This window comes from Dermochelys coriacea, chromosome 7 (assembly GCF_009764565.3).
Source record: "Dermochelys coriacea isolate rDerCor1 chromosome 7, rDerCor1.pri.v4, whole genome shotgun sequence".
Lineage (NCBI taxonomy): Eukaryota > Metazoa > Chordata > Testudines > Dermochelyidae > Dermochelys > Dermochelys coriacea.
Window position 1 is genome coordinate 124,110,503 of NC_050074.1, and position 71,702 is coordinate 124,182,204.

The window sequence follows — 71,702 nt, forward strand, 5'->3', positions numbered from 1 at the left end:
GCTGCTGTTGGAATTTCATTTTCCCGGGGTTTGGAAACCCAGGCCTGTAAACTGATCCAGCAATGACGCCATGTGAACCTAACGCAGGAGCGGGCTGATGGGATTCGTGCATAGAGAGCTTGGGGCTGTCTGCTTTAAGGCATTCAGCACCTCTTCTCCAAACGGTGCATGGTTGTGTCAGGCTTCCTGCCTCCCCTCGGCTGGTGATCAAAGGTGCGTAGAGTTGAATGGAAAGTATGCCAGAGTTCGACGAGATCCTCTTTCCAAAGACCTGGAACTGTTAAAACCATCCAGGACTGAATCAGATTCACTGGATGGAAGGGGGACCTCTTGATGGGGCAGCAGACCCACCCACCTCATCTTGGCAGGGATGGATTCACTCTCCCATGTGTATGGGGGTCCAAGCCCTTGTGGGCTGGGACCAGGTAATCCTAAGTGCATAGGCAGCACCTAGCACATTGTGGGCACTCCTAGAAAACAAACAATAGCTGGAATGCCGAAGCTGGATTCCTCCACCAACTCCCCATGGAGTGTGTCCCATTGCCTAGAGACTTCCTAGATACCTGGGGTCAGATCCTCCCATGGTGTAAGTCAGTCTAACTCCATGAAACCATTTACCAGTTACCATTTACAGTAGCTGTGTCACTTCCCAATTCAGTGGGAGTTTTGACTGAGTAAGGACAGATGGATGGGGGCTATCATATTTTCCCCAGTTTGCCCCAAGGCCACCTTAAATCCACTGCTATTGGCTCTGATCCCCATGTTATTTATTCCTTCTTTTTCCATGGATGCGACCAACTACAGGTTTGTCCCTGTGTTCGGCTGGGAATGCAACTGCTCTTCGGTTTGACTGCTGGCAAAAAAGTGCTTTTCAGGCTGCTAAGAGAGGGCTGGCCAACCGGCTGGGAGCTTTGGCAACTCTACATCCTGGAAACCCAGCTGGCATCTTTCTTTATGCCCAAAGCTTTGTCTCCAGAGACTAGCGTTATAAAGGGACGCTGACAGCAGACAAGATGATGTTCACAAGCAGACCCTGGCAAATACTAAAATGAGTGCAGATAAGACCAGCCAATCCAACTTGTCACTCTAATTAGGTGTTTACTAGCTCTAGCAGTACATTAGTCAACCATTAGATGTAACTGTGTGCTGGGTTCCAGCAGGCAGGTAGTGGTCTGGGGTAAACAAAGGAGACAAGATTGGAACTCAAGCTGTGTGGAAACCTGCTTTTTTCTTTCTATCTAAGGTATTTATGTGGCCCCCCACCACCATAGTGTCTGAAGTGCCTCACCACCTCATTCCTTGTATTCACAAGTGTTCAGCTGGGGCAGAGTTAGTTTACACCAATGTTTAGGGAAAGCTCATGAGTGTGTGTCCTTACACTCAGACACAGAGAGCCCTACGTGGATACAAAATATGTATCTGCAGCCGATGTGCAATGTGGTCCATGGATATAAAGCAGATATCCACGGATTTGCAGGACTCTAGATGTAAAATTTGGATCCACATCCATCCACAGACATGGTCCGCGGATATAAAACAGATATCCACAGATTTGCAGGGCTCTACAGATACATGTGTTTCATCACATAGGGTAGTCTATAGACCGATTGTTTCGAGGAGCAGAAACAATATCATGTGTCTTCAGTGACCAGTCACACTACTTGAAGACAAGTATATTGGCTTAGCTCTGTTGAAGCCAAGGGATTTACACAAGCTGAGGACCTGGTGAGCCATGATCTCTTCTCAGACAATTAGTGAGCGGAAGAGACCAGGCTGAATTAAACAAATAAATTGTGAGTTGTCCATAGATCATCCACTCCCATTCGTGGGCATCTTGTTATGGTCCGGAAGATAAAGCTGATGTGGGTGGAGGGCAGGCTAAGCCTCCACTGACCCAGGCCATGGCCCCGCCATGTTCTGCCCTGAGGGCCCACCCTCCCTTCCCCTCTACCCTGAAGCCAACGGAGGCTCAGCTCCAGCCAATGGAGTGAAGCTCAGGCCCCCTGGAAGCCTGGGGCTGGCACTGGGGGAGCCAGCTGGCATGGTTGAGGCAGGCAGGCCAGAGCTCCTCCGACCATTGTAGGGGAACGGGGAGGGCCTCGGGTGGAAGAGGTAGGGCTAGTGGGCTAGCTTCCCCGAAGGGGGGGTTCACTTGCCACTCATGCCAGCCAAATTCAAATGAGAACTGAAGCACACCATTTTAGCAGCACGGGTGACTAACCATTGGAACAAATTACCAAGAGAAGTGGTGGATTTTCCATTGCCCTGAAGCCTTTCAGGAAGTGATTTGGCTCAATACTGGGAGAAAGGGGGTCAGAACAGACCATCTGATGGTCCTTTCTCTCCTTCACCTCTGTGACTCAATGATCCTCCCAGAAGCTGCTGCTTCCCTTCCTCAAAAGAAATGGGGAGAAAAACACACACACACAACACCACGGTGACGAATATTGTCACCATGCTTCTGAAACAATAACACTGGCTGGGTGGTCTGTCACTCAGCATCACCCAAAGGACTCGCTCCGGCCAGGCGTTTCGTGTGCCTCTACACAGGTGCCAGCTGAAGTTCAAGTTAGGGAAGGCCAGTTCTTCCCGGCCAGACGCATTGTTCTTTTGAATCATCCCAGCTCCCGGGTGCCTGAATAAACACCACAAGCTATTCATATGGCCCTGTGCGCTGGGTCTCCCAAGGCAAGGACTGGTTTCCCTCCGAGGTGGTATATTTTAAGCCAGGCCTTTTGTTTAACACTTTTGCTGCCACTTTGATATGGCACTTTGCAGCAAACACTTGCTCATGCAGATCACAGCAAATGGAGATGTTGATAGTGATCCAAGCCAAAAATGGAAAGATAGATAAGAAAGGATTTTATAGCGCTGGGGACTGTACTGTAGTTACTGTAGTATCTGAGTACGTCCCAGGTAAAAATCAATAACAGTGAAGTCCCTAGTGGATTTACTTTTTACATTTAATTTTGTAGGGGATTGGAAAGTTGGTTGCGGGGATTTGGGAGTAAAAGGGGGTATCAGTGTTGCGAGCGTCAGTCTGATGGTGGAAAGGCTCTCTCAAAGAGGAACGTTTTTCAGTGCTTCCTAAAGATGGTCAGAATCTGGATCTGCTTGATCTCCTCTGGACATTTGTCCCATAGCTGGATCCCCACAACAGAGACTGTTTTGTCCCCAGCTCTCACCCGCTTCGTTCTGGGCTTTGAGATCTGCATTGTCCTAAAGGAACGCAGCTGTCACAGGGTTTCAGAGATCAAAAAATTGCTCTTTGATGTAGCTGGGGCTTGATCTATTAATCACTCTGAACATTGACCAAGGCCTTGAACTGGCATCAGAAACAGACTGGGAGCCGGTGGAGGGATTTGAGCATGGGCCTGAAGTGCTCATGGCAGCCTAGACAACGCAGAAGGCAAGTGGCCTCATTCTGTACCAGCCTGGGCATTGCTTTCCCATTCAGCTCGCCTTGCTGCCAACGTTGCCTCCATCATGGTACGTGTGCAGACATGCCACCAAAGAGCTCTCAGTTGGGCTGCTCAAAGTCAGCTCAGGGATTGAGACAGGCAACTCCATCGATTAATTTTTAATGGGAGTGGGAGGGGTTTGCCTCTGTGGTGCCCCTTATAGTCTGTCAGGGCATAACTCACTTAGCTGCAGGGAGGTCGCTGTCTCTTGTGAGGTCCGAGGTAGTGGTGGTTTAGCCCTCCAGTCATGGCACGCTTCAGTCCTATACTTTCCAGGGTATTCAGGGCCAAAAGAAACCGGAAAAAACACAACTCAAAACAGGGTCATCCAATGAACCTTCAACAGGACTGCACCCTTCAGTTTAGGGCTTGTCTTCAAATGACCAAAGCTTTGGCCTGTCTCTTAAGGTTTTGTTGTCCCAGCTACCAGAATCCTCATCTGACCAGCAAGCTGCCTCAGTCTCTGGGTTGCAACCACGCTTTTCTCCCATCAGGAGAAGCGGAGTTCTGTTCTCCTTCCTTGGCAGCCCTGGACTGGGCTAGGTCTCTTCCTTTCCCATCCCCTTTTCATGCCTGTCACCTGCCGCAAGGGTAGCAGGCTGGAGCCAGTTGGGTCCACAGGCTCTCATTAACCCTCTCTTTGTCAGTGTGGGCCTGTCTTCCCCACGCCGTGTCTAAATCTGCTAGTCCTCTTTGCAAAGCTCAACCTTTGTGATAGAAGATGCTGCAGAAAAACCTGCCTCGGCTCTCCTGAGAAAGGGACACGTGGCTGCAAGGTGCCAGGAGAAGCCAACCAGAAAACACCTGGCCTGTTATGTGCAGTGATAGAAGTGGGACTCAGACACAAGTGGTTCTGAATGAGATGGGCCCATTGGTGGTTGGACATGCCATATTTTTGCCATTAGCAATCCTGAATATTCAAAATTGAATCAGTCCCCCCCCACCCACTCCCCCAAAATAAAACAATTCTGAGATTGGCTTAAAAAGTCATGAGATTTTAAAAATAATAAATGTTGGATTCTTTTTATTTGCCTCCTGGCATCTGAACCATTTTGGGGTCACATTTTCAAGCTTTCCTCTGCCACCATGAAGGCTAGAAGTTTTTTTTAATGAAACCTGAAACTCTCACATATTAGCATGACTCTGGGACCTGGGGATTTAAGAGAAACACCAAATATTGTGCGGCTCAATAAAACTGCAAGAGTGGGCCCCACTGTGTCATCCCCAAAGAGACTTCATGACCCATCAGCCTCCTCCTCTTGGCTTCCCCTGCACCTATAGAAGGACAGGTGGGCACTGGGTTGCTAAAATGGTTAAAGGAGGTTGACATAGAAGAGGTGCTCTCTTGGGGAAATCTGTGGGGGAAAGAGGATACTGCTTACCTAAAGCAGGGAGAATGGGGTCTTCCCCACGGCTCCTTTCTTGAGCCCCAGCCAAGAGCCACAGTGGCTAGAATGAGTGGGAACAGATGGCCACTGGTGTCCCCATTGCTGGATTGGCTACTTCCCAAAGATGTGGCCACCACCACTAGATCCTCGTGCACGGCTTATTTCTTGATGCCTTGTGTAGCCACAGAAGTGCGGAGGCTGAGTGCTTCAGGCCTGGCACGTATCTTCAAGATACTTGAGGCCCCAAAACATAAATCAGATGGGTTGGGTTGCGAGAGGTGAAAGATTCCATATTGGTTTCAAGTTTCCCCTTTCTTTCCATTTGGTTTTCAACAGTGCATCGCTCCTTAATTCACTTGCATGCCTTCCCCCTCATGCTCTGGAATGCTTTAGTCTTAAAGGGGCTAGTCAGAGATGGACTCAGATCTGAGCTCTGGAAACTTTGAACTCTGCAGTGGGCAAAGCAGTAACATTAGCAGGTACAGGCAGCAGAGGGTCACATGGCCTTTCAGACTATGACAGCTCTCTAATTAAGCTCATTGTGTCCCTACAGATACTGAAATGGTGGGAGTCCTGGGGAGATGGAGAAGTAGGAAATGGAAGGGGAAGGATTGCTGTCTGAGCAACAGCCAAAGTGGGTGAGTGATTTGCAGAATAACACTTCTAAAAGTTTTATCTGGGTCTGAGGGCACTGGGCTTGACACACCCAGCTTCTGCCACACTATCGCCAACGTCCAGTGAATAGGGAAGGGGTAGGGACAGCTCCGATTGCCTAGCCAGAGCAGCACTGAAAGGGACAATCCATCAGCTCATGATTTAGATTTGGTAGAGAGAAGGAGTAACGAAAACAAGGCTCAAGAGAAACGTTCATAGGAGTATTGTTTAAATTCTAGTTTTCCCTTTGATTTAAACTCTCCTCTGCAATGTGGATGACGGTGCATTTTGGATTGCAACCTGTTCTGCATGGCGCTCGGACACCCTGTGGGAACGGGTGGAGGATAGGGAGGCAGCATGCAGCACGGACCGTGTGCTAATACCAGAGTGCATGCAGCTGACTAGGGAGGAACCCGAAACTGACTGGCCTGTGGTCATTGGTGGAGCTGGTGGAAAGGTAGGCAGGCAGTGCACACGTTGAAAAGAAAATCATATGTTTAAAATGCCATTGGCTTCTAATAGTTTAGCGAGGCCTCCTCATTGCAGTTCTTAAAAGCCTCACAAACATTACTTAGACTGGGAGACGCTTTGGGGCAGAAGCAGATTAAGGTCTCTGGAGCTCTGGGCCAGAGCAAGTGGGGGGCCCCTGATGCTGGAACCTTGGCTCCAGCCCACCCCTTCCACCTTCAGTCCCACCCCTGTTCCACCCTTCCACTGTGGCTCCACTCCCCGCTTGCTCTTTTCCATCCCCTGGACTCCTGCAGCCCCAAGACCAGAGAAACTCTGTGCTCCAGCCCGGGGCCGCAGTGAGGGAAGATTTTTTGGGGGAGCCCCAAATTGGCTGGGGCCCCTGGGCACAGACCCCTTCAGCCCATGCGGTAATCCGCCACTGCTTTGGGGCTGGGACTGTCTTTCTGTACCCAGTGGAGTCCTGATGCCTGACTGGGGCTCCAAGGTACTAGTGCAATACATGTCATAAAATGCTCACAAGGCCCCTGGGAAAGAGGAAGTATTATCCCCATTCACAGGTGGGGAAACTGAGGCACATAGTGGGGCTGTGACATGCCCAGGGTCAAACTGGAGTCTGCAGCAGAGCCAGGAACCAAATCTAGATCTCTTGAGTCCCAATTTAGGGACCACTTCTACTGAAGTTTTAACAGCACCACGGGCATGATGAGTAAATTTGTTTTTTAAAATATATATGATTTTTAACCTGGGAGTTTCCCGTTAGCCTCCTGGTAGGAATCCGCATGTCTCCCAGTTTTGTTCCTTGCTAAGTAAGCACTCGCCATAGGAGGCTTCTGAATGTGACAAACCAACAGCTGACGCCCGTCCTGAGTGGTTTATTGTGCCTGAATGATATTGCTCTAGAAACAGAACGTTCTTCTTGACTCTGCCCTGGCGGAGAAGAGTCAGGTGGTAGGGAGTGCTGGAGTTTGACCATGGGGCGATGGAGGCAAAGCACAGTGTTTTCATTACCAAAAATGTTGAAAGGAACGCAAATGAACAAGAGCCCCAGAAGCTAAGTAAATAAAGGATTGACCTTCCACTCCAGGGGCAGAGGTCAACTGCAAACTGATGCTAATGAGAATTAGAGAGGCCAACTTCTCAGGCTGTAAGGGAGCTTGCCCTGCAAACACTCAGTGAGCGAGGGATGCCTTTGGTGCGAGCGTGTAACTCGCGCGTGGCTCTTTGTATGGACCAGCACTGGTAACGACACCCCTGCTCGAATCGGCTGAGAAGACTGAACTCAGGATCCAAACAGCTCGGTCTTAAAAGGATCCGTTCACTCAGAAGCGGCAGCGGACTCCAACCTCCATCTGTGATGGCACCACTAGAGAAGCACAAAGAGTGACACTGTATTGTGCACTCCCTCCTCTATTTGTTACACACTGTGAGCAGCACCAGGAAGGGGGCAACTTCCTCCACATGGAGGTTTCTGGAGAAATCATACAATCTGTTGCGCTGACAGAGAAAGCAATGGCTCAGAAAGGAGACTTTACCCTTGTGATGGGGTTCCCAAGGTGCAACCCAAACTATGGAACTACTGAGCCCTCCCAAACCAACCAACCTGGCTGTCCCTCATGCTATGATGCTGATGTCAAGCAACAAACCTCTGACAGGCCCTGCACTTACATAGATTCATAGATATTAAGGTCAGAAGGGGCCATTATGATCATCTAGTCTGACCTCCTGCACATCGCAGGCCACAGAATCTCACCCACCCACTCCTGCGAAAAACCTCACCTATGTCTGAGCTATTGAAGTCGTCAAATCATGGTTTAAAGACTTCAAGGAGCAGAGAAGCCTCCAGCAAGTGACCCGTGCCCCATGTTACAGAGGAAGGTGAAAAATCTCCAGGGCCTCTTCCAATCTGCCCTGGAGGAAAATTCCTTCCCGACCCCAAATATGGTGATCAGCTGAACCCTGAGCATATGGGCAAGATTCACCAGCCAGATACTAGAGAAAATTCTTTCCTGGGTAACTCAGATCCCACCCATCTAACATCCCATCACAGGCCATTGGGCCTATTTACATGAATATTTAAAGATTAATTAATTGCCAAAATCATGTTATCCTATCATACCATCTCCTCCATACACTTATCAAGTTTAATCTTAAAGCCGGATAGGTCTTTTGCCCCCACTGCTTCCCTTGGGAGGCTATTCCAAAACTTCACTCCTCTGATGGTTAGAAACCTTCATCTAATTTCAAATCTAAACTTCCCAATGACCAGTTTATATCCATTTGTTCTTGTGTCCACATTGGTACTGAGCTTAAATAATTCCTCTCCCTCTCCGGTATTTATCCCTCTGATACATTTATAGAGAGCAATCATATCTTCCCTCAACCTTCTTTTGGTTAGGCTAAACAAGACAAGCTTTTAGTTAGGGTAAACAGAGGCTCAGAGGGAGGGGAAGGGATTTGCCCAACTGATCTCCCAGCTACTCCTGAACCATCAATATAGAGGCTCCAGCCAATTGCCAGCAGCCCCCCAGCCTTGCACCCCAGAACTGTACTGTCTTGCCCTGGTCAGAAGCCTGATAGTGTCAGCTCAGTTACTTAGTTCACCTCTCCCTCAGTGTGGAGAGAACACACACCAGCCTTTGTAAATTGAGCAAAGATTTCCCAAGCACTTCAACCAAACCACACTGTTTTAGGTAAAATATAAAACAGCTTTATTAACTGCAGAAAGATCGATTTTAAGTGATTGTAAGTGGCAGGCATAGAGATCAAAGCTGGTTACTTAAGAAATAAAAATAAATGTGCAGTCTAAGTTCTATAAACTAAACAAGATTTGAATCAGGCAGTGTCTCCCCCTGACAGATGGTACTAGCAGGTTGCAGATCCTCAATACACAGACTGGACTCCATTTCCAGTCTGGGACCGCCCTTCCCCAGCTCAAAGTCTTTGTCCTCCAGATTTTCCTCCAGGTGTTGAGTTGGGGGGGCAGAGGGCCAAGTGATAATGTCACTTCCCCTCTTTTATAGTCTCTTCCAGTTTGCTGGAAAGATCTTTGCTGTGTATCTGTGGTGGGGGGATCAGGCAGTCCCCATTGGTCAAGCTGTCTCCGGTGTATACATGCTTTCTCTGAGAAGTCTCTGGGAAGGCCCTTTGGAGGAATGGATTCCCTTTAATGGGGGCCATCAGCACGTGTCTGGCCGGTCCACTGGTTGCAATTGAAAGGTTGGCTGTGGACGTCCAACCTCACAAGGTATTTCAGTAACGCATAGAACAATGCTTCAGAACTTCACATATAATGACAGCACTTACAATCCAGCAGGAGATTAATATTCAATGGATCAAAACTTTTAACATGCTACCTCACAAGGCAAACTTTGTTCAAAACATAGCACAATGATATGACAGTGGGGAATGTGGGGGTTCCAGGGTGCTACTTTGAGGTACCGTGTGTCACACCCCTTTTGTTAGATCTGTTCTTCTTGGATTCACAGCAGCTTTTCAGGGCTTTAAAGTGCAAATGTAAATAACAGGAGAACACAGAAATGGATCCATTTTAGTGCAGCACTACAGTGTATGAGTTTACAAATTAAGGTTTTGATGCTGCATGCAGAACTCAGTGAAAGACAGGAGGGCTCTGTATGGGCACAGGGCTCCATACCCTATTCTGGACATGTTCTATCTTCTATTGTTTTCACTCCTGCCTTTCGCCTATATAAAATCTCTAGGGCAGGAACCTGTCAGTGGATATCACTCCGGCATCCTTTGTACATCGATAGCATGAAGATGATGCTTATTCCCTATAGTGGACAACAGTGATTGTGTTAGGGATTAGCAAAGTGGCTTGGGTGGAACAACCTTGCTGAACTTCCTTCCTCTTCTAGTGGTTGCCTAGAAACGACAGGGATGGGCACGTTGAAAACATGGCCAAAGTTTTCAAAAGTGGCTCTTAGGTGCTGGGCTTTCAGGGGGTGGGAGCTGAGAAGAACTTCCTGAACCCCAGGCTGCTTTGCGATGGCTCCAAGTGGGGATCCCAAGGATGAGACACTCCAAATCTTAGTCACTTTGGAAAATCTTGCCCACGCATAAATGGGATGTATGGGTAAAAATGTCATGGTAGACAGGCATGGTCTTTTCTTCTCACTCTTCCACTTGTTAGGGGGCTATTGATGTGGTTTCAGAGCCAGTGGTTATTAATAGCTGGGAATAACTGGACTGGCATGGAGTGTGCCTGATTAGCCCACGGGGCCCACTTATACCATAGAGGTAAGGATAACACATGGCTGATACCCAGTAAGTAATTTACTCACAGGATCCTGATAATGGCGAATAATCCTCTCCAGGTCTGTTACATTATCAAAGCCCTGTGAGTGATTTACACCCTTGTAATGGCTACCCAGGCTAGGCATTAAGTATGGAACAAGGAGACCCTCTGGAGCATGTAGGACTCCACTTGCCATGGCTGTTAGCCCCTGGAAATTGGGCTGCCCCTTGGAATAATGTGTTGTGCTATAATGTTTTATTTCTTTCAAAATTGAACTAGCCCTGTGAGATACACATCTCACTTCCCCGGTGCTCCAGGGGCCATGTTACGCTTGCCCATGTACCTCTGTGGGTTGCACCTTATCAACCCTCAGAAGCTAAGCAGAATCCTGGCAGGCTGGTACTTGGATGGGAGACCTGGGGCTGCTTGAGTTGGTACTGCCTGCCCTGCGTGGGGGTGGTGACAGGTGCTATCTTTCAGATGAGACATTAAAACCGAGGTCCCAGACTTTAAAGATTCCCATGGCACATTTTGAAGAGTAGAAACATTGGTCAGTCACTGCAGAAGTAGCCTGGGCTATCCCAGCCCCCTCCCATTCACACACACTAACCCTCACCCCCCAGTTTGGTGCTTTATACCTGGCCCAGCTGGGGCTATAGGGCAGAATTTGGATGCTACTTTCATTGGGTTTATTAACTTGCTGACTTTGCCCTGAGGACGCAAGTTGCTCTCACGCTTCCCGCACAAGCCCAGAAGGACAGACGAAATCCCGCCTCAGTAAACAGAGCGGCTTAGATCACGGCCACACAAAGAACCTGGGAAGCCCTAGCAATGCACAGGGGGAGCATGGCACTTGTGAGGATACAGTAACTGAGGCAGGGCTTGTTCATGGCCCGACAGTCGTCACTCCCTGTCCTGTCGTTGGGAAGGGCAGCGAGGAGCTGTGTGTATGGCCACACTGAGCAAGAGAGGGTGTAGAGGGGACCCTGAATTAATGAGATGCTGATGCATGGAGGCCAAGTTCCCCAGCTGGCTAGCAGGAGCCAGGCCTATGAGCCTAGGGCTAATTGTTTTCTTCGCTTGACGAGGATGAGCCAGGCTGTGGCAGCTGATGATAGCTCAGTGGTTTGAGCATTAGCTTGCTAAACCCAGGGTTGTGAGTTCAATCCCTGAGGGGGCCATTTGGGGCAAAAATTGGGGATTGGTCCTGCTTTGAGCAGGGGGTTGGACTAGATGATCTCCTGAGGTCCCTTCCAACCCTGATATTCTATGATTCTATGATTCTATGATCTAACCTTATGTTCTGTGTCTCAGACACGCCCATGCCCCGCCCCTTTTCTGACCCAGCACTCTTGGGAGGAAAAGCTGTGAGATTTGCCACTGCTGCTCGGTACAGACGATGGCTCCCTGGGCTTCATTTTGAATCATGTGCTCACCCCTGCACTGGAGCACAAGACCCTTAAACCCCTCCCCCACCCAATTCAAGGCTTCCAAGATCAGGGCAATGAGAGTTAATACTGGTTCAAAGCCATTTGACGTCAATGAGCCTCTTCCTATAGACTTCAATGGGCTTTGGATCAATTTGTCCATTGACCACCTAGCTCCTCTGTCTGTCAAGCTAGTTAATGGCCAGGGTAGACTGGTAAAGAGGTGTCCTTTCTAGCCTGACACAGAGAAGATGAACAAACTTCAGTTCTCCAGTCCGGGGGTTTGGATCACTTCCCAAGGAAGGAAGTCACCTTGGTGAATGCATAGAAGGGGCAGGAAGGGGGTGGGGCACTTCCCTTTGTGGCTTTAGGAGTTAAAGATGAGCGAGTGATCCATGTCACTGCTTCTCACGGGAGCATGAAAGGGGCTAGAAATATCCACAAATGGGTGGGAGAGTCAGAGCTGTGTGAATCACGATGCTCCAGAATGAGCGTGACACCCACCACCCTAGAGCACAGGCCATCCTGGAAGTGCAGAGAAAAGTACAACCCCCCAGGCCCTTGGTGTGCAGTTGGGAAAAGGTCTCCCTTGGCGTGGTGATGGAAAAGGCGGTCACTTTTATTGGTGCAGTATCCCTGCACCAGCTCAGCCATGCTGGCTAGTAAGTGAGGTACAGGAAAAAGGCCCCTCTCGTCCCTGTCTGCTCCCATCCAGCCTGCTGCAGGGAGGAAGTCACCTGCCTAGTGGATGGAGCACTGGACTGGGACTCAGGAGACCTAGAGTCAATTCTTGGCTCTGCCACCGGCCTGCTGGGTGAACTTGGACTAGTCACTTCACCATTCTGTGCCTCAGTTTCCGCATCTGTAAAATGGGGATAATGATACTGACTCCCTTTGCAAAGTACATTGAGCGCCACTGATAAAAAGTGCTATGTAAGGGATGGATGTTGTTATTTATCCCTGGACCCAAAGGTGAGGTAGCCCGCTTAGAGTTACAAAGGGGAGGTCTCACTCCCTGTGCAGGTGTGCAGTCCAACTCACAACCTAGTCTGACAGGTGCATGTGAGCAAGCATATGCTGGACATTTGCTGGTTCACCTGAAGCCACGCCGCAATACATGTCACAAGCATTTCTGATGGACCGGTCCCTTTCTCTCTCACTATGTAAGCCTCCAGCTCCCAGCGAGAGACTTCACCACCACAAAAACCTCCAATCCCCTAAAGCACCCTGTTAAGAACATCCGCATCTCATTGAGCCATTATTAATAGGGAGTTTGTCTGGTGTCAAAACACAGACATAAAATACATTAACATTATCGCGTAATCGGATTTAGTAAACACTCGTGCCGCTTCGCCTTTGGTAATTGCATTTGGTAGATGCAATATTTATGAAAGGGGAGAAGGAAATGTCATGGCTCATCTCCAGTGAGCAGTAAAAGTCCTGGAAAAAAAACCTGTGTTGGGGGTTTTTATGAGTCTGGGAAGATGATGCCACCTCTGCTACTGCAAGTTGCTTGGGTTTTTCCCCCCATCCATCTGCAGTGAGCCAGGCATTTGGGATCTGACCTTTCCTTCAAAGCTTGGGCTTACCCCTCTGCCCCTTCCCTATAGGAACCTAGATATAACTCATTTCCAGTAGGATACAGACAGCTCCAGTCCCTGTGGAACTTCAGATCTGGATCCAGATTTTGTGACTATTCCCTTGTCTGTAAGGAGCCAAACCAAAACCGCACATCCAAATTTGGGGGGATGAAATTAACAGGCAGCAGGTTTAATACAAACAAGAGGAAGGATTTTTTCATACAATGGACAATTAACCTGTGGAACTCTTTGCCATGGGATGCTGTGAAGGCCAAAAGTATAACTGGGGTCAAAAAAGAACTAGATAAGTTCATGGAGATTAGGTCCATCAATGGCTATTAGCCAAAATAATCAGGGATGCAACCCCATGCTCTGGGTATCCCTAAACCTCTGACTGCCAGCAGCCAGCAGGGGAAGCCGAGTGGATCTCTCCAAAATTTCTCCTGAAGCTCTGTCAAAAACAAGACAGGTACAACCCAGTCTGGACATTCTTACATTAAGTTTGCATATGGATCTGAACTTTACAGTTTGGCTCAGCTTTTAATTTACATCACACTTTTCATCCTGCATGTGCATCATGAGAGTTATACCATGGAAAGGCACTAAGATTTTCTAGGGAGGTGCCTTCATCTCCCCAAACTTCTTTGGTCCTTCAGACCCTCCAAACCTTTGTGACCTGCCATTACTTTTCTCATCTCTAACCCTCTCTTTGCTTATACCCAGATGTTTTCATTTTGCCTGTCTCTGTCATTGGCCTTCCAATATAGTGCTCTGATCCTCCAGTGTTGTCATTTGTATTAATCACCGGCTGCTGTCTTGCAAGGTTTACTTCTGTAAAGTGTTGTGGTATATAATTGTATGAAAGGTGATGTATACAAAATAAAGTCCTTTTTGTGCTTAGATCAGCACTCAGATACCATGACTCATGCACTCTGCACTGAGATATATGCGTGCCGCACTGTCAACTCCTCCGTCACCTCCACACATCCTTATTGATTATTTCACCCAGCTGTTGTATTCTATTGTAACCTAGACCACAACCCCACACTGAAATCATTCAGATGTGGGACCCCCACTGAATATCGCCCACAAGAATCTCCAGCCAGAATCAGGGCTGTATATTTGCAGGCTCTTTGGGGGCAGTCTATATTTTTAATAAACCTTTGTACATTACCTAGCACAATGAGGTCCTGTTGCCCGACTGGAACAGTTTGGTGCTATTGTAATAGAAATAGTTAACAACTGTGGATATGGTTGTTCATAGGGAGGTCCAATGCTTTAAAAACTCCAGCTCATCTCCTGACCATTGCAATCCCTGAGGCAGTGAGTTCCACAGGTTGCAGTTGATTCGTGTTTTATTCTGAACATTACAATATGAGACAAGACTGGATCCACACCCTGTGTACAAATCATCACCATGTTTGGGGTTTATTTATTTAATGTGTGACCATAGAATTGAATCTGGGACCTGTTAGCTTCTCAAACACCAGAAGCCCATTTTTAAAAAAAATTTAGTCCCCAGCCCTACTCCTCCTAAAGTCTATGGCAAAAATCCCTTTAGTTCAATGGGAGCAGGAAATGGATCTCCAATGTCCACACCTCCAGAGGGTATAAGATGGGGTATATATCAAGGTAGAATCTGGCTTTGGAATTTTTTTTAAATGAAAGACAAGTGTCTAATACCTTCAGGGTGTAAACGTCTATATGTGGACTGGGTATACTTTTACAAACACACAGTTAACAAACCTGGGCTAAATAACTGATACAATGAACCCCCAAATGGTTGTATTTTAAAAATGTAAGAAAACTATGAGCTTCTGGATGGATGAAATTGTCTCACATATTCTCTCCCCCACCCTCCTTCCTCCTACAAGGCACTGCTAAAAGGGCAGAGTTAAAGGGGTTTCAGTGTTTTAACTATGCATTGCCATGCTTTGAAATGTTTGGCTTTCTTTGTTATTATAGAAATTTCCTGGTTTTCTTTCTTTCTTTCTTTCTTTCTTTCTTTCTTTCTTTCTTTCTTTCTTTCTTTCTTTCTTTCTTTCTTTCTTTCTTTCTTTCTTTCTTTCTTTCTTTCTTTCTTTCTTTCTTTCTATATGAACTACTTCAGCTTTCTTATAAGATTTTTGTTTACCTTAAGAATCGAATATGTACCTGCAGCTGGGGTTCTTGTATAGAAGTTCTTGTCTGGGGTTCTTAGCCATTATCTTTGAAAACTCATGGTGATCGGGGGAAGTCCCGGATGACTGGGAAAAGGCTAATGTAGTGCCCATCTTTAAAAAAGGGAAGAAGGAGGATCCTGGGAACCACAGGCCAGTCAGCCTCACCTCAGTCCCTGGAAAAATCATGGAGCAGGTCCTCAAGGAATCAATTCTGAAGCACTTAGAGGAGAGGAAAATGATCAGGAACAGTCAGCATGGATTCACCAAGGGCAAGTCATGCCTGACTAATCTAATTGCCTTCTGTGACGAGATAACTATCTCTGTGGATGAGGGGAAAGCAGTGGACGTGTTGTTCCTTGACCTTAGCAAAGCTTTTGACACGGTCTCCCACAGTATTCTTGCCAGCAAGTTAAAGAAGTATGGGCTGGATGAATGGACTATGAGGTGGATAGAAAGTTGGCTAGATTGTCAGGCTCAACGGGTAGTGATAAATGGCTCCATGTTTAGCTGGCAGCCGGTATCAAGTGGAGTACCCCATGGGTCGGTCCTCGGGCCGGTTTTGTTCAATATCTTCATAAATGATCTGGAGGATGGTGTGGATTGCACCCTCAGCAAGTTTGCAGATGACACTAAACTGGGAGGAGAGGTAGATGCGCTGGAGGGTAGGGATAGGATGCAGAGGGCCCTAGACAAATTAGAGGATTGGGTCAAAAGAAATCTGATGAGGTTCAACAAGGACAAGTGCAGAGTCCTGCACTTAGGACGGAAGAATCCCATGCACTGCTACAGACTAGGGACCGAATGGCTCGGCAGCAATTCTGCAGAAAAAGACCTAGGGGTTACAGTGGACGAGAAGCTGGATATGAGTCAACAGTGTGCCCTTGTTGCCAAGAAGGCCAATGGCATTTGGGATGTATAAGTAGGGGCATTGCCAGCAGATCGAGGGACATGATCGTTCCCCTCTATTCGACATTGGTGAGGCCTCATCTGGAGTACTGTGTCCAGTTTGGGGCCCCACACTACAAGAAGGATGTGGAAAAATTGGAAAGAGTCCAGCGGAGGGCAACAAAAATAATTAGGGGACTGGAACACATGACTTATGAGGAGAGGCTGAGGGAACTGGGATTTTTAGTCTGCGGAAGAGAAGAATGAGGGGGGATTTGATAGTTGCTTTCAACTACCTGAAAGGGGGTTCCAAAGAGGATGGATCTAGACTGTTCTCAGTGCTGGCAGATGAGAGAACGAGGAGTAATGGTCTCAAGTTGCAGTGGGGGAGGTTTAGGTTGGATATTAGGAAAAACTTTTTCACTAGCAGGGTGGTGAAACACTGGAATGCGTTACCTAGGGAGGTGGTGGAATCTCCTTCCTTAGAAGTTTTTAAGGTCAGGCTTGACAAAGCCCTGGCTGGGATGATTTAGTTGGGGATTGGTCCTGCTTTGAGCAGGGGGTTGGACTAGATACCTCCTGAGGTCCCTTCCAACCCTGATATTCTATGATTCTATGATACAGAATAAAACTCTCCTATTCCTGTTCCTATGGCAGTAGTTCCTACCTGCTGCTAGTTGCTGTACAAACACATAGAAAGAGACAGTCCCTGTCCAGAAGATCTTATAATCCACATAGACAAGACAAAGGATGGGAGGGAAAACAGAGGCATAGAGGGAGGGGAAGAGATTTGCACATGGTCACACATCAGGCAGTGGCAGAGAGCCAGGACTAGAACAAAAGCCCCTGAGCTCCCAGTCCATTGCAGTAACCGCAAGCCCTTGCTGCCTCCCCTACTTTCTAATGAAGTAAATAACATTTGCCTACAAATTATTTGCAACGTCCACATGTGTTGCACAAAGCAGGATATTTCTCTACATGCAGATCTCTTGCATTGAGTAGGCATCGTGGGGGTGTGTGCTTATTACCTCCTTTCTGAAGGCTAATATAAATCACAGCAAATTAGATTTAAGTTACTCATTACCTCCGACATAATTTTTATTTTCTTTTCTGGCATGCTAATTAACCTCGGTAAAATTAAAGATAAGGATTCACTGGTGAGATTTTATAAGCAGGGGGCCTGCAATCATTAAAACGATATGATTTGGTCAACAAGGTGATTAGTTAATGCTACTTTTGTACCAGAGGCAGCCAAAATGTCTCACAAAGGTTGTCGCTGGCTTTCTCGCAGTCACACACTCACTCACACACACACACACGCGTTGTAGTCTCTCTTGGAGGGTTGCTTTTACACTTGGTTCGTGGGAGGCAAAAGTCTTCTTGTGGGCAAACCAGGAATGTGTCTGATGTGGGGCAAAGGGAGGAAGGTTTCACCGGCCAGACGAAACAAGAGCGCTGTCCTCCCCGCCTCCGGCGCTCAGGGGCCCGACCAAAACAAACAAACCAACCCGCGGAGCGTCAACAGACATGTTGCCTGTTGCAGCTCGATAGATGCGGCCCGTGAGCCGCTCTTTCGCTTGAAGCCCACGGCCCTTGCTCGGGGTTCAGTTTCAATCTCCAGACTGCAGAGGTGCCATTGGGAGCGGCTTGTTGTGACTGTGTCCCACCCTATCTCGCCTTTAATCTGCTCGGCTCTGCGGTGCAATGCCCGAAGCCCAAGGTCTGGGAATATATAACCCAGCTGCTACCTCAGTGCTTCCCGCTCGATCTTTCTGCTTGGCACCAGCCACCCCATGGCGAGAGCTGGTTGGTGAATTTAAGGATCTGGCCCGATTGCTTTTCCCGGCTAGGAAAACCGTGTTGAGCGACAAATCTTTCACTCCTGGGAGGGAGGCTACAAGTTCAGCAGGCAGAGAACCGACCCTTCCCAAGATGGGCTGGACCCCACGCCGGGGAATCAGGGACGTTGAGGCAGAAGGAGTTAGCAGCACCCTATCGCCTCCTTCCAGGAGGGGCGATCACAGACTGTTGATTAAAAGACGCTATTTATCCACACGCCCGTTATTTGCGCTCCATGAAATTCACCCGAAGCTGCTCGAGCAGCAGCCGGTGAAACACCCAAGCGCCACTAAGCTCGGGTTTAATGTAGAAAAGAAGCCTAAAGCCCGCAGAAAAACCTAGAAACCCCCGCTATTCCTCCTCCAGAGTGAGCTGCGATCCCAGGGCCTGATCCAGAACGGGGTGCATCGCTTTATCCCCAGGGACAGTGCACTGTCTTGGTTTGCCGGTGTAACCAGCTCAGAAGCGATCTGGGTGGAAGACATGGCCGGGCGAGATTTCGGATCACTGGGGTGGTGTCTTTACCTGCCTAGCTGAATTATTGGAGGAATTCATGAGGGTTTTCAAGGCCCAATTTTGCATTTCTTAGCCAAATCTGCCAGGGCTAGGGGGGAAATTTGCAGGATGAACCGTGGCAAAGGGATGCAGCTGGGGTTTCTTTCGCCCAGGATGTGCTTTGCAGAGGAATCGGGGCAGGTTACACGTTCCGAGTAGCCAGTAGCAAGCCAGAGCACGGAGAGGGGAGCGGGGTGGCTTGGGGGAGGAGAGAAAAGAAATGTCTTACTCAGTAGCCATTTACTTCTCTCCACATAGACTCCGAAGCGGGTCTGTTGGTTCAAATTCTTTTTCTGTCTCCAGAGGAAATATCGCTTCCTTCCCATTTCGCTGTGAAACGCCACCTCCTCTCGCGTTTAATCCGGTGTCTGGCTCCAGCTGCAGTCGCCAAATCTGAAATGTTATTGAGAAAGAAGGTGGGGGGGGGGGGCACGGGACACGGACACACACACAAGCTCGTTCTCCTGGCCCAGTCTGGTGACAATATCCAGCAGAAATTGCCTGAGGAGCGCTTCTGAGAACAGCAGGGGAAGGACAAGGCAGCTCATGGGACAATAATTATAGACATACTGCGGATGGGTAGAGAGAAACCCAGATAACTTGTGTTGGTCTAAGAAATAGGATCCCCCGCACCTTGTTACAAAATTACTTGGGGGCGGGAGAAGTATTTTTCAAATGTGCAGGAATAAATCAAATTTAAGTACAATATGTTACCTAGATCCCTTTACAGCCATTAAGTCTGCTCAACGCGGTGGGGAGGGGGGAAGAAACCCCAGTTGATTATAAAACAACCCCTCACATTTATACCAAAGCAACAGGATTAATTCAGGACTAGTGGGGGAGGGAAGAAACGGCATCTAACCCCCATCATCCCTTCTACATCATTTAACCTTTACATATCTTGCTGCCAGAGACCCTGTGGGGAGAGCTACGAGTCTGAATCTGGGATATTCGCGATGCAGCAGCCAGGCTGCAAAGATCATTCTTGTTATCCATAATCAAAGCAGCTGTTTTTCGTGACCATATTGCAAAGTGGCATTTCTCATTCTTGTTAATTTTCTGATTCTTTGTTACCGAGTCAGATGGAAAGAAGGGGGCTGGTCTGTCTTTTGCAGCAACTTGCCTCTACCTGTGCAAACTTCTCCCTCACCGTGACAAATGGAAGGGGAAGGTGGTTTGCAAACAGTCGCTCTCCTTTTAAACACTGGGCTGCGAACATTGTGATCAGTGGTTTACTATCCCAGTGTGGCTGAAATCAGGGGGCTTCCACTCCTGCTGGATTTAAACTAGAGACTCCAGCCGGCAGCCGGTGCGGAATTGCCCCTGCACCTCCGAGCCCTGTTTTAATGAGAGGGGAAGAGAATCGGTGCTGTGTGGGGCTGTCATTTCTTTCTGGCTCACAAGTGCACGCCCTTTGCTCAAGCAAATAGCCAGGGAGAAACGGAACGGAATGAAAACAGCCTTTCCAGGCCACGCACACGGAGCCGGCGTCAAATCGCATTGAACTCACTGGGCGCCTCACCTGTGATGTCCAATGCCTCAGAACCTGAGCCAAAGAACGGTTAGCAATATAGCCATGTCCATCGCAGATCAATGGGCCAGCGGGTCCGGGGGCCTGTCTCTGGCCTGGAGCTTGGAAGAAAGGTTTACCGGGGAGGTGGGCCGAATAGTGTTGGCAAGGGGGATTCATTTAAAATTGTATTTTCTGCTTCCAAGTTGCTTTCCACTGGGAGATCGCCACCATTCATGGATTTAGCCTCCTCGGGACACCCCTGGAAGGCATGGTACCGGACTGACATATGGGGAAACTGAGGCACAGAACGCCCTCCCATGCTCACTGTTATTATTTCTGATTTGAATTACAGTAGCACCCAGAGCCCCACGCCCCAGCAGGATCAAGCCCCCCTTGTGCTGGGTGCTCTATAAACACCTAATAAGGGTAAGTGCCTGTCCCGAAAAAAGTAATCAAAATAGAGGACAGACATAAGAGCGGCCAGATTGGGTCAGACCAAAGGTTCCTCCAGCCCAGTGTCCTGTCTGCCGACAGTGGCCAATGCCGGTTGCCCCAGAGGGAATGAACAGAACAGGGAATCATCAAGTGATCCATCCCATCGCCCATTCCCAGCTTCTGGCAAACAGAGGCTTGGGACACCATCCCTGCTCAGCCTGGCTAATTGATGGACCTATCCTCCATGAATTTATTGAGTTCTTTTTTGAACCCTGTTATAGTCTTGGCCTTCACGACATCCTCTGGCAAGGAGTTCCACAGACTGACTGTGGCTTGTGTGAAGGAATACTTCCTTGTGTTTGTTTTAAACCTGCTGCCTATTAATGTTATTGGGTGACCCCTAGTTCTTGTGTTTATGGGAAGCAGTAAATAGCAGTTCCTTAGTTCCTTTCTCCACACCCGTCATGATTTTATAGACCTCAATCATATTTCCCCTTTAGTCCTCCCTTTTACATACTGGAAAGTCCCAGTTTTATTAATCTATCTAAAGGGTGGGGAGAAAGGATGGATTATATTATCCTAGTTTGACAGATGAGGAATAGAGAGCCATGGGGAAATGAAGTGACCTGCGGGTCTGTGACAGAATCCAGGAGTCCTGATCTCCAATTAACCCACTACCGCCTCCTCTTCCAAGAACCCAGGAGTCCTGCCTCCCACTAATCTCTCTCTCTCTCTCTCTCTCTCTCTCACACACACACACACACACACACACACTCTCTAACCTACATTTGGACAAAGAGACAGCAAAGCCCCGAACCAGACCGGGAAGGGAGGGGTGGGGAGTGGTAATTTAATAACAGGAGGAAAGTCATCAATCTCTGTTCCTTTGAAACGGCGTGAAAGTGGAGGGGAAAAGGCAAAGAAAAGCCAGCACCTGATGTACCCGAACAGCTGAGAGAACCGGGTTTGCGCTTCTCTTTCTGTGGCCCTCCCCTCGCTGCGTCCATTCATCGCCCCGCCGCTGTGCATTTGGGCTTCCCCGGCTCCTAACATGGCTTGGAGCTGATGGGACAAATGTAATTTGTTCCAGGGAAAGGCGTGGGGGGAGCCAGGCTCGCCTGGGGCATGTTGCCGTAAGGAGTGGCAGGCAGACTTATTGTTCATTAATGGAGACTGGCGGGTGCTGGGCAGGGTGGGCATTGGGAGCGGGGTTAATTAAATTAGACGGAGTTGCTTATTTGTCACCGCTTTGCCAGAAGACAATAACTTCGTGGGCAGATGCTCTTTGGAGAGAGGAGGGGCTATACATATTTATGAGCGCGATCGACAGCGCACCCAGCCCTGGCTGGGGCTTTGATGTTTGCCCCCTGACCCCTTATACCAGCCTGGGTTTATAAACACCCGCCCCTTTCTAGGAGAGGTGGTACCGCCACTGAGGTCCCTGTGCACGGGGAATGCAGCTGTTTGCTGAGGTCTGTTCCCTTGATTCAGACGGGGGAATCGTTCCCTCCTTGTTTATCTGTATTTCTAGAGCCCCCAGACAGATCTCCCGTGTGCTAGGCGCTGTCCAGACCTAATAAAGAGCAAAATTCCCCGGAACTTCAATGGAGCAGGAGCAGGCTTTAGAGCCTCAAAGGCTCTTAACTTCCATTGATTTCAGCCAAGACCTCGGAGGAACTGGGCCCAAGTGACTTATCCCAGGGCATGTGGCAGAGTAAAGTTAGGGCAAGAACCAAGGAACCCTGAGCCACAGTCCTGGGTCTTAATCTCCCAAACCTTCCTTCCTCTCTGAATGAAAAGAGGGGTCCTGCGAATAATCTCTTGCAATCAATTCTACACCTTCTTTCAAGCTGGCAAAAGGCTGTGGGATTTCCCACCAGCCCGGGTCACACCCGCAACAGACTCGTTCAGGCGTGTGGCCATCACTGTTGCATGGGGCAGTTCCACAAACTGCACACCCAGGCCTGGGTGAACTTGTTCCTGGAAGTCAGGGACCGATTCGGTTCTGTGCTCACCGGAAGGGATGGATCCAGGCTTTGGGAATCAAGGTCCCAAGCCGGGAAGCAAACTCCGAATCTTGCCACAATAAGAAATGTCCATTTTAACAAGGGGAAGGTTGGTTTTAAAAAGACAGAGGATCTCGAAAAATTGTTGCTCTAAGTTTCGTGCACAGGCTGGTCCATGGAGAGGGCACGGGATTAGGGAGTCAGGACTCCTGGGTTCTTTTCCTAGAGCGCACGCTTTGTGATGTCCTTTATCTGTGCCTCAGTTTCCCCATCTGTAAAATGATGCTCACTCTACCGATCTGAGTTGGTAATAACTGTGGTGACCTAGAGATGAAAGGGGCTACGTACAAACTATGAGTTAAAAGAAAAGGAGTACTTGTGGCACCTTAGAGATTAACAAATTTATTTGAGCATAAACTTTCGTGAGCTACAGCTCACTTCATCGGATGCATTCAGTACTCCTTTTCTTTTTGTGAATACCGACTAACACGGCTGCTACTCTGAAACTATGAGTTGTTATTCCTGGCGGTTTATTTTATTTTATTTATTTTTTTTTTGTCTTTTGCAGGAATTAGGTTTGCAAACGTGATGTGGATCATTTACAGGATTAACAAATCTGCGGACGCGGGAGGGTGAGCTCTGATATTACCTGGGACCCTAGTAATGGGAGGGCGGGGAACCGGATATACTATTCCTCACTGATGCTGTTTATTTGGTACTGCAGTTTCACCTGTAGGGCCCCGTGGTTTAAAATATTGATTTCAATTTTTATACATATTTTCCATGGTATGCAACAAGCCTGGGGAGGGGAAACACGCTCACAAGTAATTGCAACTCCAAGAACGGAGATGAGGGATGTATGTGTCACATTATAATGATACAGCCAAATTCAGCATTCCTTACTTGGACTAAATTCCTAGCCAAGTCATTGGGTGTTTGCCTGGGGGAAAGCTGAATACAGGGTCCCTTGATTTGATTCCTCTTGGGAGGAAGTTTGGCTTTTGACTAAGGCACTGAACTGGGGAGTTCAGATCCTGTCTCTGCCACACGTTCCCCGTGGGACCTGGGGCTAGTCACTATATTTCCCCGGGCCTCAGTTTCCCCCTCTATACAATGGGGCTCATAATCCTTCTTTTCTTCTATCTGTTGTCTGTCTTGTCTATTTAGACTGTAAACTGTTCTGGCTAGAGACTGTCTACAAGTATAGCAACTAGCACAAGGTGGGGGGAGTGGGGTATGCTTGATTGTGGCCTCTTGGTATTGCTAAACAATAATAATTAATAATTAATGGTTATCCTTCCACCAGCTTTAAGTCCTGCTCCGTTTAAATCAAAAGCTAAACTCCCACTGAATTCAGTGATGCAGGGTGGGGCCATAATCCGACAAGAATCCTTGGGCTGCCTTAAAATTAATTTCCCCCCAAGATAATTAACACAAGGTTTTCCAGGTGACAGTCTATTTTTCATATGGACAATATTTCCCATCCCCCCCCCCATCTATTCATCTTCCACCACCACAAAATCTGGATGGCTCTCTCCCTCTATATTAATCCAGAGCAGTTCACTAATTTGTAACCATAAAGGAGGGGGGAATATTGTTCGGGCAAGTTTGTAAAATCTTGCAAAACCTCCCCACCCCCTGCGCTGGGCACTTTATACTCATTAAGTGCACCCGAGTGCTAAGCCATTATTGTAATAAGGAGATATGCTGAATAAAAAGAGCCACGCTTCAAGTGCCATAAATTACAACTGTCAGGGCGTTTTCTAGGGATGAACAGAGCTGGGAATAATTATTTATAGCGTGCTTTATAGAGCAATTAAAAATTCCCCAAATGGTGTTAATTGCTTTTAATGTGCAGAAAGTGCTGCCTGGCTTTCAAATCGATGTTTAGCAGAAAATCTGCTCTTTAAAGAATTCTTCCCCCCTCCCCCGCCCCTTACCTCTTTGGCTGCGCTCCTCGGTAGTTGAAAAAGTTTTCACACCGGCTGGTGTTGCTTCCTCGGATGGCACAACCGTACCCATTCTTGGCTTCATTTTCCCACTGATCTTTCACGGGCGGTGCAGAATTTTCTGCTGGGAAGAAAGAGAAACAAAATCGAAGGGTAACAGACAAACGCTGCAGCTGGGTTTGAGAGAGTTATGCAGTAATATAGGCGGTGCGAAGGAGAAAACATGCCAAAAAAGAGGGAAGGAGAATAGTGGCCCAAGCGAGGAAGCAAGGCAGAATTGGAGGAACAGAGGAGAGAATGGAGGTACATGCAGTATAACAAATGTATCCATCCTACACTGATGGGGTGACATCCCGGCTCCACTGAAGCTAACCAAAGAACAACCATTGATTTCAATAAGGCCGGGATCTCACTGTTATGAGAGTCTAGTGTGAGCTCTCCTGCCTAGCACAGAGCAGGGAATTTCACCCAGTGATTCCTGCATCTGGCCCAAGAACCGGCGCTGCGACTAGAGAAAACCTTTCCCATGCAGGGTAAGAAGACAGAATGCAGGATCTCGGATGGCCCCACTGTGAGCTGCAACAATCCACCTGATAGTGTCTATATCACCTGGGGAACAACACCCCCGTCTCTGCTGCAGTGTTGAATTGTGGTAACATTTTTAGCAGACAAGCATGGGGGCTCAGGGTGGAATACCTTCCTGTCTTCATTGAATTGCATCTGGTTGCTCGGAATTTGTCCGAGTAAATGCTTCCTCGACTACCAGCGCCTCTGTGTTGCAGATCCTATTGAAAGGAATTGTACTGTACACCCCCTCCCCCCGAAACCCTCAAGTTTTCCCTTCAAAGCTTTTTAGATTAGCAATGCAGCAAAATTTGCATGGGATGGGACGCAAATCCTTGCACTCCGCTCCCACCCCCCAAATCTCCGGATTAAACTTTCTTTATAAACAGGAATGAAGCAGGCAAGCTTTCCACTCTCCTTTGGGTTCCCTTGCAGATCTATGCTGCAAGGGGCACATGCTATTTGTGGTCCAGGATGCCTGCGAGGTTGGCTTTGCTTATGAGCTGTTTACCTGGCAGGTAAAGTATCTCCGCAGGACTCGAGTAACGATCCTGTCTGCCAAGCTTTGGTGGTGGGGCTGAAGCTGTGCGTGTTTGGTTTGTTTTTATGTTGGGGCTGCAAGAAAACAGCCTTCCTCCCCGCCCCCCGTAAAACTGTCTCCTTCTATTCGAGAGACCAGGGGAGTGCGGTAATATCTTTCATTGGACCAACTTCAGTTAGTGAAAGAGACAAGCTTTCACGTTTACACAGAGCATCTTTCCTCTCTCTAATACCCTGGGACCAACAGGGCTACAACCACGCGGTCTCTTTCTATGGTATTTTAAACCACAGGTATATTGAAAGTTGGAATTCTCCACAATCCATGTGTCAGCGATTATTTACTAACCAGCTCTAGTCTCCCCCCATCGCCCTGCCTTTTCATGCACTCTCCCCTCGCTCTTTCTAACGGATCTGGTCTAGGGATTATTTTGGGCAAGTTTTCTGGCCTTAGGAGTGTCTCAGATGCGGCCACTGTGGCCACCACGGACTCTACTTGCGGCCAGGGCAGCCTCCCGGGCAGTGGCGGGAGGGGCAAAGAAGTGGAGAGATTCCCCCAGGGCCACCAGCAAGGGTTGGGCCTTGCCCCCCTCTGGAGCCACAAACGCCAGAGGAGCCGGCAGCCCGTGGGTTCCCCACCTTCCTGGGGGCAGTGGGGTGCGGGCTTCTGGCCTTAGCCCTGGGGTGGCGGGGGCAGGATCCGGTCACGGGTCTTTGGGTTCTGGCCCTGGACCCCGGTCATCGGCTCACCCACCGCGGCCCCTACTGTCTCCCTACCCACCTCCCGATCCAGGGCTTAATTTGTCCCCCCGGTTTGCCAGGGCTGAGTAAATCTGCTGTGGAAACGGATATGTGCATGTTTGTTAATATCACTTTCCACAGCAGACTTGCTGGCGAGCTGGGAGGCTGTGAAAAGCGATATTCACAAACATGCACATTTCACTTTCGGCAGCAGCGGACTTACTAGCTAGCAAGTCTTTCTTTCTTTTTTAAAGCAACCAGAAACAACAAAAAGAGACAAGAATGTGCAAAGCACCTTATTTGTGTTTCTATTCTGATTAGGTCCAATAAAAAACAGAGATAACTGCACGTTGTTTTTATGATTGAGTCTGGGGTGGAAAAAACACCTACATAAATAAATGACATTGATTTGGACATGTCTAGGTGCACGGTTCTTTGTTTTTTCTAAAGTTAATTAAATATTTTAGGAAAAATTGTCAGAGTGGCCGGAGTGGGTGGCCGCACTCAGAGCGCACCAAAAAATGTGTTGGGAGAACCTCTGCACTAGATGATCACAATGAACATGAGATTATAAGAACCACCAGACTGGGTCAGACCAAAGGCCCAGTGTCCTGTCTGCCGACAGTGGCCAGTGCCAGGTGCCCCAGGAGGAGTGAAGCTAACAGGTAATGATCAAGTGATCTCTCTCCTGCCATCCAGCTCCACCCTCTGACAAACAGAGGCCAGGGACACCATTCCTTACCCATCCTGGCTGATAGCCATTAATGGATTTAGCCTCCATGAATGTATCCAGTTCTCTTTTAAACCCTGTTATAGCCCTAGCCAATTATTCCTTGTGGCTTTAGAAGGGATGAATCTAGTACCAGCCTTGACTGACATGGGGATCACAGCACAGGCACTGAGGAAGTGGAAAGAAATGAACAAGGAAAAGGGTTGTTCTGACTCTGACTTCCCTGGAGGATACATTTCAAGAAAAATAGCTCGTTAGCAACACTGTACAGCACCGCGCACATGGTGGGTAACTAAGAACAAGGCCGATAGCATTAAAATAGCAACAGGAATCGTTGTTGTAGCAATGATGATCACTCCCAGAATAACACAATAGCAATGACTGTAGCCAGCAATCATTGCAACAATGGTCACAGGTGTAAAAAAAAAAAAAAACCAACAACCTTGATAATAATGGGGAACAGGAACCATTGTGACGGTCACACGAACAATGGGAACAGCAACAGAAGCGATTGCACCACAACCACAAAAACCAGTAACGATTGTAATGGTGAAAATTACAACGGTTCCTCTACAAGTAACAACAGCCGCCCCACCAAATACTGCAGCCATTCTTCGATCATTTTTTCCTATAGACACCAGTGCTGCAAATGAGAGTGGGCGGCTTGTTTTTAAATAAAATGCATGCTTTAAAGGATGTGTCTCCAGCTCCTTTTTGCAAGCCCCACAGGGGGGAACGTCTTTGCTAATATGCCCCCCGCTTCTTTCTCTGTAGCCCTCTCCTGTACATTACATAAGCTCGACACACCTTGATTCGCAAGCAAACTCCCCCCCCCCCACCCCGGCAGCCCAAACGCATGGCAAGAAAAATGAAGGAGCTGGATGGAAACGGCTCCAACTTCCATTCTTAGCTTATTGCTTTGCAAAGACGGTGGAACGGGGCTTTAAGAGCCATCACCCCCAAAGTTTGCTTTCTATGTGCTAAGTGCACCTTTCTCCCCTAGCTGCATCTATATGCCTCTGGATCTCTTTCCTCTCTAATACCCTGGGACCACGACACTCTCTTTCTATGCTATTTTCAACCATTGGCATTTGGAATTCTCCACAATCAGTTTGTGTCTCTCCAGATATTTAAATCTGATCTCTCTCTCTTTGGTGCAAAGGGGGCTAAACAAAACCTGTAGTTGGCGCGGGGGGCTTTTCTATAAATTTGCCCTCGGTGTGTGAGAGAGCCAAGGACCGATCCGTACAATCCCGGGCAGGACTTGGCTTGTTGCGTACTCCCATGCGCGCGCACAGGCGCTGCCCCCCTTATCCCTCCCCATAGAGGGCTCTCTGCGCCCCTCCGCTGCAAAGACTCGTGCTAACTTGGATTTCTAAAGAGGGGTTCTTCCCGGAAACCGGGATGGGCTGGTTCAGCGCCTGATGCTGATTGAATTTGACTCCTTTCTTGGGCCGGGTGTAAACTGCACTTTGTAGTAGTGTATTCTCTGAGCTACTATATGTTGCTCCTCCCTGCAGTCCTTACACAGACAACCCCACCACACCCGAAGTCTTTCAAAGGACTGGGAGAGAGTGGAAGTCAACGGGAATCTTTAATGGAGGCCCCATTAATTAAATGAACGACCGGTCATTAAAAAAACACACCCTCGGGGTTGGATATAACAAACAACTCTAAATTATCTAACAGTTTGAGTTCTGCTTTCAGCTTATCTCAGTGGGAAAGGGACTTTTGATACCAATCCAGACAAACCCACATAGTCTTTACCTAAGAACGGCCAGACTGGGTCCATCTAGCCCAGTCTCCTCCCTCTGACAGTGGCCAGTGCCAGGTGCCCCAGAGGGAATGAACAGAACAGGGAATCATCCAGTGACCCATCCCCTGTCGTTCCCTCCCAGCTTCTGGCACACAGAGGCTGGGGACACCATTGCTGGCTAATAGCCATTGATGGACCTATCCTCCATGAATTTATCTAGTTCTTTTTTTAAACCCTGTTATAATCTTGGCCTTCACAGCATCCTCTGGCAAGGAGTTCCACAGGTTGACTGTGCCTTGTGTGAAGAAATACTTCCTTCTGTTTGTTTTAAACAAACATTAAACGACTTCAATGAGACTATTCCGCAGTGCATAGTGAAGCCTGTGCTGAAGTCTTCGCAGGATCTAAGTGTGAGAGCTGAGTGGCGCAGCAAGGAATTAAAATCCTCGGTTGATATGTAGCAAATCAGTGTAATTCTGCAACTGGAGAGTTGCGGCTGTTGGCTCTAGAGAGACTGTCTCTGAACGTGTGGGAAAGAATCAAACTTTGCATTGTTTGGATCTGTTCCCTTCCACACCTGCTAAAGTCCAGGGATCTAGGTTACCAGCCTGGGGAGTAGCAAAATTGAAAAAAAAAAAAAAGGGTCCAAATCTTATTGGTGAGCGACATGCCTATTTTTTCCATCACAACCTGTTTTTTCTTGAATGCAGGAGCTGAGGTTAAGTTGTGGCACCAGCTGATGGATGAATTTTTGTTCCTCCGTGGTCACCTCTCCCAAGTCTTCCAACTGGGGATTTTTTTGGAAAGAAAATAGCTGCTTGAAGTGGTGACGCAACTAGCCTTGAAAAATCAGAACTCACATGAGTATGCGCCACAATCGCGCGTCTCAGTGACATTTAAATGTAAATTGTTCCAAATATTGTAGCGGGCAAATCGGAGGCTGAAATGAGCTACTACATCCTGAGTTCGGATTTCGCAGAAATTGCATCCAGGGACAACAAATCGCTAGGTCGTTGAGGGAAACTTGGTGTCATATTGGCTAACTTCACACATTTGCAAAATGCCATGAACATGCTCATTCTGTGTGTCAAATTAAAGGCTCTCTGGAAATGATTGACTTGTCTTCGTGGTGAGCAAAACAGCAAATAATTACATTTGGTTTGCAAAGGTCTGAAGGAAAAAGAAGTTTCTTAGTCAAGCTTCTGTTAAGGGGATCCACGCCTGTTTTCTAAGATTAAGACGAGCCTCATCGAAATTCCTTATTTGTGTTACTAACGGTAACTCATTGAGATGAACAGAGTTGTAAAGCTCTAAGGTCAACATTTCAAAGGCACTTAAAAGTTCCATTGACTTTCAATGAGACTTAGGCTCCTGAGGGCCTAAATCACTTTTGAAAGCAAAGTTTAATCTCCTAAATGGCTTAGATTGTTTTTTTAAAGCCTAAGCCAGTTGTTTCCTTAATATTGTTTATGCACTTTCTGGACATAATTTGGGATCTGTGAAGGGAGCCTGGTTGGTTTCATGTTCTGGTTCTCTTAGGATAGCACAAGGCAGTTGTGCTTGAGGGAAAAAATCTGTCGGAATATTTCTCTTCTCTTCTCTTCTCCTCTCCTCTCCCCCCGCCCCCCCAACCCCACCCCCAATCTGCACTTTCTACTTTCAGGGCAATAGAATAACTGGACTAGCTAGTGAAAGACTGCTTCTGTGATGTTTCCCGTCCACACAAAGCAAGAGAGAACTACAGAGAAAAACCTCTTCTGATGAGATTTCCAGCTCCCCACTCCCACATCCTCCCCCAAAAAGTTTGGATAAACTTCTGAGAATTTAACATATTTTCCATTATTCCTCCCCCATCCACCTGACCTTTCTGAGAATTGTGTGCCATTAAAATTCTGAATATTTTGTAAAGGCTCAACTCCATGCTCTGGGTATCCTGAAACCTCTGACTGCTAGAAGCTGGGACTGGACAACAGGGGATGGGTCACTCAGTAAATTGCCCTGGCACCAGCCATTGTCGGAAGACAGGATCCTGGGCTAGATGGACCATTGGTCTGACCCACTATGGCTGTTCTGATGTTCTTATATTGTATCTACACTGTTTCCTTTTTTTTGCCAGGGCTACAGGCACAAAGAGCTGACGTTTTCTCACTCTGGGGAGCAGCTTGGATGTAATGTTGCACATTCCACATTAGTCCACAAGAAAATGATCAGTTGTGTATCCACAGAACCAATCAGGATGGCTAGTGGCAGTGAAAAGTTGAGAAACCACCTCTCAGGATTTCTCTGCTGAGACTAGCAATTAAATTAGTGCCAGTTTGGCAGCAGGTTTTGTGACGTGGACATTATTCCCCTGGGAGCTGGACAGAGACCATCAAACTCATTTCACACAGTCAAGTGAATAGCCCTTGCATTGCCCTCAACACGCTCAGAACATTTGCAGCTAAGTATTTAAGACATGACTATAATCAAATTCCTCATGCTCTAGGGCTTCAGTTCGTTGCCTGCTGGGATCAAAAAGGATTCCCCCGGACCTCCAGATATTGGCCAAGTGTATTCTGTGTGTGGAGTGGGGTGGGGAGTGGGAGGGGGTTGCCTTCCCCAGGTGCATCAGAGCCTGGCCACAGCTGGAGATGGGACACAGGGCAGGGTGGACTGGTGCTCTTGAGATGGTCCAGAGGATCTTCTTTCTAGATGCCTGCCTGGCATGCCTTGCTCCCATGCTACGGGCCATTCCAATCACCCCAATTTGGGGGTCAGGAAGGAATTGTTCCCCAGGCTTGGAACCTTGGGATATTTTCAGTTTCCTCTGCAGCTCGGGCCCGGTTCAAATGCTGGGATCATCTGAGCATCTGGTGGAGCCTCAGCCACTGGTAGCATCTCAGGTTTTCCTGTGGCTCACAGATTAGTGTCCTGAGAACTGAAATGCTTGAGTCTAACTCAAGTCCTTGGGCTCAGTACAGGGGTAGCTAGGTGATGTTCATGACCTGTGGTCTACAGAAGGTCAGACTAGATGATCTAACATTCTCTTCTGGCCTTAATCTCCATGAAAGTCCTTGTGTTCCCCACCATTCCAGCCTAGACTGGAACCAGTGATCTATAGGTGAAAGCTCTTTGTGCGATTCCCAATCTCAGAAACATCCAATTCTCCTTATAAGAGAAAGCTGTTGAAGGGACAAGCTTTGATTACCACTCAGTGCAGTTATCAGAAAGTGTAAAGGCTCATTAAATAGGCCTCATATGGGGCAGGGCTTCCTAAGGTGAGAATGGATGGGCCCTTCTACGCAAATATAGGCATGTACTGTAGCTGCATGTTGGATCTACTGATTCATCAGTGGATTTCCTGGTCTGTCCTCATTGCCCTCTGCTAAAAATAAAGAACCTATAGATCAAAGGCAAATCAAACTGATCATGTCCATGCCAGCGCAGTTCTTCCTCAGGGTTTAGTGTCCTGCTACAAGTGGTGATGGAGTCACAAACCAAAAAGGAAGAGATGGAAGTGGACTAGGAACTGATAAAAATTCCTATAAAGAGTGGAAACAAATGTGATTGTTGCAGAATGTCACACCATGCAGCTAAGATCTTTCCAAGACCATTTGTGGGAATGACTTAATAATGAGACAAGGTGGGTGAGAGAATATGTTTTATTGGACTAACCTCTGTTGGTGAAAGAATCAAGCTTTTGAGCTCCACAGAGCTCTTCTTTGGGGCTGGGAAAGGTACTCAGAGTGTCACAGCTCAATACAAATACCCTGGGACCCACATGGCTAAAACACTATTGCATACAACGACTTAATAGTGGCACTATTAATGCCCACCGTTTCTATTATAAAACCCAGTTTTCAGAGCATAGGTCCATTCTTCTCTGGGTTTCAACTAAGTCTTGGCCCTGGACTGAGGTTTTTTTGTGGGGTGGGGAGACGGGAGTCTATCTAGAGTAGTGTTAAAAATGTTGTAATTGTTGCCTTCAGATTTTGCATAAAGATTAATTCCAAGGCTACCTTAGATCTCTGAACTATCACGACAGTTGCACTTCTGTAGGACAAGGCAGCTCTTGAAGTCCAGGATGAAGCATTCTCCATTGAGGAGATCCAGCTCTGGAACAGGTTTCAGAGTAGCAGCCGTGTTAGTCTGTATTCGCAAAAAGAAAAGGAGTACTTGTGGCACCTTAGAGACTAACAAATTTATTAGAGCATAAGCTTTCGTGAGCTACAGCTCACTTCATCGGATGCATTTGGTGGAAAAAACAGAGGAGAGATTTATATACACACACACAGAGAACATGAAACAATGGGTTTATCATACACACTGTAAGGAGAGTGATCACTTAAGATAAGCCATCACCAGCAGCGGGGGGGGGGGGGGGGGGGGAAGGAGGAAAACCTTTCATGGTGACAAGCAAGGTAGGCTAATTCCAGCAGTTAACAAGAATATCAGAGGAACAGTGGGGGGTGGGGTGGGGGGGGAGAAATACCATGGGGAAATAGTTTTACTTTGTGTAATGACTCATCCATTCCCAGTCTCTATTCAAGCCTAAGTTAATTGTATCCAGTTTGCAAATTAATTCCAATTCAGCAGTCTCTCGTTGGAGTCTGTTTTTGAAGCTTTTTTGATGAAGGATAGCCACTCTTAGGTCTGTGATCGAGTGACCAGAGAGATTGAAGTGTTCTCCGACTGGTTTTTGAATGTTATAATTCTTGACGTCTGATTTGTGTCCATTCATTCTTTTACGTAGAGACTGTCCAGTTTGGCCAATGTACATGGCAGAGGGGCATTGCTGGCACATGATGGCATATATCACATTGGTAGATGCCCAGGTGAATGAGCCTCTGATAGTGTGGCTGATGTGATTAGGCCCTATGATGGTGTCCCCTGAATAGATATGTGGACAGAGTTGGCAACGAGCTTTGTTGCAAGGATAGGTTCCTGGGTTAGTGGTTCTGTTGTGTGGTGTGTGGTTGCTGGTGAGTATTTGCTTCAGATTGGGGGACTGTCTGTAAGCAAGGACTGGTCTGTCTCCCAAGATCTGAGAGAGCGATGGCTCGTCCTTCAGGATAGGTTGTAGATCCTTGATGATGCGTTGGAGAGGTTTTAGTTGGGGGCTGAAGGTGATGGCTAGTGGCGTTCTGTTCTTTTCTTCGTTGGGCCTGTCCTGTAGTAGGTGACTTCTGGGTACTCTTCTGGCTCTGTCAATCTGTTTCTTCACTTCAGCAGGTGGGTATTGTAGTTGTAGGAATGCATGATAGAGATCTTGTAGGTGTTTGTCTCTGTCTGAGGGGTTGGAGCAAATGCGGTTATATCGTAGCGCTTGGCTCTGGAACAGTCTTCCAGCCAGAGTCTGCCCATCTTTCTAAAACCCCGCAAAACCTTCCTCACCAAAAAAGGCTTTTCCAGAACAAGAATGATGCTCACAACACTGACAACCCACCCTCCTACCCAAAAGAACTCCCCCCAAATCGGGAACAAATTCACCTAAAATAAATAAATTAATGAAAAATGAAAACAAAGCCCCTACCTGAAGCAAAAAGTTTTTACCCCCAAAAGGGAGAAGAGCTAGAAATTCCACTGGGGACTTGGCTGTGTTTACCTGGAAGACAGCCAGATACTACGGTGATGGGCAGCAGTATACAACACAAATACAGATAGATGAGTTCCAAGGTTCCTAGACTCCCGTATTGATGATTCCCTCAAGTCTTCCCATCAGAGCCAGCGGGATGAGTAAGGTCTTTGCAGGATGAGTGGCTGAGAAGTGTTATGGTCCGATAACTGGCGGATGACCAGTGCGAAGTGGCTGATGGACCTCATTCTGGTGCCCAGAGGATAGGCGTCTACATCAAAAAGCCAGCACCAAGATTAGCACTGTGGTTAGAAGAACTCTGAGTGCAGTGGACCAGGGCTCCATGGAGCTCACGGGGGCTAAGAGAGGTGTAAATGAAGGCCGGAGCAGATCGGTAGAAGATCTGCACTGGAGAGGAAGCTGACCGGGTCTGGATGTGCTGGCGTGTCCTGCCCGTCATGGAGGCAAAGGAACCCGTGGATTGACAGCGTCCCGCCTGCTGGACTATCTGGCTCCGATGGGAAATGAGAACATAGACTCTCCCGACACTTCTGCAGATCTCTCTGGCTGTCTAAGGGCTTGATCCCCTCCCCCGCCGAGGTCAAAGGGAGTATTTCCATACACAGGCGGCAATGACTTTCAGCCTAGCCTCCCCCCGATGAGGTAGGGAAGTATTACTGCTCTGGGTTCGTACAGCGCCTAGCACAGGGCAGTTCTGGTCCTTACACTAGAGTGCTTAGGAGCTGCGATAATACAAACAGCAAACCATAGTGTCTAGATGAGGAAACTGAGGCACGGAGACATGAAAGGCCAGGTTTTCCAAGGCAGGAAGGGGACTGAGAGACACAAGCCCCATTCTTTTCCAAACCGGGAGCTTTGGAAGGGCTCGCAAGCAGCCAGCGAATCCACAGGCCGCGCTCTCCCCTGGATGGTGTCCGCGCTTCCCCGCCTGCACCACAACGCCCGACTGCCTCTGGGTACAGCCGTGTGAGGGGGGTAAGTGTAGCTGTGACTGGCAGGAGTGTCACCTCTCTTGGCTTATCTCTTCTATTTGCCAGACAGGGGCTGCCCATTGCCCCCCTCCCCCTGCCCCACAGCAAATCCCCCAGCAGCTCCGGGAGTGCAATTAAGCCTGTGAGGGGAAAACTTCTTGAAACCGTCATCATCTCCTCTCCCCTCCATCTGAACGCTTCTGCTCTTCCTAACCACAAGGACTTTGGTTGATGGAGCTGGCGCCAGCAGGTTCCCAGCTGAGTTCAGAAGTCAAGAACTTAGGCAGGTGGGAGGTTGGGGTGGGGGAGGAGGGGAAACCCGATCCCCTGCCGACGAAGCGGTGCAGGAAGGGGAGCGATGGGATCAGGGCCCTTTCTCCTGAGAGTAGTTCAACAGGAGCGCTGGGCTGAAGGGACCCCTCAGAGCCGGTGTGGGGAGCGAACCTGCAGCAGGCTCCCGGCAGACCCGGTTCCGGTTTGTTCTGTCAGGCCCGGTGTGATGGATCTAATGCACGGGCAGTCCCCAGGTTCCCAATAGGAAAGTACGCTGGTTCCTCCTTCTGCTCGGCTCCAAACGGCTACAGAGGCTCTAGAAGGGGAATTCCCTAGACACCCTGCCCCTGTGAAACCTTCCTGTGCGAGGGAGTTCGCGCGTGGCTGGTGGGTGTGAGTGTGGTGCGGACTTCTGGTTGTGTGCACTTTGGTGCATGTTGCACGCTCGCCTGCCTGTGAGGGAAATCTAGAGACTTGTGCCCTGGGATTGGTGTGCACATTTGGGTGTGGGAGTGCGGGCGTGTGAACATATATGGTTATGGGAATGTGTGTATGTCATTTGTCTGTTGTGCATAGCTCTCTCTCTCTCTGTATATCTATCTATCTATCTATCTATATATCTATATACGCATTCACATATGCACACAGTGATTGTGTGTGTATATATACACGGAGATGCACAACAGATATAAATCAGGGGGTAGCCGTGTTAGTCTGTAGCCACAAAAACATAAAGGAGTCCAGTGGCACCTTAAAGACGATCAGATTTATTTGGGCATAAGCTTTCGTGGGTAAAAACCCTACTTCTTCAGATGCGTCTGAAGAAGGTAGGGTTTTTACCCAGGAAAGCTTATGCCCAAATAAATCTGTTCGTCTTTAAGGTGCCAACAGATATATAGATATATATCCTGCATCTGTTGTGTAGCTCTCTCTGTGTAATATGTAATAATAATAATAATAATAAATTAATATATACAGAGATGCATAACATATATTATTACATATATATCTTGTGCATCTCTCTGTGTATATATATATATGTGTGTGTGTGTGTGTACACACACATATACACACACATGCATAGAGAGAGAGATGCACAAGATATATAATATTATATATATATAATATATGTTATGCATCTCTGTATATAGATATGCGCAGCAGATTCTCTGTCTCTCTCTCCGTGTAGACATAGGCAGAGAGAGATGCACAGCAGATACAGATATATAAATGAAATATTTGTGTGTGGAGGTGTGGGAATCCGTGTGACGCATATTCATACCCGATCGTACTACAGCGCTGAGCCATGAATCAGGCAGCCAAACCCAAAAGCTACTCTTGTGTTCTCCAAAATCTCCCCGCTGCTCTGACCCCTTTCCGGCCGCTGGGGTTCACTGGGGTGAGATCTCGGGGCCTGTGTTTGGTTCCAGAGGCGAGGCTCCGGACATCCAACCTGTAACCGACAACCCCGCACAACCACCTCGAAAGGAATGAAATGTTTTCAGGCAGCCGCCCTCTCCAGTGGGTGTTCTTCCGTTTGAGAGACCTGATCGTTTCATGACAACTTTTTGCGGCCTGATCTTCTCAGTGAACGGCCGGCGGGCGCTGCATGGCGGAAAGCGCGATCGGTTGGTTCTGACCCAGGACAAAACCAACAATGCAAATATTTAGTTAGCACTTAAGGCTCGGCTGAGGATCTCTCAGGACACTCGAGACGGCTTTTTGGACAGAGGCGCTCAATAACTGCCTTTGATTTTTGGTGTGTGTGGGGGGAAATCCCTGTGGTTGCTAGGGAGGGGGGTGGATTGAGGAGAAAGGACATTTCAGAACAGATGAGTCCTTCCCCAGCAGCAGCCACCCACAGCAAAGCACTAGCCCATCTGGGGAAGTCCTGCTATTCTATAGCCCGGGGAAGGCATTTTGGGAGAGCGGGATCCGCAGTGATTCTTCTGGCGTGGGGGCGGCAGTTGGCTAATGGTTACATCAATGAACTTCTAAAATAAGTCCTGTGCATTCATTCAGAATGAAGGCGGGAAATGTCTACTAGTCTGCTAGTAACTTTGCAAGATGATAAATCAGTCCCTGAGCCTGAATATAAATAGCGACATAATTATAAAATGATCCACCTTTACGAATAAACTCTCTAATTATCATCTCAGGATCTAAACATTTGCCCGCCTCTCTGGCAAGAATTTAAAAATCCTGCCCGTCTGCTTATCTATAATTTCAGAATCAATCTAATAATGATCGAAGAATTAATACTTCAATTCATAATAAATAACCATTATTTTCCGGCTGTCTATAATTTCAGAACAAATCTAACAAGTGAAGAATACCATCAACTCTCAAAATCCAGCGCTATTTTCAGAACTCTTCTCCCACCAATTTGAGAATTCTCTCTCTAATTTCAGAATCTACCTCTCATGCTCCCACCACGATGGTGCCTAAACTACGACTGAAGATCCTGAAGCGTTGTGCAAAAGACTTATTTACTTCTGATAATAATTGTCTCCATATTGATTTAGTTGGGGAAGTGTAAAATCTCCATAGCATTCTGCAAGCGCTTGCAATTAATTTCTATTTTCATTTAGCCTCTTTTCCCCTCCAACGATGGGAAAGCGAGATTTCCCACGAAAGGGTTTTGTTTCTATCCCCTGTAATAATGGCTCCCAGCGCCCATCTCTAAATAATCTTCAGGACCTACCAGGATAGCATTTCTTTTTAATTATTTACCTGTTAGTGGAAATGCTGCTGGTTTTTGCTAATGGTCTCTGTTCTGTGGCTTGACAAGCCTCTAACTCTAGGCAGCAGATCATTTCATTAAATTTTAATGTCGGTCAATTGCCCAGCATAAAAAAAATTACAGACTGTGATCCCATCTAAAATATTAATACCTTAATGCTTGCTGTTAAATAAACCAGTTCCCCAAGCGCTCCCAAATCAATTCTTCATAATGCACTCCTCATTTGGGCACAAGTTTAGAGACATTTTTCTTAGATTATTATTAACTTGTGTCAATTGCTCACCCAGCTAGTGATGGCAGGAGAAAGGGGGCTCTGGAAAAAAACCTCGACTCTCTTTACAGCCAACGCACAATGTTGCAACAATTGAAGACTTTGAACTCTGTTGAGTTGGTGATTTGGCTTTGGGTTGCCCCATGTAAACACACATCTTTCCCCGTGAGATTTTCAGCGGCCCCGGTTAAACCGGGTAGGTTTGGCTGGGCTATTAATCCCTATAGTATCAATCGGGATTCATCGCCTTGCATCTAACCGCCGTAAACTCTCTGAGCGGCCAGATTTCATTTTGGTCAGTTTACAGCAGTTAGATGTCAAGGCGATGAATCCCGATTGATACTATAGGGATTAATAGCCCAGCCAAACCTCCCCGGTTTAACCGGGGCCGCTGAAAATCTCACGGGATGTGTGTTTACATGGGGCAACCCAAAGCTGACTCGAAAACATCCCGAAAAGGCTAAAACTCATTTAAAAATCAAAGGGTATTTAATTGCCAAGCCGTTGTTGGACAAAACATAATTTAGAGGGCCAGGGCCGATGATTTTCCAGTGGGTTTTTCCTAGCATTAAAAATGAAAGTTTAGTGTCAGAAGATGAACTCGCAATCTGAGGAAATACGACGGTGTTTTTTTAAAAAGTGGGGAAAACACATCGCCAATGGAAGATTAATGGATCGAAGAGAAAACGTTAAAACAACACCAACAACTAGTGACAAAGGTAGATTTACAGGGCAAAAGAGAAGAGCTGCGAAATGATTCTGTTGCCCGTATCCCACACAACACAAAATCACATTTGCACGCACAGATCAACAGAGAGACACTTTCACACACAACGTGTCCGCAGCAACGCCAGTGTATTCTCTGAAAAATCACATCATGAAAAAAAATGACCTTTTTTAGGGTTTTCATACACAGTATCTATCTATCTATCTATCTATCTATCTATCTATCTATCTATCTATCTATCTATCTATCTATCTATCTATCTATCTATCTATCTATCTATAATGTCTCTCTGGGTGTGTTTATGAATTAGCTTTTCACAGCTATTGATAAAACTCTTCTCCTACTTGCCTGTAGGTCTGCTACTTTAGAAGAGGGAAACTCGCTCCCATTGTAATGAATCGCTTATTCTAGTTTGAAATACGTAGCCCCTGGACATGCCGCTACTGGATCTGGTCAGTTTCAAGCACAGAAAGTTTGCTGGGAGGAACAATGCGTGGGGCGATTTGGGTTCTGGGATCTCTGTAGTTGCTTTTCTGGCTGATCAACACTAAAAAAAGCCACACGCGAGTCATTTTTAGCTGGTTGGTCTTTAAACTACACTCTCCTAATAGCTGGGGAAGAACTGTCTGTCTGTGTCGTTTTACATTCATGCTCAATTTGTGTACACTTTGGTCTATATCCCATTCTGTATAATATTAAAGGGTTTTGAAAGGAGTCCCTACAGTCAAGAGGAAGGCTCATTTTTACACCTAGCGTTGTAAGCTGAGCTCCTGAGATGTTGCAAGTTAATGGTGGGACGAGCCCTGGCGTGAGTTCTGCAATCACGTTTCCAGGCAGCGAGGCATATTTACAAAGCGAACTGTTTCTTTTGGTGGAGACTGAGAGGAAGGATTCTGCAATTTAGTGTAACCATATAAATTCAGTGAAGGCCGGAGCACATCTGCATAACCTATTTCTTTTTGCTCCACTCCAAAAAGACTGGATTTGTTTCTTTCTAAATTGATATTTCTTAAACAACAACAACAACTCTCCTCCTGACTTCAGTGAGGATCTCTGCTTTCAAATCAATCGCGGAGATGGGGCTCTGGACAGATAATCCGGTTTGAGTCCATCTGAATTCAAAATGCATCTGATTTCCCTCCACATGGTCGTTAATTCAGGCAGGCAGTATCTGGTGTCTCGCTGGTTAAACTGGGGACCGGACGTTTCTTTCCCCTATTAGTGTATAAAACTTACGGGGGCTAAAAGATTCCTAAGTATTGAGAAGGCTTCCCCAGGGAATAACCGTGACTAGAAATGATGGATGACAAAGCAAATCTGAGCAGTCAATAAAAACAAGGACTGGGAACCCCGGCTCCGCTGAAGTCTGTTGCAGAATCCCCTCCGCCTGCAAGAGTTTCGGGGTTTCACCCAGAATAAGGGTGAGATGGTTAAATGTATTCGGCCATGCCTCGTTTTACCAGGGCACACGCCAGAATCTCTCCTTCCTGATCTGACCCAGCTCGATCATAATAGCAGGGGAACGGGACAGGTGCAGAAAGAGGCAGGCGATTTGCTTTTCTATGCGTTCAGACGGATTTCAGCCTGGTTTGTGCCCTGGGAGTCGCATGATTTTAGCTAAACGTCTCATGCTATTAAATGCCACGGCGCTTTGACTTTTTCTTCCTGTGCCGGACATTTACTTTCAACACACACCCCCACCCCCGTTTTTATGAACACTCCCACCACTAGAGTGGATGGATTTTTTTTTAAAGTCAGGTATTTCCCCCCAGCACAATGTAGGGGCAGGGAAATCTCTGAAAACATTTTTTTGGGGGGAAGAGGGAGGTGTGGAAAAAATGTTAACCCCAATTTCAACCTCCTCCATCCCACTGTCTCGGAATGCAAGAGTAAACCCGAAGAGCAGCGGTAAATAAACTAGTCCCGGGCTGACTGAACCTACAGGACTCACCCACACACCACCCTGGCTGCCTCTTGCACCCGAAGAAACCCAACACCCACCCTGCCCCAGCAAGAAGGCCTCGAAGAGAACAGATGGAGCTTGCGTCTTGCCTCTGATCCAGCAGGAACCATGGGTGAAATCTGGGGCCTCAGTCTCAATGGATTCTAGGGCCAAGCCCAGCCCCAAGGGGGGAAGCAATTGTGTGTGTAGCTAGCAATCAATCCACACAGAGACTCCCGCAGACAGAGCATCTGATTATAGATCTCCAGAGAGGTCTCATCCAGGGCCCAAAGCCCGCTGAAGCCAGCGGAAACATTCCCATTGATCTCAAGTCCATGGAGCAGTGATCCAAGCTGGAGGTCACCAGGACCTGGCCAGAGGTGGCAAGGCCCCCCTCACACATGGCCAGGGTTATGAGCTCTCAGAGCATATTTAAAAAATAAACCCACTGAGATGCCAGTAGCAGTGGATTGTAATGCTTCCGACCCTGCCGATAAACAGGCCAAGTCCACCCTTCCCCGGGAAATCGTTAGAACATGGGCTCGGTTTATGCCACCTCTGCTACAGAAAAGTCACTTTACATACACTCGGTGTGGTTAGCACTATCTTTCCCTTCTTTTCCCTTCCCCCAGCTATTTGCCTGATCACCAGGAGTCTCAGGGAGAGAGAAAAATACTATTACTTTAAAAAACACACACTTCTAAAAAGGCCCTAAACAATGTTTTCTGCAAATCAAGATGTGCCAACTCTAGGGTCAGGTCTTTCCCAGTATGGTTTGGACCATATCAAAGTTTGAAGCTGTGCCCGCCCCAGAATTCACAGGGCAGTGGGTCGGTGCAATATTTTAGGGGGAATGCCACACCTGGACACAACGGGAGGTCTTTGTATGGGAGGTTAGTTTGGAAGTGGTACAAATGGGGGCTATTTGAAAGAACCTCAGAGTTTTGATATCCGAGGGATTGCGGGCAGAGGGCCGGTGAAGAGACTATGAAGTGCCCCCTCCTCCAGGCAATTTATTCCACAGATTATTGCAAAGTTGCAGGAATTAGGTCTATGGATATAATGCCCGCATGCATGGGGTCTCTCTCTCACATATACACCAGAGAGACAGAGAGAGACAGGATTTACCTTCCGAGGTAATATTCCCATGGACCTCAATGGGATTAAGAGCAGGGCCCAAAAGTTCTGGCTACAAATAGTTTCCTCTCTACTCAATCAAGCGGAAGAGTATTTGGATGGGGTGTGCATTAGGAACAATGCATGTTTGTACGTTATGAACAATGCAGGTTTGTGCGTTAAGGAAAAGCATCTCAACACGTCTGTAGTGAATTTTACTTTATAAAATAAAGAGCAAACGTTCTCCCTTCTTAGAATCAATCAATCAGTCAGGCCCTACTGTCTCTGATGAATTGGCTGTGGCGCATAGCTGATTGGGGTAATTTGGTTAAGGTTCCTAAGGAGGAGGCGAGATCCTGTCCTATTTGGAAGGTGGTTTAAAGCTGTCCTACCCATGATCTTCTCTCTGTTTGGGAAAAAAAGTTGTGTTGGAGTTTGTGTTTCGGTACAACAGTCCGATGATGTATGTGTGTGAGGGACCAATTCTCTGTGTGAGAGACACAATAATTGCACCGGTAGTGAGAGGGGGGTACTGCGTGTAGTTTTACCTCGCCTTGGATCAAAAGGGTATCACTTTACGCCCTGGCGATTTCATCCCAATAGACATCCCGAGCTGAGGGGCGAGTCTGTAAACTGGTTGAGTAGATCTGCTCCCTGGAAAAGCAAAGTCACACAGACAAGACTCAACGCACAGCAAAAACTGGCCACAGGAGAAGCCAGGATCTGAAACCCCTTCTCTGGAGCTGCGGAGATCCCAGCCTCTGGGAGGTGACAGCTTGTTTCTAAAGGGGATCGAAAGTGGATCCCTTCGAGTGTGGAGATCCCCAGGTTTGGGACTGATAGGTTAATAACAGGCGCTCCGCGGGCAAACCCGTCCCGTTCAACTACAATGACACCCCTAAGGGAGATCGCTGTCAATGAGCAGGCGCTGGGGTAGGAGGCAGATGGCCCGGGGACTAGCTGTCTGCAGAGACACTTCGGAAAATGCAACCCCGGCGGGCTGCCTGGGCCCCTTTCCTGGCTCACGCGAAAGTCGGTGATTGTTGAGCGTATCCGTCGGGTTGCCCCGCGAGCAGGTAGGGAGCAGCCCCGGGACAGAATGGCCTTAAACACGCCCAGGGAACCGCTGGCGGATGCCTCTGGCTGGCTGCTGCGAAATTAGCCCGTTGCAGCGGCCTTTGTATGAGCGCAGAGGAACAGCCTGGACCCAAACAGGGGAATGGACCGATCGTTTTTAACTGCTCACACACGTGCTTTCAATTGCAAAAGGTGGGCCTTTGAAACTCCCTCTCCCACCTCTCCGTGTGGCTGCGCGTCCAGTCTCTGCACAAGTCGCGTTCAAGCGATCCCCATAGCCAGCACTAGTCCGGTGGGTTTAGCTACAGTACCCCTCTTCTTCGGTTTCAGAGTAGCAGCCGTGTTAGTCTGTATCCGCGCAAAGAAAAGGAGGACTTGTGGCACCTTAGAGACTAACGAATTTATTTGAGCAGAAGCTTTCCTGTAGCTCACGAAAGCTTATGCTCAAATAAATTTGTTAGTCTCTAAGGTGCCACAAGTCCTCCTTTCCTCTTCTTTGGCTTATTTGCAGAGGTTGCCACATATGACTGATTTACTCAAATCAAGGGAGCATTGGTTTTGGGTCCATCTTCATTTATCCAGTCTGATGAAACCTTTCTATTACCCCCACTCCGCAGGGTCCCAGCTGGGAGTACCGGGGTAATGTTTGGTGTGTAAAGAATCGGATTGATAATTTAGTTACAGAAGGGACAGGCGAGTCACTTCTAAAGTAAATCGTGGGTGCCCGAGATAAACATTTTACATATAATATAAAATGATGTATTTATATTTATACAAACAACACAGGATATTATATATCCTCTGTAAATCCCTTCTCGTATTGTATTATGTATTTAGATTTCTACGAACAAATATATCCATCTATACATCTCCTTTGTAAATCTTCTGTCTAATATTTCATTATGTATTTCGATTTCTACAAATAGCACAGTGTATATAGATATATCTCCTTGGTAAATCTCTGCGGACTATTTTGTTATGCATTTAGATTTCTACAGACAGCAACAGATTTTTATATGAAAATCTAAATACCGAATACCCAATATGAGAGAACGGATTTATACAGAGACAGCGATCCAGATATGAGATCGCTCACTTTTTCATATTTCTGCCCCCTCCACGCCTCAGACTTTGGAAAAAGAAAGGCGCCTCCCTCCCCCTTCTTCTCCCCCAGCCATTGCAACTCCAGCGCCGATTAAGCTTTTACCTTCTTTGTCTGGGCACGAAGGGCTTTGCACAATGGCAGCAAAATACCTGCAGCTTTTTCACGTGGTGGCGGAAAGGCACTCGTGTCTGTTACACTCGCCCAGGGCTGGATGGGAGGAACGAGAAATACACCGGAGGGAGGGCGGGGGGCGTGTGGATGTTTAGAGAAAACGTGAGCTAGTCCATTGCACAAATAAACCACCGGCAGTTGCAAGCTGCTTCCTTTGCGTTTTAGCTGGGGTGACTTGACTTTATAAGGCTCTGGCTAGCCTGGATTTTTTGGGCTCTGAAAGAAACTCCTTTTCTCCCCTCACTCTCTCTCTCTCTCTCTTCCCTGACTGTCATTCATTCAGCTGCTCTCGGGATCCAGCCAATGGAGACCCAGGGCCTAGAAGTAGCAGGCCTTCTGGTAACATGATTGATGCCCTCGAAGCCAAGCCAGAGTCCAGACGCTCCCACACACTCACCCATTCTCTCCCAAATCTCCGCTCTTGCTTTTTTCCAGCCCTTCCTTCTCCACTTCCAGCCTCCTTGGAGGCTTTGGGGCGAAGCGAAGCGAGACCGGAGAGGCGCGCGGTGTAAATCTCTTCCCTGATCCGGCACTGGCCTGGAGCAGGGTGGGGGTGGGGACCCACCTTTTGTGTTGTTTAGGGGGATTACGAGCGGCAGCATGGATCACATAGGGGCTCACCACCTCCACCAGAGCCACGCCGAGCCCATCAGCTTTGGAATCGACCAGATCCTCAACAACCCGGACCAAGGCAGCTGCATGATCTCCGGCTCCCGGCTGCAGGACTCCTCCGACTACGGCTTGAGCTGCATCGTGAGCAGCGCGTACAACACCATGACCGGCAGCTACGGGGCGAACGGCGGCTCGGCCGGGGCTTACCCGGGCGCCTGCAGCATGGCTTCCCTGCCGGGCTCCTACAACGTCAACATGGGGGTGGCCATGAGCGGGAACGGCCTGAACTCGGCTGGGGGCGTGATCCGGGTGCCGGCACACAGGCCGCTGGCTGGCGGCGGGCACCAGCCCCTCTCCACCGGGATGCCCACCGTGCCCTCGGTGAACACCATGAACAACCTCACGGGACTCACTTTCCCCTGGATGGAGAGCAACAGGCGCTACACGAAAGACAGGTTCACAGGTGAGTCCCGTCCCCTGGTTTCCAGAGCGGTGCAGCCCGGCTCGCCTGCCTCTCTGTCGGGGTCACCGCCGCGGCTATGCCTGGCCCACCTGGGGCGCGACGGCAGGTTCCCTCCCCGCTGCACCAGACAGCGCTGTCCCCTGGCCTCCCCCCCGCTGCCCTTTCCAGACGGCCGGGATTGGCCGGGTGCGCCTGCAAGGGCGTGATCCATTGATTCCAGGGTGATCACCAAGACCACGGCCCCGCTCTCCACGTTCCGAGAAATGGGCACAGAGAAGCAAATCCCTACATAGAATTAGTCCCGGGCCAGCCACTGAGGCAGAGAGTAATGAGGCCGACGAGGAAAGAAATAATCATATTAAAGGATGCAGCACAATTAGTGATCCGGGGGTGAATCCAACTGAATGGGACTATTTATTAATTACCGGGGGGTTGGGACGATTCCCCAAGTGCATTTTGGCTATTGGGTGCAAAGATAGCCAAGGGACAGCAGGATTTATAAATGAATCAGTCATTAGTACAGATATGTTTTGACTAAGAAAGCACAGTTAGGCTCTAATAATAACAACAATAAACTCACAGTGGATGTCACATTTAAACCCTTGAAACTCACCCCGAAAATAGTTGCAAACGTTTTTCAGGCTCAGATTTTTCAGGGAGGTTTAGTTGAGAAAAGAATAGATTATTTGTTTATCCCTAACTTCTCATGGAAGGAGAAGGCTACGCACGGATTTATTTTTAAAGTGAGGGTTTAATGTAGGCACATTATTGCGGGAAGGATAATCCATTTGTTGGATCTAGTAACAGGCAAACACCGAGAGGGAACTGGAATTCTCTCATTTGATTATGGCCAGGCTCCAAAAGGAATTTCATGTTTCTATGATTTTTAACAAGTTTTTGTCCTAGTTTTTCTTCAAGGAAGATTACGGATCAATGTAAATTTCCTCTGCGAAACTGTGTTTTGCAGTTCCCAAGCGAGCCTAATGCAGAATATAATAATGAACAGACAAAGCGGCTTCCACCGACAGGGCCGAGCAAAACATTTAAGTGCTGCTCTTTCGCTTCACTTTTGGAGTCAGTTCTCAACCATTGCCCGCACCCCCAGACCCAAAGCAGTGTCGAGTGGGCGGCTGGATGACGGTTTGGGTATGAACTGGGAAACGAATCCAACATCAGAATGAGTGTGTTGAAAAGGCAGAAAAATTGTAAAATGGGGAGAATCCGTCCACTTGAAAGCAGCTCCCGGTTAATTTATACTTTCCAGTGTGACCAATTGGGATTATTTTTAAATCTAATTTGGATACGATATCAATTTACTCATATAATTAAAAATACAAACGAATGAAGTCTTTATCTACCTCCCAGGGGGAATAAGGCTCAATTTAATCATTGTTTATAGAGCGCGTTGAGATCCTGGGATGAAAGGCGTCGTTAGAATTGCCGAATATTTCAGCTCTCTTACTATTACACAGGCAAACAAGTGGAGCTTTTTCCTGAGCGGGTACCGGGGAATAGAGCCCATAATATAACTGCAAGAGGTGGAGAATTAGGCTGGTTAACGACAGATGAAGGCACCTACAAATCTCATTGTAGAAACACTGCACAAAAGGTTTCCCAGAGACAAAATCAGGTAGTATTATTAGTTATTACTGCTGAGTATTAAACTCAGCAATTGGATGGGGTTCAAGACGGTAAATGTCTACCTGTTAGAAACAGGGGACAGATCATTCCATCTGGGATGTACTGTACCTTTTGCCCTGGAATAAACATCTTTGCCATGTGCTCTGGCCACTAGATAGGAAGTTGTTGCGGCATTCATTTCACAGTAGTAATCGGGGCGGGAGGACTAAATGCATGATAGATCCTAATTAGGCAACTATCACAAAAGGCCGTTTTGCCTGAAATTGACAGCAAATGTTCCCCTGTCATCTGAGTTTCCTCTGCTCTGTGGAAGGAAGGTACTGCTTAGCTTCCGGACCGACTAGGTACTCTAAAAGATTTAGGGGCCTATATTTTTCCATTACCTCCCAACCTGATTATATTTGTGTCGGAACAGGGAGGAGGGCAGACGTTTTTCTGCGCTGTCTGGAAGAGGGACTGTCAAAATGGGAGCTTAGTTACAATAGCAAGGGAGAGGAATAAGAGGCCCTGCAGATAGCGAGAGGAAGATATATGTAGACAGAAGACAGTTTAGATCGCTCTAATAATAGTATTTTTCTATCTTCTCCGTTGAATGGGCGATGCCCTTGTACCTCACTTCAGTGCATCCGGCCTAGAGATGTTGTTCCACAACTAATAAAAACAGATACAATTTAATAACAGCAACGCTAATTCCGGGAGCCTTTTCTGTATTTATGAAACTCTCATCGAAATTATTTCGATCCACTCCAGCGATTCCTGCCTATAGTGAGAAAGGGGGAAAGCAAACACGCGTTTGTGTTCCGTGGAAGTTGGTGCAGGATCAGATTTTAAACTTAATTTTACATCAGGACGAGGTAGCATATTCGTGTTTAAAGAGAATTCTGTGGGTAAGGTCCTTCCTAATTCAGGGGAAATAGATGATCAGTTATGACAAAAACTTTATTAATGGGATTAAACAGCGCGACCAAAAGGATATAGATATATAGATATACAGATATAAAACCCCAGACCAAAAATAATCACCTTCCTATACACACCAGGGACTAAAACAAATCTGAACTGTGGAAATCTGTCAGTATCAGAGAGATGATTCATTCCACAAAGTACCGGGCCCCCGCATCCGCTTTATTGACCCAATAGCCCGTGTTTGTGTTGCTAATGCCATTAATCGGATTTGTCACATTCAGAGCAATCCAGGAACTTTCTCGGGGGCGGGTAGTTTCCCTCTTTACATGAACTAAACAAACGCCCCGAGCTGTATTTTGAACACGCGACTGACACCGACTTCGTCCAAAGGCAGCTCTCTGAGCGTGTGAACTGACCGAGTAAATCAAATTCCCTAGTCTGAGAAATGGCCAAGGCTCCCCTTTGCGATGACGGGCAGACCGTGCCCCCTGAAATATCTCCGGCTGGGCACCCCGGGGTGCGGCAGCGAATTAACCACGGTTCATTCCCCCCGCCCTGGTTAGCAGGTAGCGGGATAGCAGGGGGTGCATCACGAGGGCGCCGGTTTTCGCGGTTTGATCGAGGGAAAGGGCAGTTTGCTGCCAATAACAAGAACGCGTTAAGATAAATCTCAGTAGTTAGCACAGGGGACTCGGCGCCGATCCGGCTCCCACAAAGTCACTGGACGAGGTGGGGGCCTTTCCTGCTCTTCCAGCCGCACCAGATCTTCCCACCGCGCGTTACTAACATCTGCCGCTCCTGGTTCTTTCTACACCCCCCCCCCCCGACCCAGAGGGAGGCCCGGGTGTGCCGCGGAAGGGTTTGGGGCTGAGGGATGTTGGTGCCTCGGAAGGCCCGGGCAGAGAGGGTGTTCATTGCTGGGGAAGGGCGGGGGGTGCTTTGCAGCGTGCTATTAGCAGCTATAGCTCACCCAGGGCAGCATGGGCTCTGCTAACAGCCCCCTTCGCCCCCCGGCCCTGCTTCCCAGGCCAGGCTCTGCCCACTCGCCTCGCAATCTCTCTCTGTGTCTGTCTCTGCTATCGCTTGTGGACCCCTCCTGATATTTTGCTGCTTGCTTCTTTGCCCCCCCCGCCCGCCCCGTCTCCCACCCCAGTGGCCCTCTCACCCTTCACTGTAACACGCCGTATAGGTCACCCCTACCAGAACCGGACGCCGCCCAAGAAGAAGAAACCCAGGACGTCTTTCACCCGGCTGCAGATCTGCGAGCTGGAGAAGCGGTTCCACCGGCAGAAGTACCTGGCGTCGGCCGAGCGGGCAGCCCTGGCCAAGGCCCTCAAGATGACAGATGCCCAGGTGAAAACCTGGTTCCAGAACAGGAGGACAAAGTGGAGGTCAGAAGCGAATCCCGCCCCGGGGGGTGTATTTGGTCTGGTGTGTGACGGCCCCGTTATCTTTGCAGACTGTCTGGGGTTCGCTGCCTCGACGGCGGGCCGCTCCCGGCCGCGCCCGGTGTGTGTGGTGTTACTGCGCGTCTGTGGTGTTGTTCGTGCGCAGACACAACTCGGGGCCATTACCCGGGTGTTGAGCTACGTGGGTGACAGAAGTTTGCCCCCCGCGGGGTGTGGGGTTGTGTCTCTCCTCGCAGGCGGCTGCCGTTTAAACGGTTTCCGAGTCGGAGCTTTGCCCCTTTGAAAGACAGGCCCAGGGCCGCTTTAAGCTGAAAACAATCTCGGTTCTGTTCAGCAAAACCGGGTGCGCTTAGCCGGGGCGGGGCGGGGGGTTGTGGTCGGTCGAGGCATTGGTTCGGTTGAACTGAGCGCTGAGGGGAGGGACCCACACACGCGGCGAGGTCCCTTCAGACCCCACAGCCGGAGAGAGGGGTCTATGCTTGGGTGAACTGGTCAGCGCTGATAACTCCGGAATCAGCGACCTGGCCAAGCGCCGCAGCAGAAGTGAAGTGCAGTGGGGATGCCGGACGCAGGAAAGAGCGCGTCGGTCTGGCATTGCGTGTGACTCCGCTGGGATCCGGCCAAGGGGAGGAACGGGGTTCAGGAAGGTTCCAGAGGGGCAGCCCTGTTAGTCTGTATCAGCAAAACCAAGGAGGAGTCTTTGGGGCACCTTCGAGACTAACACATTTGTTTGGGGCATAAGCTTAAATGTAAAAAGAAAAGGAGGACTTGTGGCACCTTAGGACTAACAAATTTATTAGAGCATAAGCTTTCGTGAGCTACAGCTCACTTCATCGGATGCATTTGGTTTTTTCCCCCAAATGCATCAAATGAAGTGAGCTGTAGCTCACGAAAGCTTATGCTCTAATAAATTTGTTAGTCTCTAAGGTGCCACAAGTCCTCCTTTTCTTTTTGCGAATACAGACTAACACGGCTGCTACTCTGAAAGCTTAAATGTGGTAAGTCTCTAAATGCCACGAGGACTCCACCTTGGTTTTGGTTTTGGTTCAGGAAGGTGTTTCAGACCCCAGTTTTTTCTCTCTTTGGCGGGATCCTTTTGGTTCAGTGCTTTAAAGAGTACATATGGTATTAAATGCAGGAGACTGGTGTCCCCAAACACCAGCCGTTCTCTCCATCTGACCTGTGAGAAAAATACGCCCCCTTCACATGTATATTCATGGCCGGCCAACAATAATGACAGTGTTTGGGAGTGGATTTCTGATGGACTCTCTCTACTCCCCGCAGAGCTAAGGCAATTTATACCAGCTCCTGATCTTCCCCCGAGTCCTCCTCAGGGTAACAGTTCTTTCCCCAGTGTCTTTAAACTGGCCTGATAGTTTTATACAGAGAAGAAGAAGGGCCAATAATAATGGGAAACCATTTCCGGAGGAGAAAAATCCGAATGAAATTATGTTTCATTTTTTAAAAAAGCGACGTTACCCGGGTGGGGGGGAAAGGCAATTTTTACTGTGAAAAGGCATCTTTGGGGTGTATTTTGGGGAGTTGTAAGTACTTTGGAGGAGAAGGAAACATACAAAATCCAGCATGTCATTTTGACTCTATGGCCTTTGGGGGTGTTTGTTTTGTTTTATTTTTTCCGTGATTTGTACTGACCAAAAAGCGGGTGTGTGCCTACATGGATCTGTAATAATAAATGTAGCGTTTTGTGAACAATTGAGGCCCGGGTCAAGAGGCATAGGAAGGAACCCTGTTTTCCTGGGCCATGTGGCAATAGCCTAGAATGGTCTCGCGTCAGGGACGCTTTCCAGAGTAGCTAGAGGGGGTGAACGTGGCCATAAGCCACCCCCCCGTGTCATGACGGTATGAATTGAGCTATTCATTTTCACACTAGCAACCAGAACATTTAGATTAGTAATACGGGACTGTGGATTTCAATACCGTGCCCTAAAAAGACAGCAATATGAGTTGATATTTATTTGAAAAGCCCCAGCAGTCCTGAAAGTGCCGGGGAAAGGAACTGCTGTAGATTTTGAAGTCTTTGAAGTGATTGGTTATGCTAAAAGCGAGGGATTTTAACTTTGAAAAAATCCCATTGGGGTTTTGTAGTTACACAAAGGACATTTAAGAAATGAAAGAAATGAAACCCGTCTTGTTTTCTTTACTTACCCTCCAATGTACACTACCAGTCAAGAAAGGGTGTGACAATAACCATTGTTCACAAGGAAGTTTATATATATATTTTATATATATATTTATATATATATATATATATATATTATATATATAATGGTTTGAAATCTCTAATGTGAAGTTCTGAATTATTATTGACTTGAGTTTTAAAGGACTAGAGGGTTATTTTCTCAAGTCCTCCGCAAAACAAAATATACTGTCTTCTTGGTTTTTTTAAAATCCTTTTGTATACATTGGATAAAGCTATTTATAATCCACAATAGATCAGCTCTTATTTAGAATAGATTGATCTCATTTTGCTTTTAAAAATCCTTCATGCACGGTAGCACTACGCGGTTAAAAATCCATTTCCCCTTCCTTGCTATAAGTAAGATTTCTGATAGCATTAATGGGGAAAATGCCACAGACAGATAGATGTGAGTTCTCGGGTAAAAATAGACAAATATAGGCGATTGTATATAATATTTAGCACGAGAATTGTACACACCAGCTTTTGCTAGGATGTGCCAAAAGGAATTGGAAGACAGATGTTTCAATAAATACACGAGGTTTAATGAAAGCTCTTTGAGTATGAAATAACTCTTCCGAGCTCAATGAGACTAAAGTCAATTATTGTGTATTGTCATCTCCAGGAGTTAGAATTGAAATTGGTAGATAATGAAATTGCTTTCAATCGCTCTCACAAACATGCAGTTGGAGAGTGGTGTATTCATTGCGGAACTGCTAGGGAATAGTTTTTGCGGCCCCAGAAGGGAAACAGAAAAGAAGTGAAATTTTAAAAAGTTAAATATAGACTAACATTCTCTGATCATTTGAAGCAAACAATAAATATATATATCACAAGTCACCATGGCCTTAGCGCTCTAATTGAACTGCCAGGGAGTCCTAAACCGCACGTCTACAAGTTATACAATGGGAAGCTATTTAATAGGGGTGGGAATCCGAAAGGGGACAATCGCCGGAGTTTTATGTACACGGACAGTTGTTGCACACAAAATGCAATTGCCTTAATAATACTTAATTCTAACCCCAGAACCTCCTTTTGGGGACAGTACAACGAACTGTGAAGTCGGTGGCAAGACAGACTTTGAAATCAGGACCAGTCCTTTAGCGGTGGGATCCGGCAGCGCCGGGAAGGGGCTGTAGGGGAATGAGATCGACACTCGGTCGGAAGGAAGTTAAAAATCGCAGCAACTGCGCGATTTGCCAGAGCGTCACGGAACAGGGACCAAATCACTTTCACCGAGTCCTGTTCGGTCACGTTCAGTCCTGAGCCATTGAAATCAATGGGAAAAGCGCTCGGTGAGTAGAAGGGGACCTGGATCGGGGCCATACAGTGGTATAGGGTCCGAGCTTTAAATCCTCACACGGGTAAAAATCCTATTATATGATCGCTCCCGTGTCTTTTACTACTTTAGGTGCCGATCCTGAAAAACTCCCATCGGAGCAGGATAGGGTCGGGCCCCTGGCTAGACACTTCCTATTCGTGCTGGGGGGAAGATCTTCCATAATTTATATATTTGCAATTAAGGCAATGGGCTGTATTAAATAATTATTACTAATATGTTGCCCTTCCGTTGCAATATTTAAATAAATTGCCTGGATCCTGGTGTTTTTGCACCGTCGGGTATTTATTTCTCTCTTGGTTTGAAACATGATTTATTTATTTATTTATTTATTTATTTTGCTGCGAACTGTGTTAACTGAGAATAATGTCCCAGCATGAAATTAATAACCTGTTACCACTAATTATAAAGGAGACGGCGTTACATTTCTCGATGAAGTCAAAACAGTATTAAATATGCATCAAGAGTAAATTTGCTGTGGAAGGAAAACTCCGATATTATTTATGAAATTCTTTCCTTGTCTCTTATTCAGAAGATAATTGGCTGCATACGTTGAATTTTGTCCTGTTTTAACGCGGCACGTATTGGTGGTGGTGGCTGTTTTGAAGTCGGAGAAGAAGGTTACAGGGCTGTCTCCGATCCCATGAAGCTACCCCTGACAGTTGTCAAGAAATTAATGCCATTCAAACTTATTTTACACCGTGCTTTAATAAAAACCGTGCCTCAGAAGTGTTTTTACCGAATGAAATAACACATTGACTCAGCTACATAATAAATAATGCCGGATAAAACAAGCAGCGTGGGTCAGGGAGCAAAGAGAGGAGATCAGATACAAAAATGTATATTTCATGCTCTTTGTAGATGTGAAAGATACATGCAGTGGCTCTTGTCAATAACATTCCACAGTATTTGAGCTGAGAATCAGCTTGGTGTCCCTGAGCTTTCTACAGCCGGCAGGACTCCGATTTCCCACAGATAACCCAGCAACGTCTCCTTTTCCCCAACTCTAATGGGTTATGAACTGAAACCTTTCAGGGGATCGATAGCAAAAGAAAACCCAAACAAACAGTAGTTTCATTAGACATTGATTTTACAACAATGCATTACGAAGTGTGAAGGATCAGTACAGAGCCAGGAAAGTGACAGATAAGGCCATAAATCTGGTAATTACCACCAGAGAAGTAGAGAAATAGCAGAGAGGGAAGGAATTGTTGTTGGCTGATTTTGGACACAGGGTTGATAGGCAGATTTTCATACCCGGATACCCCCCAAACAGAGCCTTGATGTACCTCATATGGAAAACACAAAGGCCTAATATGCCAGGAAAACTTAAGCTGCATGGTGCATGTATTCCCCGGGCCTTTGATTCATTCAGATATAGTGCTTTCCATGCTGGATACTCCAAAGGGGGGAGTCAGTGCCATGGAACCAAGCTGCACAATGGGGTGAGAACTAGTCCTGGTTCCCATTTGACTCAGTGAACTTCCTGTTTGATTTTCTAGGGCTGGCTAGCTGGGGGGGGGGGGGGATATAGTGAAAAGTAACTGGAAGGACAGTGAGTTGAGCCCATCCACAGACACTGTAACCTGAGATCCACAGTAGGCCACATGGTTTCCAGGAGAGAGAAGACCAACCCTGGTGTTCCACTCTCTACAGTGTATACAGCTGGAGGGATGAACCAGAACTTTCTTCATGGTTCTATCCTGAGAGCCTCACCTACTGAAGTGAATGGGGTTTTGCCTGAGAAAGGAGCGCAGGTTTTGGCCAAAGTTATTTCAAGGGGCCTAACTGGGCACCAAGGAAAGGGGCTCTGTGTGTGCATGCTGTGGGGAGTGCTGTGCCACAGGGGATCTCCTCGGAGACCAAAGGGATTGGTCACTTCCCACAAAGCTGTGGACAATGGAGCTCAGACACTGGGCGAGTGAAGGAAGTCTGCCTTTCCTTCGGACTGCTCTGGAATAATTTCCCAAGGTCCCTGGCTGCAGTCATTTGCAGTAAGCTGGGGACAGTCCTGGAGAACAGGGAACAATCCTGCATTGGCCTGGGGGATGGGATGGGGGAGGGGTAGATTTGACTTAATTAGGTCTCTTCCAGCTCAGTCTTCTCTGCTGCTATGGACAGTCCATATCTTCCTTGATGAGAACATGTCCTGCATCCATGGCCACAAAGGAAGCTTTGGATTTTGCTTAGTACTTTCCCTTTTCTTAAGGAGAGTAATGGAAAGACAGTGTGGTCCAGTGGCTAGGTGCCCTGGGCTGGGACTGAGGAGACATGGGTACTATTCCCTGTTTTGTGGCCTTCCACAGGTCTCTCACTGTGTGTCGGTACAGGGCCCAGCACAGTGAGGCCATGACCTTGGTAGGGCAGCTCTACCATGACATAAATCATTCATGATTATTGTTTTCTCCCAGGCGACAAACTGCAGAAGAGAGGGAGGCCGAGAGACAGCAAGCCAACCGCATCCTCATGCAGCTCCAGCAGGAGGCCTTCCAGAAAAGCATCAATCAGCCCCTGCAGGCAGACCCCATCTGTGTTCACAACTCTTCCCTCTTCGCCCTCCAGAACCTCCAGCCTTGGTCCGATGACTCGTCCAAGATCACCAGCGTCACCTCCGTTGCCTCTGCTTGTGAATAGAGCCCACAATCCAGTGGTCCCTCCCCACACACTGCGTTACGAGCCACCCAAGCTTCAGCACAGCCCGAAGCATTCTTCTTCCCAACAGGAAACTACCCCTGTACACTGTCACCCAAGAGCCCCACACTTCCAATGTGCCGAGACAGCAAATATCCTCTTGGCAGGAAGAAGGGGAGAGGGAAAAAATAAAGTCACCTGCGGGATTATTCAGATAAAAATGGCATTTCCCTTTTTGTCTTTTGAAAGTCTCCATTACTGGACAATGAACAACAAGGAGCTCCCTTAATTATTCCCAGAAAGTAAAGATATATTAGCCCCATGTCATCCTTTCAGAATCCATGGAGGAAATCTTCCCTGGATTCTGTCCGCAGCCAGTGCAGGCCTTTGCTTTCTTTGTATATGTTTTTTAGACTGGTCATTTAAAATGAAATAATTCCCCCTTCCTTGAAATGGAGCTTTGACGTTTCTTTAACAAACCCCCTCGCCTCCACCTGGGTCATTGGTGCAAAAGAAATGCACAGACTGGATTCAACAAATGGACAAAACAGCCCAGCTTTTGTCTTTTGCCTGGTGGTTTCTACATGCAGGGGAAGTGAATTCCTTGGATTTCACCTAGGAATGTCTCTTCCTCCTTTTAATTATTATATTTTTCCAGTGGGGGAATAAGAGAGGAAACTGACGGACCTTTGAAGATAGTAAGCACCATATTGCAAATAATTGTATGAAGATTCCAAACTGTTTTCCTGGATACCACATACTCTGCATTGATCAACTTATATTTTAATCACTCTTGAAACATCTCTGGCATTCTGCAGAGACAATTCAGTTTCATTCAGTGGATTATTTTGGTATTATTTACAAATGTTGTTCAATGTTTTCTTTTACTTCTTTTGCTCTAGACGTCAACTTAAGTTGGGGGGAAATCTTTCACTTTCAGCTGTTTCTCTCATTTCTTTAATTGTATTGTGGGAAGGAGACATGCTTAAGTCAAGCACTTCTTATAGCAAACTCCAGGAATATATATATATAGATATATATACACAGTATATATTTTTCAGTTACTTATAATCTAAAACAGCACTGCCAATTTAAGCAGCTGGTACAAACAATCAATCAAAAATATTTTCAGTGAGATTTTTAAAGGCATTTGTTTGTTTGTTTTAAGTTATGCACTTCTAAGGTGTTTCATGTGTATTCATTTTATAAAGTGCTTGTGTAATTTATGTGGATACAAAAGAATAAAAAAAAACCCTCCAGGATACTGGAAAAATCAGCTAAAGCTTTGCTCTTGTTTTTGTACTGAGTTCCAAGAGGGAATATTACATCAGAAGTCACATAGCAACCGCCTTCAAAATTATGGTTGAGATATAAATGGAATTAACATTGCCCTTCTATTTATGTAGAATCTTCTTGGCTCCAGAACCTAGCGGGGTATGTAATACATTTTACCCCAGATCCTGCTAACATTTTTAGGTATAAAACCAGCAAAGCACTTAGCAGCTGCTTAACTTTAAGCACTTCATTGGGACTGCTTATGTGATTAAATTAAGCAGATGCTAAGGACTTTAGTATGGAGAAGAGACGACTGAGAGGGGACATGATCACAGTTTTCAAGTACATAAAAGGTTGTTAAAAGGAACAGAGAGAAAAATTGTTCTCATTAACCTCTGAGGATAGGACAAGAAGCAATGGGCTTAAATTGCAGCAAGGGAGCCTTAGATTGGACACTAGGAAAAACTTCCTAACAGTCAGGGTGGTTAAGCACTGGAATAAATTGCCTAGGGAGGTGGTGGAATCTACATCATTGGATATTTTTAAGAGCAGGTTAGACAAACACCTATCAGGGATGGTCTAGATAATACTTAGTCCTGAAATGAGTGCGGGGGACTGGACTAGATGATCTCTCGAGGTCCTTTCCAGTCCCATGATTCTATGACTTTGCTGAAAAGGAATGGGATTACTTGCATGCTTAAATTAAGCCCATGTTTAATGGCTTTGGCCACTCTTTTGATATTAGGGCTTGTTTATAGGGGGAAGTTGACCAGAATACTTATATTGTGATACCTCCCTATTTGACAATCTTATTCTGCAATAGCTGTAATGCTTTACATTCACACCCTACTTTATTCCTCATGTAGACAAGCCCTTGGCCAAAGCAAACTGAAGTCACTGGAAAAATTCTCTCTGACTTCTGGGGGCTTTGGACTAGGCCGTTAGGGCTTATGCTCCCTGGAGATGTTGCACTGACTTCATAATGGAGCTTATTTCTGCTGATAATCATTACTGGCTCAGAGATGTTTGAAGGATCAGGCCCTTAAAAGGCCAGCTTCCAAATTCAGCGAGAGCCTGAGTCAAAGCCTAGTGAAGTCAATGGAAAGACTGTCATTGGCTTCAGTGAGCTTTGTGTCAAACCCTGAGTGCAGAAAGCACGTAAGAAAAAAGCCTGTGTCTTCCGTGAGTTTAGGAAGCTGTAAACATCACTTTAGTGCAAGTTACAGCAGGGCAAAGCAAAGAAGATTATTATTTTTTGCTAATTACGGCAGAGTTGAGACCAAAATCCACGATACTCAAGGGTTTTTTGATCCTTAAATAGGACGTGGACACACACAGAAATAAGTACAAAGAGAACTGATTTTTTGCAGCTCTGTTTATATCCTACAGAACTATTCACAAACAGCCAGAATAAAATCATTTGCATTTCCCCAGACAAGTGCCAAAGATTTTTGTAACTTTGAATTCCTTTCTCTTCTCTAAGTGCCTGTTTAAGTGCGGGGAGCTAGAGAGGAAGAGGAGAGAATACAATCTTTCATCACTTAATATTAGCAATAGGGCTAAGATGTGGTTTTGTTTTCAAGTGTTCCTTCCAGGGAAAGGCACTGACCAGTCAGAATGAGCACAGTGCTCACTATTAATATTATGAATATTTTGCTGTTTATTATTATGACATATCACTTCTTTACAATTTCATACCAAAACAGCTATTTTAGAATTGCAGAGTGACTCATTTTATACTTCAAAATATTTCCCCAGAAAGCTACACACACAAATATGTGTTTGCTTATATATGTGCATTTAGCAATATTTTATTTTAGAAATGAGAAAATCTTTTACTTCTGTAGCAATCTTTCTGGATAGAAGAATATAAGCTCAGTATGAAATGAGACAAGCAGTAAAATCAAATACAGAAAACCATCTTACCCTTCCTCTTTGTTTCTGGAATTAACATTTCTGGAAGGGTCTTCTGTTAAAACATTTTTCTTATTCTTATTAAAATGAGTTTAGTTGCAAAATGGTTTTAATGCCAGTATACATGCTTCAAGTTATTAAAGCAATGTGTACCTAAACATTAAAAAACATTGCCTGAAATGTGATGGAATTAAAATGATAAGGAATGACATGAAATAATGAGATATAATTATATCTATTTTGTATACTGACATTACCTCAAATTTATCCAGGGGCTATTATATAATGCTGAAAGCTGATTTGATTTTTCATATTGTACCTATTTAGGCTCAGGAATAAATCACCCTAGGACGCATGGAAAGTTGTTTTTCACTTCCATTTACCTTAAATCCCCGGTGTGAAACCTGCCCGAGTTCAAAATGGATTTCCATTGTTTGTCTGTTAGCTAGGAAATGCAAACCAAGGTGCAACAAGCATTGGCAGAAGGGGGAAAAATCCAAACAAATCTAGCTTGAAATATGCAGTTGGATTTGTATGTAAAGCTGCCCGCAGTGACTCAATAGCTTGAGTACAAACCTCAGGGCAGACTGTCAGGAAGAAAGGCACAAACCCCCAATTGGCTGAGAGGTCTATACTTGGATTTCCCCAATCAAATATCAGGTGTAAACTCCCCACTTACAATAACAGCCTTATCACAGAGTTACAGACCGTCCCCTTGTTACTCCGATCGATTTTGCCATGCAGATGAGCCTGCCTTTGTGCTAGATGGTTCCTTACACCAAAATTCACAACAATATTCAGGTTACTTCCAGTCCCAAAGGACCAATCATTTACCCTAGGTCAATTGAACTTTAGATCTCACACCAAAGACAATGCTTGTAGCCAATCCAATAGTAAACTATATACAGATTTATTAACTAGGAAAAGGAAACTAGAGAATTATTTACAAGGTTAAAGCAGGTGAACATACACATGCAAATGAGTTCCAATCTTAAGTTTTGAAAAGAAATTGAAGCTTCTATAATAAAAAAGATCTAGATGACCTTTAGGGCTAACCCAGGCTGAGCATTGTGGATCTCTTGGTCATGTCTAGCAAACTTTGCCTCTTAGAGTCCAAGCAGCACAGAGATACAGTTCTTTATAATTAGGGGGTTTTATCGGCCTCTTTCCTTGAGCTCTGAGCTGCAAATTCAGCTGATGGGAGGAATCCACATGCATGACTCATTTTCACAGATGGGGATGAAGGGCAAAACAACCATCTTTTGTCCTCTTTAATGTCTCTCAATAGTCTGTCTAATGTTTATGGTCCTTCCCTGAGGGACAGGACGTAACACCTTCGGTTGGAGATCAGCATGTCACACTAGTTAATGTCTCTCTCCTTTCTGGTGATTTACAGAGTCACAGAGGCTCACAATAAAACCACTCAAACATTATTTTACAATAAGGGATACAGATGCTATGTGTGAGATTAATGCCGGCAGCCACTCACAAGCAGTCCATAAAGTCTAAAGACATTCTTATAATGCTAATACCTCTTTCAACAATACTAACACACAGGTGAGCCAGACTGCTTCCAGCTCTGTGTTTGTCAGTGGTCCATTGAAACATGGTGACTATGGGTGGCATGGTCTGCCAGCATCACAGTGTAGATATTAAATATCTGTGCAGTTCTGAAAAAGACAAAGCCGAACTGATTATATCTGCATTTGTCTTGACTTTTAGCCCAATTCAACTCAGTAATTAATACATGCCTAACTTTGGGCTTGATCCCCCAAGGGGGCTGAGAACTCTGGTTACGATCCAGCAAAGCAGTTAAGCATGTGCGTAGTTCCATTGACTTCACTGGTACCACTCCTGTATTTAAGATTAAGCATATACTTAGGTGCTTTGCTGGCTCCAGGCCAGAGTGCTCCACCCCGGGCAGGATCAAGGCTTTTAAGCCCATGACTTTTTTTGTTCATAAAGTTAGGCACTTGCTCAAGTACCTTGCTGAACTGACACCTTGTTGGCTAAGATTAAGTGAAATATCAGCTTAATCCCTGATATGTCCTGGGCTGATATATTGGACCTTAGTAGTATTAGTATAGCTTATTAATAAATCCATTGGTGGATAGACACCAGGGAAGGAGAAGAACTATTTACGCTAAAGAACAATACTGGCACAAGAGCAAATGGGGCCCAACTAGGCATGAATACATCTAGCTGGAAATAAGAAGAAAGGTTCTAACCTTCAGAGGGGGAAGGTTCTTGAACAAGTCTCCCAGTAAGAGCAGTACCAGGCAAACAATCTAACTGGTTTTAAGGTGGACCTTGCTGGGTTGCATGTGATAGCAGGGAAATGGACTGGATGATCCAGAGGGTACCATTCCTGTCCTATGTCCCTATGTACAGTAGCACCTACAAGATCATCTGTGCCTCTTACTTCTCCCAGGAAGGGACTGACCGGCACAGGTGTTCTCTAATATAACTTTTATTTTATTACTATTACACACCCACACAGGCTGACAACGACATATGGGGTAGTTCTACTGAACTCAATGGGACTATTAGTATTTATTTGCATTTTGGTGGCATCTAGAGGGTATTGGTGCCCCATCGTGCTTCGGGCAGTACATGCTCAAAACAAAAATATAGTCCCTGCCCCAAAGAGTTTAAGGTCCCTATTCAGCAAGATTTCAGTGGGAGCACTTAAGTTCATACAGTCAGGCTCATGCTTAAGTCCCTGGTTGAGTCAGAGCCTAATTATGTACAAAATTGTCCATGAAAAGATTTTCTCAACGGAAAATGGCATGTTGACAAAATAAAAGTTGTAGCAAAACAAAGAAAGAAAGAAATTGGATTTAATTGAAAACCAGTAACCCTGATCATTTTCTGCTTCCCAGCCACCCCCCTCCCCAAAAATTTTCTTTTCCATCCAAAAATGAACATTTTCAGCCAAGCCCCCAAACATGTTGAAGAAAATGTTCATTTTCATTGAAATTTTTCATGGCGGGGAAAAAAAGGTTTCCTGGCTTATTTTCTTCTACAAAAACGAGGAGTCAGGATAAGAAGTGGGGGTTTTACCCACGAAAGCTTATGCTCAGATAAATCTGTTAGTCTTTAAGGTGCCACCGGACTCCTCGTTGTTTTTGTGGATACAGAGTAACACGGCTACTCCTCTGATACTTTCTTCTACAAAGCCACTCAAGTGCATACATGTTTGCGGGCTGGGCTATAGAGTGGAACTCTTTTTGTGGACACGGAAACCGCTAAAGAGTTGAAAAAATATTTATCATGTGTTTAATTTTGTGCAAAAATAATCTGTCCAATTCAACCTGAAACTCAGTGTCCGTTACTGAGCTTTCATCCTCCTTTGAGTAAACAATTCAATGATCAGAAACAAATGGAGTGGCTCTGTCTTGCAAACTTTAAATTATTTTGGATTTTTCAGGCTGTGGCAGGTCAGACTTGAGACATCTTGCTTTCCCAGTTCCTTCAAAGAACGTATCAATCCTTTGTCACTGGAATAGGCTGTGGTTGTCTGTCTGTCTGTCCCGCATAGGCAGCTGCCTACTAAAAATAACAAATCAACTATTCACAGCAAAAAAATCAATATTTGTCTTTTGAAAGTAGACAGGGGGAAATTAACGCAAAGGGACTGCCCTCATGAACCATCAAACCATAGGGAGAGGCTAAATTTGCTAACGATTCTGTGATTTCCTCATGTTGAGACATTAGAAAATCATCTCATTGTCAAATATCACTGCTTGTGGCTCATTTTTAATGCATGTTTTGATTTAGTTACGTGTTTCATTTAACAGACGGACTAAACTTCCCTGTAGGCTTTCAGAAAACATAGCAGCCTGCTGAATAGTAGCACCTAGGCTTTGTTGTAAAACCCACGGCAGCAGGGGTCTCAAATCCTTCCTTTCTGCCACCTTTTATCTGCCTTGTCTATGTACATTATAAGCTCTTTGGGGGCAGTGAGCTTCTCTTCCTATATGTTTGGACAGCACCTTGCACAGTGGGACCTTGACTCATCAGGGCTGCTAGGTGCTATTAGTAATATGATTAAAGGGATACACCTTTCCTAGCCACACGCCTGAGAAGGGGAGGAAGGCCTGGGGAAAAGCTGTGAGGGAGCTCAGGAGAAAGGGGCCGTCTTAAACAATTATTGCCCGTTGCCATTGTGTCGAGTCGAGGGGGGAGGAGTCAGAGTTTCAGTCAGTTTTTCCGGCACCTTTAATCTCTCAGGAAATGACTGCTGGAACTGTCTGTCCTCAGTTTGCATCATCCCCAATCTGTGCCCGTGTCCTTTCCTCGGCCTCTTGGACACACTCATTTCAGCCCCAAAGTTACTTACGTCCCCTGCAAAATTTGCGCTCCCCCCCACTTTTATCGCAGAAAATTATGTACAGCAGAAATAAGGAAGCACGAAACTGACCTGGCCAAAGAAATTATTTCCAGGAAAGGGAGGAATCCCACAACCTTTTAAGTTTCCTAAATGAATATTTTTTTGTGGCGCCTCTTTGTCACACACTGGGGCCTAGGCAGGTTCAGAAGTTTGCTTAGAATGGTGCCCAGTTCTCTCCCATTATCTGCATTTTAGCTAAAAATGCACAAGGGGCAGTTTCTTTTAACGACAAAGGTCTGTAGGCCCAGATCCTCAAAGGTATCCAGATGCCTAACTCCCATTGGCCTCAACACTTTTGAGGATTGGGGCCCTGGGAATCTTTCATCTGTGACCTACATATTTCCCCCCACATTCTATGTCTCTTATTTAAAAGAATGCAGAGTCTCATGTAAATAGGTCAGATGCATGGACAACATACCCCCACCTCTTCAGCTAGTGTGAGTCAGCCTGGTTTCATCACCGCAGTGGTGCCACATGGATTGACACTTGTAAAGTGATGTAACCTATCTCTTAAATCAGCTTCTGTACCACATGACCGGAGGATTGCTAATGGGAGCCTTAAAAAAGGCTCCAGAGGCGATCTTGGCGATTACAGGCCAGTAAACCTAACTTCAGTAGCAGACAAATTGGTTGAAACTGTCGTAAAGAACAGAATGATCAGATACATAGATGAACACAATTTGTTGGGAAAGGATCAATACTGCTTTTGTCAAGGAAAATCATGCCTCACTGATCTATTAGAATTCTTTGAGAGGGTCAACAAACATGTGGACAAAGGTGATCCAGTGGATATAGTGTATTTGGACATTCAGAAAGCCTTTGCCAAGGTCCCTCACCAAAGGCTCTTAAGCAAACTAAGCAAGCTGGGACAAGATGGAAGGTCCTCTCATGGGTCAGTAACTGGTTAAAAGACAGGAAACAAAAGGTAGGAATAAACGGTCAGATTTCAGAATAAAGAGAGGTGAATAGTGGGGTCCCCCAGGGATCTGTACTGGGACCTGTACTATTCAACATATTTATAAATGACCTGGAAAAGGGGGTAAACAGGTGGAAATGTTTGTAGATGATACAAGATCATCCAAGACAGTTAAGTCCAAAGCAGACTGTGAAGAGTTACAAAGGGATTTCACAAAACTGGGTGACTGGGCAACAAAATGGCAGACGAAATTCAATGTTGATAAATGCAAAGTAATGCACATCGGAAAACATCATCCCAACTATACATACAAAATGATGGGGCCTAACTTAGCTGTTACCACTCAAGAAAGATCTTGGAGTCATTGTGGATAGTTCTCTGAAAACAACCGCTCAATGTGCAGTGACAGTGAAAAAAGCTAGGAGAATGTTAGAAACCATTGGGAAAGGGATACATAATAAAACAGTAAATGTCATAATGCCACTATATTAATCCATGGGGTACACCCACTCCTTGAATATTGTGTGCAGTTCTGGTCACCCCATCTTATAAAAGATATGCTGTATTAGACGTCTCCCCCAGAGGAGATTAGCTGGGAAAGATAATACAGTTATATTGCAAATGAAACACGTGAGACCGGGACAGTCTAGTTCAAGGGGCTTTAGATAGCAACATTCTAAGCCTGCAGGCTGCCTGCAATTTATGCCTTAAACCTTTATTGATTAGTGCAGTAGTCCGAGGCTGTGGAATTCCTTGCCAATGGAGACCAAACTGAGTCCAAAGTTAGGGCACAATGCTACCTCTGTGTGTTGGCTTTTCTCCCATAACAATGGGAGCAGTTCCTCCTAGAAGCAAACCTTCTAAACAATGCCATGCAGGCTAGCTAACATGATAGAAGGGGGAGGAGGTTCTCCCGTGGGCAGAAATGTATGTAGAATTATTCCTGTTCATGCATGTGTGCTCGTGACTGCATTAGAAATGCAGCCAGAGATCGCCAGACTTTTCATCCTCTGCTGCTTTGCATGATGCTGGTGTGAAAGTCCATCCTAAAAACCTTTCATTGGCTAGTCCCTTGCCCTAGCCCAAGCAAACACGTCCCGGGCCTGCTTTAGCTCGTCCAAGGCTCTCTTTGGAAGTGTTCATGGAAACCTTCAGGAAAAAAGTAAGCAGAGAGCTCCCTCTAGGGGCCAGTTGAGGTCCATGCAGCACCAAGGATCGTATCAAAGGCTATCACAAGACTCAATGGGCATTAGCCGTCTGTGCCTTTGAAAATCTCCACCCTTGTCCATGCTAGACATTTTCCTTAACAACTTTTGTTCCCACCCTTGGTACCAGGGACTCAAATGATCCACATCTTTCTCCCACCCCAACACCTTATGTCTCATGTTTGCAAGAATGAGGTCCACATCCCTGGACAACTTTTGCCGTGTAGGGGCTCAAGCGGCTGCTGGTATTTAATCAACTCCTCGTTTGGTTTCCTCTGAGCAAGGCAGAGGTGACACAGTGGTTTAAAAAGCCAGCAGCTGGGCCAGGGGCCTGCTCCCACCAGTGAGTTGTGCTGGGGAATTTAAGCTGCAGGAGCAAAATCTGCTCTTATAGGGATCTTGTCTCTCTCTAAAGAAGGAGGCTATAACAATGTAGCCAAATCATTTTGTTTTAAGAAACACGTCTTTAGAATTTGTCCTGTCTAGCCCCATAGCCAACCATCTCTTTATCTCTCCACACAGAGCACAACCATCAGCTGTCTATCTATCTGTCTGGCTGTCTATCTTCTCCGCAGGTCAGCTATTGTGCAGGTTCAACTGCAAGACGGGCCCTAAAAAATTCAATGTAGGGAGAGATTTTCATGGTGCCCAAGGGATTTAGATGCACAAGTCTTGTTGTCTTGTTGTGAGATTTGTGCTCCTAAACCCATTTGACACTTTTGACAAATTCTCCTTTTAACTGTTTTTTCCACTAACGGGAAGGTGGGCCATGTGTGTAACAGACTGGTTGGAGGGGAGTCATAAGGAGAAGGGAAAAGCAGCCAGACTGGGTCAGACCAATGGTCCATCTAGCCCAGTGTCCTGTCTTCCGACAGTGGCCAGTGCCAGGTGCCCCAGAGGGAATGAACGGAACAGGGAATCATCAAGTGATCCTCTCCCTGTTGCTCATTCCCAGCTTCTGGCACACAGAGGCTAGGGACATCATCCCTGCCAAAGGCAATTTGATGTATGCAAATGTATGCAAATATTTCCCTCCAGATTGTTGCTGAGCCATGCAGGCAGAGCGGGTTGGGTGTGTGACAAGTGTAGGGGGCAGAGGTGGAGTGAGCCAGAGCAGTGGGGAAATGGTAGTGTGAGATACCCCACAGGCGACATAGCAGGGTAGGACAGAACTGTAGCTCCATCTCCATTCCTTAACTGCACGAGGACTGGGACCAGCATAGGGGAGGGGATCCCACGCTACACCAAAGAGGAGATGTAGCCGGCACTACCTCAGCAATGCGCCTGCCAGCAGTCTGCTGCCTCTGTGCTGGGCAGTCACATCCCCTGCATTCACTGCCCAGAGTCACCATTATAGCTGCAGATGAGAGAGCATGGGTAGCATCTGAAGCGGCTTCAGGACAAGAGATATATGGTCTCAGCTCTCAAGGGGCACCGTGGTGCTCAGCAAGGTGACACCTGCTGTCTTGATACCCGCTGGAGGAATTCCGGTGTGGAACAGGGTCGACGGGGCCACGAAGCCTGCTTCAGCTGCGGGGAGAGGAGATAACCAGCGTCCCAGTAACTCCAGCTGAGAGCTGGGAAGGGGACAGGAGCTTAGTGCATCCAGCACTAGCTGTTTTGGAAGCCACCAGCTGGATGTTCCCTGTTCAAGCGAAGCTGTTCAGGCTGAGAGGGATATGAAGGGAGACTGAGGCTTTCCTAGTGGGAATGTGACACTTGGACAATTTATATTGTCCGCCTCCCGCCCCCCCCCCAGGAGCTCCAGACCTGGGTGCTCTACACATGCCAGTTCTATTCAATTCTATACACCACCCTCATCAGCGGAGAGTCCGAGCCCCTTCCTGTCGGGCTTTAAGCGACGTGACTGTCAGGTTTGGTTTGTTCTTTCTCAGCCTCTTCCAGGGGAGAAGTGTGTGCAGTGCGGTGTTTTGTTGTGGTAGGGATTTTTTTTAAATGTCCACACTGCTCTGTGTTTATACCAGGGAAAGCAGGTCAGAGGAATGTGACTTAACCTGAAGGAAGGGAGGTTTAGGATGGTCCATAGTTCCTGTGGGAGTTCGATCCACGGGCTCGAACTGTTCCCTGAGAAAGTTCTGTCTCCTGCACAGATCAGATTTACCCTGAGTATAGAGAGTCCCAATCTGCCAGAGGAATGAAGGGGTTGATCACATTTCAGGAAAGATGTGGACAAATTAGAGAAAGTCCAGAGAAGAGCAACAAAAATGATTCAAGGTCTAGAAAACATGACCTATGAGGGAAGACTGGAAAAATTGTTGAGTCTGGAGAAGAGAAGACTGAGAGGGGACATGAGAACAGTTTTCAAGTACATAAAAGGTGGTTACAAGGAAGAGGGGGAAAAATTGTTCTTAACCTCCGAAGCTAGGACAAGAAGCGATGGGCTTAAATTGAAGCAAGGGCGATTCAGCTTGGACATTAGGAAAAACTTCCTAACTGTCAGGGTAGTGAAGCACTGGAATAAATTGCCTAGGGAGGTTGTGGAATCTCCATCATTGGGGATTTTTAAGAGCAGATTTGACAAACACCTGTCAGGGGTGGTCTAGATAATACTTAGTCCTGACCTGAGTGCAAGGGACTGAACTAGATGACCTCTCGAGGTCCCTTCCAGTTCTATGATTCTAAGAATCTTCCTCCCAGACCTCTAGGCTCTTCTAGATGTCTTGGGCCCAGGCCCTGGAGCACCCTGAAGATAAGAACCAAGACCCTGACTTGCTGTTCAATGGGAAGCCAGCGTAGGGAGCAGAGGACAAGTCTCATGTGCTCGCAGTAGCCGGTGTTGCTGAGGGGACACGCTGCAACATTCTGTATTAGCTGGAATTTCCTAAGCGCTGAAGGCTTCATGCCCAGGGTATGGCATGGCTGTTGCCCAGCCCAGACGTGCCAAAGACATGAATAACTGAGGCCAGGTCTTCATCTTCCAGAATAGGAGGGAGTCCCCTAGCCAAGCGGAGATGATAGAAAACATTGCTCGTGGATGCTGCTCTGTGAGAGCTCAGCATCAGCGCAGAATCCAAGAGTGCTCCGACCCTACGGACTGACTGATGGGGGCGTGGGTGAGCTTTCAACCAAAGGAGACTGTGCCATGGCTGCTAAATCTTCCGAATACTTTCCTCCGCCCACCAGCCTCAGCTCCGTCTTGCTCAGGTTTGGCGTCAGCCAGCTCTTCTTCATCCATGAGCTGATCTCACCCAACCACTGGGCCATCTTGGTGGTTATGGTCTATTGCCTGTGGTGAAAGCTTGGGAGAGCGGTGTGTCATCTGCATATTGGTGGCTCGTCAGTCTATGTCATCTGACCAGTTCAGCTGGGGGCTGCATGTAGACATTGAGAAGGACCAGCAAGAGAATTGATCCTTATGAGACTCCACAAGGGAGAGGTCTGGTGGTGGAGGTGCAGTTTCCCATTGCTACTCCATGGGTGTTTCCCTCCAGAAAGGACTCAAGAGGTTGTACGTTACCCTGGATGCCTGCCTGCCATCTCTCTCAGGGGAGACAGCAGTATCTCGTGATGAGAACAACAAGTCAGATCTCAAGAGGAACTCAGCACCTGCAGCTCACACTGATGTCAATGGGAATTGCTAATACACTCAGAGGGTGCTCACCACTTCTCAGGCTAACATTAATAACGTAACGTAAAAAGACTGGTGACCATCTAAAATTCCCTGGAGGTCACAATGGTGCATGAGGCAGCTACTCAGAACTTCACAGCTACAGGAGGGAGATATAACTCAGATCCTTCTGTTCCGAAAGCACAGTCCCTCCCATTTGAGCTAAAGGAGGATTGCCACGAGCTGTTTGCAGTACAGGGCCCATGACACCCAGTTGAGCAGTCCTGATTCCATCCACTAGAGGTCAGTGATGACAGACTCACAAGCTAGGCCATTGTAATAACAACAGTGGATTAAGAGTTGCTGCAGCTCTTTCAGGATGGTGGGAGACGTTGTTGTGGTCTGTCGGACAAGGGGGCTGCAACATTTTGGCTAAAGAATGACATTCTCCCCTCGAGCATTTCCGAGGAGCTGCATAAATTAATCTGTTCCTTCTGGATGTGACAAGAAGTTACAGAAACAGACAAACAAGGTAATGATTCACTTTCTTTTGGCAGTGAAAAGAACAGGCCTCTAACCCCAGCCCACAATTCTCCTGCTTGGCTCTGGCAATAGCTGGAAGAACACAAGTAAGTGAACAGTTTAAGCAGCAATTCATCCCCCTCCCTCTCCAAAAAGGTGATTTGAACCAGTCTAGACAGCTGTGCTTCGGCGCTAAGATAATTAGGTGATTTAGAGACGCTTTTCCCAGCTCACATCAAAAGACTTTAATGGGGCTTCCTTGAGCGTGTGTGTTTGGTGGATGCATTATTGCTTTTAAAAGCTGCATCTATTCCCCAGTCACTGTCAGAAAAAATAATTCTCTCTGAGAAGGGATTATTCATGCTCAGCCATTGGTTTCTATTTATTCCATGGCACATAGAACAGAACAAACGGCCCCTGGAGGGGAAAGGCCAGCATGGGAACAAAGCATGGAACTTCCAAATTTGGGATAAACATTTCTTCATAGCCCAATAACCCCCCACTGCTGCTGTTGATTCATGGTACCCGTGAGTCCCAGGTATCGGTCTAGGGTGTGTATATATCAAAGGTTGTGGGAGGAGGGGAAATCATGGCTGAGTGATGGTAGAAGCCTGATGAAGTCTCTATTGCAAGTGAAGTCTGGTATGCCTGGTGTCCAAGTGCAGACCCCCTCCGTGCACAGAGGAAGGGTATGTGGTGGGGGCTCTGTTGCTAGTTAGTTACAAACTCCCCCTGCCCGCCCCTGGCTTGGGGGTGAAGACCCCTCCTCCAGCCTTTGGGGAGGCAGGAATTCACCCAGAAATCAGCCCACCACCACTATTAGTAACGAATGATCAGCTCCATTTGCAAGGGGCCCCTTTATCAGCAAACACACAATCCCACTGCCCTCCCCACTGCTGCATCAGGCCTTCACTCACGGATCAAGGGCCTTGTTTCCTTTGGGCTCTGGCTGATCCTCAGATTTGGTGCAGGATCCCCAGGGTCTGTCCCCCAGCTCCGAGTTCAGACTCTCATGGGACGTCTTTGCGGCAGCTGGGAATATGCTTCCTGCCCAGGTAGACAGACACAGGAGTGCTAAAAACAGCAGCCTGGCCGTGGCAGCTCCAGCAAGCCCCCTGAATAAAACTCCACCTGATACCCAAATGCAAGCCCCCACCCTCAGTACAAATCCGCCTGAGGCCCAGGTGCACACTTGGGTGGCTAGCCCGAGCTGCAGCCCGTATTACCATGGCCACATGGCTATTTTCAATGTGCTGGCTCGAGCAGGGCTAGTGCATGTCTGTCTACACTCGCAGCTGCTGTATAGACGTACTCTCACCGCCTCCTGTGTCCCGGAAGCAGCAGCAAATGCCCTGGCAGAGAGTATTGAACCAGGGCTCCAGGGAGGAATCGAGAGGCCAGCTTCTCCTGTCTGCCCATCCCCAGCCATTTAGGAGTCAGGGGTCAGGGCAAGCCACTGCTGCTGATCTGTGGAGTGGCGGGCAGCAGAGGATATGTCAACGGGTGTTTTAAATCCGCAGCAGGCAGCCAGGCTGGAAGGGTTCTGGGGAAAATTCTTCTTCTAGGCAGAAGCTCTGCAGCGAAGCAGCAAGGGACGGGAGCATTAGAACTATCACGGCTTTCCCCACTCCAGCAGAGCTGCTAGTTCAGTGTCGGAGGAAAGCAACGCTGGGCTTAATTGCTGTAGTCCTATGACAGGGTGTCAGCTGCTGGCTCGTCTTGGACCAGGGGAAATAAGGGGAGATGAAAAAGCCCTCCCCAGCATTTCAGGCTGGCAAACCCAGGGAATAACCAGGATGGGGAGTGCTTCTCCTGAGCTGGGGCGAAGCTTA

At 47.0% G+C, this 71,702-nt stretch overlaps 1 protein-coding gene and 1 long non-coding RNA gene across 6 annotated transcripts; one reads left to right on the forward strand and one right to left on the reverse strand.

Annotated features, from left to right (window-relative positions):
• Window positions 1-20,233: 20,233 nt before the first annotated feature.
• LOC122461067 lies at window positions 20,234-44,907 on the reverse strand. Its single transcript, XR_006282769.1, has 3 exons — window positions 44,811-44,907; window positions 24,572-24,701; window positions 20,234-20,449 (listed from the first exon to the last, which is right to left on the reverse strand). It is a non-coding gene; the product is annotated as an uncharacterized LOC122461067 (long non-coding RNA).
• TLX1 (T cell leukemia homeobox 1) lies at window positions 43,412-57,383 on the forward strand. 5 transcript variants are annotated; one of them, XM_043518983.1, is made up of 4 exons: window positions 43,412-43,602; window positions 45,461-45,954; window positions 49,655-49,892; window positions 55,858-57,383. In XM_043518983.1, exons 2-4 carry the CDS (start codon window positions 45,480-45,482, stop codon window positions 56,078-56,080), a joined length of 936 nt encoding a protein of 311 aa, XP_043374918.1. In that variant the 5' UTR covers window positions 43,412-43,602; window positions 45,461-45,479; the 3' UTR covers window positions 56,081-57,383. The 5 variants fall into 5 exon arrangements, with proteins under 5 accessions (XP_043374918.1, XP_038266821.1, XP_043374915.1 ...); XM_038410893.2 differs by having other exon boundaries at window positions 43,440-43,602; window positions 49,691-49,892; XM_043518980.1 differs by lacking the exon at window positions 55,858-57,383 and having other exon boundaries at window positions 43,466-43,602; window positions 49,655-50,655.
• Window positions 57,384-71,702: the final 14,319 nt, after the last annotated feature.

Coding starts and splice junctions, on each gene's coding strand:
- TLX1 (XM_043518980.1), top strand. CDS start 45,480: ATGGATCACATAGGGGCTCACCACCTCCACCAGAGCCACGCCGAGCCC. Junction 45,955..49,654: donor CACGAAAGACAGGTTCACAG/GTGAGTCCCGTC, acceptor CTCCCACCCCAG/TGGCCCTCTCACCCTTCACT.